At 37.0% G+C, this 72089-nt stretch overlaps 2 protein-coding genes across 3 annotated transcripts; one reads left to right on the top strand and one right to left on the bottom strand.

Annotated features, from left to right (window-relative positions):
• The first annotated feature begins 2594 nt into the window (after positions 1 to 2594).
• On the top strand, positions 2595 to 17937 carry Pou1f1 (POU class 1 homeobox 1). 2 transcript variants are annotated; one of them, XM_004663299.2, is made up of 6 exons: positions 2595 to 2736; positions 5619 to 5690; positions 13789 to 14013; positions 15732 to 15896; positions 16524 to 16584; positions 17727 to 17937. In XM_004663299.2, the coding sequence occupies exons 1-6, from the start codon at positions 2595 to 2597 to the stop codon at positions 17935 to 17937; spliced, it is 876 nt and encodes a 291-aa protein (XP_004663356.1). The 2 variants fall into 2 exon arrangements, with proteins under 2 accessions (XP_004663356.1, XP_004663355.1); XM_004663298.2 differs by having other exon boundaries at positions 5541 to 5690.
• A 4533-nt stretch (positions 17938 to 22470) lies between these two features.
• Chmp2b (charged multivesicular body protein 2B) lies at positions 22471 to 56451 on the bottom strand. Its single transcript, XM_004663297.3, has 6 exons — positions 56256 to 56451; positions 36638 to 36729; positions 30721 to 30915; positions 28398 to 28500; positions 24324 to 24430; positions 22471 to 24142 (listed from the first exon to the last, which is right to left on the bottom strand). Exons 1-6 carry the CDS (start codon positions 56287 to 56289, stop codon positions 24032 to 24034), a joined length of 642 nt encoding a protein of 213 aa, XP_004663354.1. The 5' UTR covers positions 56290 to 56451; the 3' UTR covers positions 22471 to 24031.
• Between the last annotated feature and the right edge of the window lie 15638 nt (positions 56452 to 72089).

Raw genomic sequence — 72089 nt, 5'->3', positions numbered from 1 at the left:
AGTTTTAAATCTACTTCAGTGATGAGCTCTTAGGAACCTGTGGATCCAAATGGAAACAAGAATGACATTTAAACAGGTATTTAATTTTTGTTGTTGTTTTGTTTTTGGTTTTTGAGGTAGGGTCTTACTCTTAGCTCAGGCTGACCTGGAATTCACTATGTAATCATATGGTGGCTTCTAACTCATGGCAATCCTCCTACTTCTGCCCTCTGAGTGCTGGGATTAAAGACGTGGGCCACCACACCCAGCTCAGGTATTTAATTTTTAAAAATTATTTTATTAGACAAATGATATCTATGATTTCAATGTTATTTGTACATATATTTTAAATTAGTAGGAAAGTTTGTATTAATTGCTTGGCCAATTTTATGATACTTCTTCATGATTTAGTTGGTATACCTCACAAATATATTTCCACAACTTTATATAAAAATTTTAATTATTAAGAGTTATTTTCAAATATTGTTCAATGTAAATATCATTCAACTTAATATTTTAGCTCCATAATTCCCAATAAAATTACTGTTTATTCATTTTCTTTAGCATAGTCTCTTTGTAAACACACTCAAGAGCCCTTCTTTTTCTATCTGTGAAGTCCTTCAGAATTCTACAAGAATTAAGCAAACGACATTGATTAGCAAAAGCTTGTTTTTATTAGAGAAGACAAATCAGGTTTCAAATTCAGAATAGAAGAATAATTTAACATTATATATTTTACATAACACATTTAATATTTAGATAACCGAATAAAGTTTCATATAAAATATCTACTATTTGCATAGCAGTGCTCAAGATATTTGAAAATGTAGACCTTTTAATAGAAATAATAAATTTAGTCCAAAGTCATCAATTTCAAGTTATCTCAAAATATTGCATAATAAAAACCTTCAGATTCTGATGAACCATGTCACTAACTTTAGCAATTGTCAAATATCTGTTAAATTAATTTTTGTTATATTTTATGTACATTACAAATAGTATTCACTATTACTACTTTTTAAATATGATATGGCACCATCAGCTCATATTTGAAGGCTTGGTCCACAGTTGGTAGTAGGTCATTACTAGTTATGTGTCTGAAGAATATCTTATCTGTGGCCATCTCCTGTCTGTCTCTTTTCTGCTTACAGCTTCCTCTCTGGCATGCTCAGCCTGCCATGATGTTCTGTCTTATCTTAAGCCCAAGCAAGGTAGCCAGCTGCTGTGGGATGCAACCTCTGAAACTGTGAGCCAAAATAATTCTTCCTTTAAATTGTCTCTCTCTGATATGTCATAGGGACTAAGCACTACCACACTCATTTATATAGACAGCTCATGATCATTAAGAATGGTGAGGTTGGGCTGGAGAAATGGCTTAGCGGTTAAGCACTTGCCTGTGAAGCCTAAGGACCCCAGCTTGGAGGCTCGGTTCCCCAGGTCCCACGTTAGCCAGATGCACAAGGGGGTACAGGTGTCTGGAGTTCGTTTGCAGTGGCTGGAAGCCCTGGAACGCCCATTCTCTCTCTCCCCCTCTATCTGTCTTTCTCTCTGTGTCTGTTGCTCTCAGATAAATAAATAAAAAATGAACAAAAAAAAATTAAAACAAAAGAATGGTGAGGTTGATATTTATCTTTGAATCAACTGTACTGCATGCCTTTATCTCTCATTCTCATATAATGTCAGTATGCCTGTATAAAAAGTTTTGCATCCAATGCAATCACAAACACCCTAGGCTTCCTAGTGAGATGGTAAATATACTAGTCTCTGGTATCTAGCTCAAGGACGACTTGCTACATAACTACAGAAAGTGCCACTGGATATAGTTGGTAGATGGTAAGAGCTTACTGAATGTTACTGATGAGTAAGTTGAAATCAAGGGAATATACCAAGGTTCATGTTTGCCTTTTCTGTACATTGTACATATTATTCAATATTGTTCCACTTATACTGTTATAATATTGTAAAAATTACATTAACTTTCACATTTTTTATAAACATGCACTGTTGGATTTAAACTAATATTTGGTAGAATGTTAATCATTATGTTTACTTTTATGTTTTCCTTAATTTTGACTTAGGTATTAAATTTTTAAATATTATGTATTACTTTCCCTGCTTCAGGCTCTTTATGCACATTTAATACATTCCCCAGAAAGGAAAAAAATTCATATTTATAAGTTTGTAATTATGGTCATAGCCAATAGACTTCTACTATTTTTTCAATTCATCATAGCATTGTTGTTTTTGAGAGACACTCTTTCAAAGTTCTTATTTCTTCCCGAAAAGGTCTGAATCTTTGAAGATGCCACATGAAGTTTCAGATTTTTCCCGCCCCCTCCATCAGTACCCCAGAACCACCTTACTTCTTGGATATGGACAATGTTTGGGTAAGAAAAACAATTCAGACTGACAAAGCAATACTCCTGGGAAAAAATTATTAACATGTATAAAGGGATTTCCTCGCAGTATAAATACTAGCCTGTGCTCTCTGGGTGCCTCAGAGCCTTCCTGATGTATATATGCAGGTAGGCAGAATTGAATCAGCCCTTGATACAGTAATATAATAAAACTGATTTGGGGAGAAGCTGTTTTTATTTTTCTACTCTTTTGTGGGAATGAGTTGCCAGTCTTTCACCTCAGCTGATAGCTTTCTACCTCTGAATTCTGACACTTCTGGGACTCTGCCTCTCATAATGCATCACAGTGCAGCCGAGTGTCTACAGGTCTCCAACCATACCACCAACGTGATGTCTACAGGTACTGACTCCTCAGAGGTCTCCCTATGGCCAGGCCTAAATATTTCAGAGTGAGGTCTGTGAATCTCGTTAGTGAATAATCTCTTTGTTTCATTTTCCCCCTCCAATCCAATTTCTTTTGACTAAATATTTAGGATGTTTAAAAGTAAGATTTTAAAATAAAATAACATTAGCAAAGGAAGTCATTTATATTTTATTGGTTTTATTATCATAAAGAAGACCTGTTTTCTACATAAGCAAATAATGAGCTTAGATTCTTTAGTCTGTAAACAAATTTTAATAGAAATGTTTATAGATAAAGAGAAAATGGAATACATATTCTAAAATGCTTACATGTTAAGTAGGTGCGACTTCTTTGTGATAAAATATATTTGGTTTGGGGATTACTTTTGCTGCTGTCTATACACATTATAGAAAACTCAAGTGAATAATTCCTAATACCAACAAAACAGGCATTAATGGATAAATACTTTAATAAGCTTATGTCATGGGTATATCAACATAATAATAAGCTTGGAAATCAAAGCTATAAGAAAACACTTAACGCCCATATTCAGAGTTAAGTTTTCTCAATTGAGTTCTCTAAATAACTTTTATATTTCTCACACCTAGCATTCTGAAATGAAAACAAAATATGAGCATTAAAGCATATCTTCACATAGCCAAATATATGTGTACTGCTAATACATTTGTTCTTTTCCTAAGGCATTAATAAGGAATTTCAAAGTTGATTAATAAATAGAGCTTTGAAATGACTAATTTTCTTCTGTAAACTAGCCATTTACTATTAGATTTCCACTTGTTCTCAGTGAAATCTGCTTTACATGTAGAAATGAAGTTGAAGTTGATCTATTCAGAAATCAAAATCTGAGTTGGTACATTTATACTGTGATGTGCAATAATTAAGCTTTATCTTTCATTAAAATTAGGCACTTTCCAAACATATATGAAAAATTGACATCAATCTTTGACTCAATCCTAAAGTATCTAAAGATTATATTTTTGGACTTTGGTAAAGTCATTTAATGTACATATTTTTCATCTATAAAGAGTTCCCATAATTTTATTTAAAAGGTGATTTTAGAAGCATAGAAATATATTTTTGAAAGATATAATGTTTTAGCAAAATAGTATAAATGAATCTAAGCATTTTCCACAAAAATTATGCATTTTGACTAACATCTTAACAGTTGAGGATGAAGAAAATATTTTTCTAATTTTCTATATTTTGAGAAAATTTGGGTCACATGAACATGAAAACCGGAATTTATAGAAATTTTGAAGTGATCTGATTTTAAGTTCAAAATCCTAATTTATTTGAACACATATTATAATGCATTTAGTAGATAATGCTTATCCTTTTTCTACTGTCTTAAACTCAGAAAAGCATTTTTTTTTTTAATTTTTGGTTTTCTGAGGTAGGGTCTCGCTCTAGCTCAGGCTGATCTGTAATTCACTATGTAATTCCAGGCTGGCCTCAAACTCACAGCTATCTTCCTACCTCTGCATCCCGAGTGCTGAGATTAAAAGCATGTGACACCATGCCTAGTTCAAAAACAGAATACTTTTAAACCTTGAAAATAAAACAGTCATAATCATCAAAATTGCTTTAAAATATTTTAGAGGTTTATAATTTATAAATTATAATTATACAACTAATTGTCCAAGGAGTAAGAAGTGCTACTGGATAGGGAAACACTGAGGTATGAAATGTATTTAGTGTTCATTTAACTTTTTAATGCATGCTAAGGACTACCTATTGCCACCATATGTCAGATGGACTTTAAGTCTTTTTACTTAGTTATAAATTGACAATTTAGGCAAATATTCAAAATTTAAGATTTTTTAATGTTTAGAAAAAATTTATTCTGTTCTACAAGTATTTCATAAATACTTCATGTCTTTCATTTCTATAACATATGTCAGTATTTTTCAAGTAATTTTAATTATATCTTTTATATCTCTTTTATTTTAAACTGTATATTTATTCTAGTTTTATGAACACATACCATAAATGAAGGATATTTAAGAAAATAAAATGCATAAGGAAACTTTGCCAGTAATTTTATTGTTAATAATCTCACTCAATTTGGTGATTTGTGTTTAAAATGATAAAGGTTTTATAGTTTATATTTTATTTAGGAATATATGTTGATTCTAGTAAATTTATATATATGAAAGAGATTATGTTTCTACATAGCTTTATGTATATATAACATCAACTGTCAATGATTGACTTTATTGTTACATTTTCTGTCAGTTGTGTACATTCAAAAACCTACAACCTTGTGTTTTCAATGTCAAGATTTTCTTACCACTAGGAATGGAGTGGGATCATTATGGATAGGGCTAAATGAGGGGATGGGTGTTCTACATTTCCTAATTAGTGAAATAAATCTTTTAAGAAAATAAATATATATTCAAGAGTCCATGTATATATTGAGTCTTACAGAGAAAAACCCTCTTTATAATGTGATGCTACATAATAATGTCCAGAGAACATTCTGTAGTCACTATGTTTTAATATGAACAAAAAAAATGGAACTTACAAGAATTTTGCAATTTCTAAAGAACCAAAATATTAACTTAGCTCTTCATGGGGCATTTATAGTCAATGCACAGACCACAGGACAACCCACTTAGATGACCTCAGACAAACTTTGATGCCCAATTTTATCTTCTCATTATACTATTACAAGTGAGAAAAATATATCAACACACAATGTATGAATCACATGAGCATATAATTTTGAAATGAATGGAATAATTGAATGTATCTTGAATTCTTGAACATTTTCTTACCAGTCCTATCTATTTTGTCTTTGATCCAAACTTCTAAACATTTGCACAAATATTTATTGGTGACAACTATGGGAAATTCAGCAGCAGGACTTCATTATTCTGTGCCTTCCTGTCACTATGGAAACCAGCCATCAACCTATGGAGTGATGGCAGGTAAGCAAATTATCTTTATATGTGATATTGAATTTGAGGAAACTCTGTAGGACTCCCTGGGCTAGAGGGAATAGTAACTAGAGTATGTGGCATTCTGATCTTTTAGCCTTGGAAATTAGTGGTGAAAATATCACTAACTGAGATGTCCCTTCACTTGCAAGGCTATCAGAACTACACATCTCTCCACTGCCATGCTTATGTGGGCTCTTGTGTTTGCTTTATCTAATCTTTGAATTTGAATTTACTCTTTTTAAACTGCTGGCTACCACTTGTTACTGTGTTTATAGGTTGCCTTTTTAGCATTAATATAAGTGACTCATATAGTTCTTTAAATTTAAGTAAATTAAATTAAAATTCATTTTCCAGCTGAGTTAAGCTACATTTCCAGTGCTCAATATGCTTGTGAGTCTAGTGACTACTATATCAGGCACCAGGGTTTCTAGGACATCCCCTTCGTCATATGATTGCCTGTGGATATTTGGTCCATAAAGGTAAATTTAAGATACTGACTAAAGGCTGAGGTGATGTGCATGGACTTTCATCATGGTTATTTCAGTCTTCAGCAGCCCTTGCTGAACTGCTTCTGCGTCTTAATTGAGACTGAAAGAAGTGAAGTTACATACTTTTCTGGGTAAGCAAAGCATTCCTCTTTCAGCTATAATGATGGATTTACTGCTGTACATCTACAGAGTGGCTGTAATGCATGAGAAAATATGAAATGTGAGATTCACATAGGAGTAAACCCATTGCTTCATTTAAGATATTATCTTAGCCAGGCATGGTGGCGCACACCTTTAATCTCAGCACTCGGGAGGCAGAGGTAGGAGGATTACCATGAGTTCAAGGCCACCCTGAGATGACAGAGTTAATTCCAGGTCAGCCTAGACCAGAGTGAGACCCTTCCTTGAAAAACCCAAAAAAAAAAAAAAAAGATATTAGCTAGATATTTTAATGGTTTAATAAATAATAAATAAATAAGTGTTCAGTTTGCTGAACACTTATTTTTGTTTCTAAGGAAATTCTTTGACAGTTGATATTTATTATTGCAGTAAAAAAGGTTCATCAATCTCAATAAATTATGAAAGAAATAGTGATAAAGAAGAATTGAGAACCAATTTGGATGAAACTATCAAACATTTGGGAAATCTTTTTAATTTGTATTTTGTTATCATCCAGATAAACAATAATACAAACAGAAACATGGAGTTAAGGCTATATGTTTAAAATAAAATGGAAGAAATAATTTAGCACAGTTTAATTTAATCTTTCATTTCTCAAAATTTGTTTAAGAAATAAAATCTTAAAACATTAAAATAAAATATTTCAGGAAAATATTAGCTCTTCTTATATTCTGTGAGCATATGAACCTAATATCCTAGTATACTCATATTATAGTGAAATGAAGACTGATGCTCTTAGTGTTTGCCTGTCAGCTTTGGCATTTTATCCTTTTAATAATTAAGAAATGTCTAAAGCCAAAGTTACTGGTCCCCTTTGACAATTTATCACATTTAACACATCTAGTTATCAGTATTCATAGATAATGAGGACAGCTCTTCTCACTGATGAAAGATTTTGACTGTGAAATAATAAAATAACACTCATTTTGCAACTGGAGGTGGGATGCTCTCTTTAGACTTGAGAGCATATTGAATACACAGACAAAAATGTCCAGTACATGGTCCCATCCTGCTGGGGCAAGGAAAGTTCTATCACAGTGATTTCTGGGAATTCGGGAACACCTTAGTTTCTTAGCACAGCAGAGAAGCAGTGTTTGCCTATTTACTGATGTTAGCATAAAGGCAGAACCAGTCACTGACCAGTGGCAGTAACCTCTTGCCATAATACTTACAGATGGTCTTTGGTACCAGCAACTCCTTTCCCACCCAAGCCCAGTGAATTTGCAGCTGGCCTCAGAATCCTAACATGTAGCTTGCCCCAGCACTGGAGATAATAGGTCACCTTCCCAGTGTTCCTACCAAGAGACAAGGGGAATCTCAGGTTTCAAATAGCAAACCCTCTTCCACTCCTTTCTTCCTCATTTCATTGCATTTCAGATGGAAAAACCTCTTTCAAAGCCTGGTTTAATGACATCATGAACAAGATCATTACACAAGATTTGGTTATCATATAGTCTTAAAATTAAGTATAGCTTATCATTGAAAGAAAATCTCTCACGATGGTAAGCATAGAGATCATATTTGAATATTCCTGAGAGGTGTCTGTCATTTAAAGATGTCAGAATATGTATAGTTTGACAGATATTCAAATCTAGCTTGTGTTTCATGAAGAGTAAATAGAATTGGAGTGTCTTCCCCTTCACCCCCAAAGAAGCTGCGCAAATTGAGTCATAAAATACAGAAATTCAAAAATGAAAAAGAAAAAATAAAATGCATAGTAGAAGCCTAGTAGTCATTTGAATTTCTGAAACAGCCACATCCTCACAATCCACAAAGCGTCTTATTAACAACGAAAACACGCTCAGTGTCACACACTCTACATGAAAGACAAGCTACAGAAAGAAGCACATTTGAAGGGTTTTGAATTTATTTTAATATGGTCATTGTAGTACTCACATGCTGATACTTTAGGGAGAGCATTTTGCCAAATTAACCTGTAGGAACAGAAGAACTATAGCTAACATTCTGTCAGATTCTTAGTAAGGAGGATTCTAATCACTAGACAAGTTTTCTGTGTCCCACAGTCCAGGTATAAGCATACTAGAGAATGGCTGTCTTTCAGCCATGAACCAGTCACACCATGAACTCATGACTGCCCTTGCTGACCTCACTTAGCCCTTTTACATTTCAGTCTCTTCCTGTGGAAATTGTAGTGATACAGCAGCACTACCTCATCTGAGTTGCAGCCGATTCCTATCAACTGAACTTTTCTCTTTTAATTTATTTAGACAAATAGATGTAAAACTCCCCTTGTCCCTCTACTCCTGAGTAATCTGATAACCCACCTAGACAGACTACAGGAGGGAATTATGAATGTTCTTCCCAGTATCTGCTGGATAACACACAAAAAAGCAAAATAACAGCAAAGTTCCTCAACACCCTAATTCCCTGGTATCTGTATTTGTTTATGCACTCAAATATCTAAACCAGCACAGAGTTTGGGAGGCAAGTTCTAAGGCTGATGATTTTCCTTGCCCTGTGTACCCTCAATACATCAGCTTCATGACAAGAAACCTGGAGCCAGCATGGATAGTTAATATTGTCTAAAAGGACAGGGAGAGTGCTTGTTAAAAAATATAATTTGAAGGACTGGAGGGATGGCTTAACAGTAAAGGCATTTCCCTGCAAAGCCATAGGATCAGCATTCAACTCTCCAGGACCCATTAAACCAGATGCGCAAGGGGGCATGAGCATCTGGAGTTCTTCGTTTACAGTGGCTGAAGGCCCTGGTGTGTACTCTCTTTCTCTCTCTCCCCCTACTTCTTTCTCCCTCTCAAATAAATAAAATTATTTTAAAAATATATAATATGAGGTATGGGATGGGGAAGGTTGTGTTTGGAAATTAACCAAGATTATAAACATCCTTTTTTGTTTCTTTTAGTGAAAAGTAGATAACAGAGCAAAGGTTATTTATTCTGAAGCTCATCTTTTTTTTTTTTTTTTGGTCTTTATTTTCCCTTGTCTTCTTCCTCTTTTTCCTTCCTTTCTTCCCTTCCTTCCTTCCCTGCCACTCTTTCTCTCTTGTATTTTCTTTTTCTTAATTTATTTTTTATTTTCTATGTTTATTTATTTATCAGAGAGAGAAGGAGGGATAGAGAGAGATAGGGACAGAAATAGTGAGAAAATGGGAGCACCAGGACCTGCAGCCACTGCAAATGAACCCCAATTGCATGTACCACCTTTGGCTTTATGTGGACACTGGGGAATTGAACCTGGGTCCTTTGGCTTTGCAGACAAGCGCCTTAACCGCTAAGCCATTACTCCAGCCCTCTCTTGTATTTTCTTTTGTCTCAAGATGTTCATGTTGTTGAGGAGAGACATTTATTTAACTTTGAGGGGAGGAGCAGTTCTGAAGATCATTGCCTGGGAACTGGGAAAAACTGTCCTTCCGCAGCAGTCACATGATGCATTTTTTGCCCTCTAGACTATGAGTTGGTAGTACTCTCTCTGTAAGACACTAGGTAGGAACACATTTCTCTGCAAGGAATATGTAGAAAACATCTTCAACAGTCCCATTTCTGTTATAGCTTCTCCACTACCTTTAAGGTAAAACTGGAGTTGGAGGCTGCATGGAAGCACATGGCATGACTGTGTGCCAGTCAAAACAGGGTGGACCCTCATTTGATATGGTAGGACTTCCAGTCATACACATTTGTGTGTGTATGACTGGAAGTCCTACCATATCAACTGAGTGAAAACAGCAAATTCAAAGTTCACAATTTGCCATGTGTGGAGTGTTAGATCTGAGTCAGGACTGAACCAACTAGGGCCACGTGGAAATTAAGAGAGAGAATATATGACCTCAACAGCAGGCTGTTCTTTTTTGTTTTGTTTTTGTTTTACGAGTCAATGTCTCACTCTAGCTCAGGCTGACCTGGAATTCACTGTGTATCCTCAGGATGGCCTCGAACTAAAGGCAATCCCGAGTGCTGGGATTAAAGGTGTGGGGCACAACATTCGGCAGGCTGTTTTTTGTTGGAGAGTAAGCGAACAGTGGAGAACCGCCAGCCCCGTCCCTGGGTTTGAGGCTGCCAGAAGCATCTGAGCTGGATATTTCAAGGACAAGCAGGGCAAATAACAGAGGAAGAGATTGAGGAAAGGGATGCAAGAGTCATTTCCTTTGTTGACTTGTTTTCCCAGATAGGATTTTGAAGTTTTTGACTAGCTCTTTGAGGATAGCTGGTTTGCATGGCTCTTGTGCCATGGTGACTTTATCAGGTAGTAGTTTGGGAAGTTATTTACAACCCAAAAGAATTTCCTCTGTGCTGAAGCCTGTTCCACAGCCAGCATGTCTCAGTAATTTCTGTGACTCTAATGATTACTGGGATTTCAGATTTACTAACCCTTTCACGGAGCAAAACAGGAAGGTAAGGGGATACATACACAATCCTGTGCAGGATTATAGCACAGGTATACATTACTGTGTCACTCCCTTTTTCTTCTTTATTTACGTGTCCTTAAAAGAGGAGGGCCCTGAACCCGACATCATGTCAGCCAGCCACAACTTATTGAAGAACAATTTGCACCACACCATGCTATATTGTCAGCCCCTTGCAGAGCTAACCCTACCTTCGTCATCCCTGTGGCATGTTGGAAAAGATTTTCCTTTGCCCTTCTACGCCCACCACACGGAAAACCAAACAGACTTCAGAGAGGCCAAGGTGGATTAATGTGCACTGTGAACGTATATATAGAACTGTGAGGGGGCTCAGATGCTTTCAGTTCATTTACATGCATGCTAGTCTCGGCTTAAAGACAATGCAGCTTTATTAAATCTTTGGGGGAAGATGTATGAGAGAGGTTTCTGCTGCACATGACTCACGGCCTCTTACCTTCTTCCTACTTGTATCTTCTTTAGTAAACCAGGTTTTAAAAGATTTGAAAAATATTTTGCAATATTTACCATCAGCATCATTCCTCACCATCCCCCAAACACTGAATCATATACAGTTTGTCTGCTTATGCTGTTAAATGCTATGAGAGATGACTCTGGAATGTTAGCTGTAAGAAAACTATGACCGTACAGATATTTATGGATCCTCTTATATAATAAAAAACATATATGTATCACATACTATGTTCTCATTTTTGCTCTAGATGCCAAATTTTGGAGCTTGATAGTTCTTGCTCATTTCTCATGGATGCTGTTCCAATGTATTGTCTAGATATCAGCTTTCTTTCTAATAAGGTTTATTATAGTCCACTTTTGAATTTTCCTGGAGACAAGAAGCACATGCTGCAATATTTTTTTAAAAATGTTATATTTTTATTTAAATTATTGTTTTATTTATTTATTTACTTTTTTGGTTTTTCAAGGTAGGGTCTCACTTTGGTCCAGGCTGACCTGGAATTAACAACTCTGTCATCTCAGGGTAGCCTTGAACTCATGGTGATCCTCCTACCTCTGCCTCCCGACTGCTGGGATTAAAGGCGTGCACTACCACGCCCGGCTTTAAAAGTATTCATTTAATATAGCCAAATGTGCTTAAATTCAGGACAAGCACTTAAAAATATATTTAAAAGTCATTTAGTTTTTCTGAATACAGACTAGAGAATGAAATAAGCAGTTATCTATTTTAAAATAATTATTCCAACAACTGGCATAATCCATTTGTCCACTTACCAATGCGTATGTTCACATAGTGTAGGATTGGGAGGATTTACTTTTATTCTAATTAAAATTCCTAAGTTATAAATCATGGAAGATACAGGGCCTTCCCCTACCTACCCTGTATCAGAGCAGAAGGAGCCGGATAAATGTTAAATAAAGATATATCACAAAGAGACATATTATACATAATTATGACAGATAAGAGAAATGGAAAGCAATGGTTGGCATGGGTAGCATTCAGACGGTACATGATGCTTCACTTTTAGAGTATATGCAACAGTTTAACTGGCTAAATTTAGTTTGTAGGCAAAAATAGATTCTCTCAGATCTTTTTCACACAAGTGAAATAGTCAAATTTCTTCCATGCTGTTATGTTTAGTCTCTCACTTGTATGGTTTTTATTAGAACAATAATATTATATCCTATTGGATAGGGCTAAATTTGATAATTGCCTATTCTCTTATAAATATAAACTCATAATTTGCTGACTTACACCATCTTGCTCATTACATATTAATATATTAATGGAAGATTTATATATTTCATTATGACTCATTTCTTTGATTTGTAAATATATTTATGGATTTATAGATAGCATGAACTCTAAATGTACTTGTCCTGTAAGGTTCTTAAAATAATTGTTGTTCATATCATAGAAAAATTGATTTAAGTATTTATTAATCCTCATAAAAGTAGATTAATTATTCAATATTTCCATAGAAGACTGTCTTAGTTACATATGGTATTTAATATAAATTGAATTGCATTATTTCCCAATAAAAGTAGCAACGTATAAAATGAAGAAAAAGTGAAACAGAATACATTGAAGTTTGGTTTATGGCCCCATTTCCACCTACACTGACAAATGAAGATGCATCTTTTTTTTTTCAAATAAAAAATAAAATCTGGTTGTATTTTTCTAAAACTTGAATAAATTCTTACTTTTGTGGTTTATAATTTAAGGACCTCAAGTGAAGGGTTCAACATTTATGCATATATCTTATATGTCTAGAATTGCCTTTCTTTCATTTTATTTTTTGCTTTTCCTTGAATAATTATCAAAAAGTAATTCTATTATATCTTACTATATATCAAGAAAGCTTGTTGGTAATATTTTACTAGAATGTTTTGAGTTATGTTTTGTTAGTCTGGCTCATCAAATCTATTGTACTATATTGATGTATTTTAATTTCTCATAATTTATCTGTATTTATTAAATTATAAAGATATGTTAATTTTTTTGATTGAAGACAAACATTTACTAATAAAACAAGGTTACATTGGAATGTTGTAAAACTGCCTTTCTAGTTAGTTTTTTTTAGCATAGTAGATAGCCCCAAACCTTTAGCACTTTGATTGTAAATCATTTCTTAAAATAACAGAGATCAACACTTGTACTCTGGTTAAAATTGAAATCCACATTCTCATAAATGTGTCCTTTTTGAGGAAAAAATTATGAAAATCTTACACTTCTGATATTTTGTTTTAGTTATTTGTAATCTCTTGCCATTAGTTTTGTTTTTCCTTCTCTAGAGAAGGTGGCAGAAAAACCATCCCACTCCACTTAGCTGACTCTAATTTGGAAGACTGGATATAAAGTAACTTTTCAAGTTAAATGTGAATGCAGGCCTGAAATGCTAGCATTTTGAGGCACATCACTGGAAAATCACAAGTTGAAAGCCCAGATTCAGAGCAAAGCCATGCCTGGATAAAAGGAAATGAAAGTAACAATCAAGAATGGGCTGTAATGGGCAAACTCTTGCTTGTATAGACATGTTTATGACTTTGCCCTTTTGTTTATTCACAGGCAGTTTAACCCCTTGTCTTTACAAGTTTCCTGACCATACCTTGAGTCATGGATTTCCTCCCCTGCACCAGCCCCTTCTGGCAGAAGACCCCACAGCTTCTGAATTCAAACAGGAACTCAGGCGGAAAAGTAAATTGGTTGAAGAGCCAATAGACATGGATTCTCCAGAAATCCGAGAACTTGAGAAATTTGCCAATGAATTTAAAGTGAGAAGAATTAAGTTAGGTATGCCTTTATTAAGAGCAATGGGGCACATAACTTAGTTTGCAAATGCTTACTCTATTTGCTGTGAACTCTCCTCTACTGTGCTTTACAGTCCAAGACAGTTATACCTTTACTGTGCACTTAAAGCAAGTCACATTATGAAAACTTTAAAAAAAACCTTAATTGTTCATAAAGTCTTAATAGGCAAAAGCCATGAATTTTTAAATTAAGGGTACTTTCTAAAACTTTACCTAACTCAAGATTAGTTTCAGAGTCCTCCTTCTTTCATATTTTACTTGTACTTTTGTATAAGTGGTTCATTCATATAATTCAACATTATGGGACGGTTGAACTGACATGAAACTCTCTGCTTGTCTTTCTTCTTCACCAATGTGAGTTTCTTATGCACCTTTTTGGTAATATCATATACATGTATAAGTAAATACACATTCATTGATAGAGACATTTTGGAGATCTTTTGTTTTTCTAGAGCTCCTTTTTTTTTTTTTTTTTTTTTTGGTACAGATATATCAACTTCCACTACATCAGTATACCACAGTTTACTTGAGCAGTTATTATAGGTAGTTGATAAACCTTTAGTGATTAAAAAAAAAAAAAAAAAAAAAAAGTAAAGCCACAGTTACTAGTCTTTTAAATGCTACTTTGAAAATCAAGGTAAATATATGTGGAAGAAAGTTAGAAGCAAGACAGCTGATCAGACTAATATAATTATAAATTCTATAGATGCTGTCACATGGGTCTGTAGAAACTTATCCCCACTAGAAGTGTATATTTTGTCATTTTATAATACGACAAGTGATATTTTTGGGTTTTGCTAAGCAGTCTAACTGTAGCAGTTAGAATGTGACTGGAACATTAAATAAGTGGTAGTTGAAGGAACAATGGCCTATTTATTACTCTTTTGCCTCTTTCAAGTCAGATCTATCAGAGTGACACCTCATTGTAGTTTCATTTTAAAGTATCACATTAAATTTCACTTTCGATTATTGTCTTTTTCTATTTCTGACAGTCATTTGTATTTCCTTGTCTGGGAACTGTCCATTCACAGACATTGCTCATTTTCTGTTGAAAACTTTTTAAAAATAAAAATCATAATGTTTAACTGTGGTTTAAATTCATGAAGTATTGTTTTTTATTTCGAAGTAATGTATTTTTTAATGGGCTGTAATGTATAGTACAAACATTTGAAGTAGAATGAACTTCAGGTAATTTTATAATGATTTTTATTAATGGACTGCATATGCAATCATGCCATCTATCTAGGTATATTGCCTTAGGCCCTGAAATAATATGTATATCCTGCATGTAATAAACACAGAAGGCATCTTAACCATTTGCATTTTTAGTTTTCTGTTTATAATGCTGAGAAACTTAAGAATCATATGTTGATGGCTTATTTCAGCTTGTACTCTAGAAATGTTTGGTGTCATCAATAGGGATCTTTTGTCTGAATATAGACACCTCACCAAATAATATGATAAAGGTATTTGACGTATGCAAAATGGTAAGACTAGAACCTTCTAGAAAGAAAGATGTTTTGGGGAAGTAAGCTGCATTTTTTTCATAATATAGTGTTTTTCAACCATTCTGATGAAATTGTGTCCAATTTTAGCCCTTCTGAAAAGTAATCAGTGACCAAGATCCAGTAGTAGGTGTGATAATGACCAGAATTGATGGTGTTGGGAAGCTGGGGCTGACCATTTTCCTTGCTTTCATAGGATACACCCAGACAAACGTGGGTGAAGCTCTGGCTGCTGTGCACGGCTCTGAGTTCAGCCAAACAACCATCTGCCGATTTGAAAACCTGCAGCTCAGCTTTAAAAATGCATGCAAACTAAAAGCAATCTTATCTAAGTGGCTGGAGGAAGCCGAGCAAGTTGGAGGTACTACACCAGATTTCAGGAGGCTGGGCTATGGTTTACTCTCAACACAATCATTTCCATTAGCAGAGCGACTGTAAACTCCTTTTTCTCTTTGAAATGAAAAATAAATATCTTGCTAGACTACAAATTAGAAAAGGCTGAAAAATATAATGCAAGAGGAGAACACTTTCTAGATAATGTGGCCTCAGCATGAGGAGGTGAAGTATTTTTTAGCACATTCATAGATTTTGCCTCTGTGCTATGCTGAAGTTACCGCACACAAATCACTATTACAACCTAATTGTAGTGTATAGAGAGTATTTGTTCACACCAGGCTTTTAAATAAATAATAACCAGTTTAATGAGATATTTAACACAAATATTATCTGCTTATGCTAATGTGAAGACTTGATTAACAAGATTTGAATGCTTTTACACCAAATGTTATAAAGTATATGATGTATAGAAAATTATATATGCAAAATTTATATTCATTTGTTTAATATAAAATGGCTTAGACTGAAGCACATATTTAACACAGAAATGCATAGTAATTTTAGCTTGCATTCTTCTGTAAACAAAGACTGAGACACAATTATGGCAGTTTTTGTTTTCCTTTTGTGATTATCTGTCTTTTCCACATTACAGCTTTGTACAATGAAAAAGTTGGAGCAAATGAGAGGAAAAGGAAACGGAGAACAACTATAAGGTATTCCTTTCAGAAATTAAGTTTCCTAGAAGAAGAAAAAATAATATTTTTCACATGGAATCAGTAATTGAGAATAACTAAGTAAAACAGAACATATAAGAATAAAATGAATACTGTCAACCAAAGAAACAAACAAAAAGATTTAAAAACATTAGTTCAAAAATGTAAACATGAGAAATGAAGAACTAGTATGTGTTGTTTGACACAACACTTTGGCTTCAAATTTTTTAGTTAAATATAAAGCAAATAATCACTTCTAAGAGAGTTACTGCCTCAATATTCTTCTAGACCTAAGTTCTTGCTCTGGCAGTACAGTATCTATCATACTGAAAATGAAACTAGTTCTCTGTACTTCAGTCTTAATATTAAAAGTCCAACATCACTTCATACATTCCAACCTCAAAATAATGTGTTGATGTCTTGTAGTTTGTTAGGTATGAACAGGAAATGCAAAAAGACAGTCTTTCTCTTAGTTTATTATCAACTATTAGTTTTCTCCATTGTAAATAATCCACATGGCTGTCAGGTTGCTTGAGAACAGGAGCTGTTTAGAAAAGCCTAGCGAAGAGGATTCCTTTATCATGAACCTGGTGCCCCCTTGTGGCATAAACTCAGATACACATGGAGAGCCTGGGGTCCTTAACAACTTTCTTTTTCTTTTGTTTTCTTTCTTCTCTCTCTAGTTCTTTCTTCCTTTCTCCTCTCTCTCTTTTCTTCTTTCTTCTGTCTCTCTCTTCTTTGTTTCCCTTCTCCTCCTCCTTCTCTCTCCCCTCTCTCTTCCTCTCCCCTCCCCCCCTCTGTTTAGTCCAGGTAGGGCCTTACTTTCTAGCTCAGGCTAGCCTGGAATTCACTATAGTCTCAGGGTGGCATCGAAGTCACAGTAATCCACTACTTCTGCTTCCCAAGTGCTGGGATTAAAGACACATGCCACCACACCTGGCTTCAATTTTTTCTTTTCTAAGTTTGGTAATGTTACTTTGAAATAAACCAAGTATGTAGCAAATTGTAAACTCATCCTTTGCAAGAGTGTTTAGAATATATACATTACTGTGATAACATTAAAGAAATTCAACTTCATCTTGATTAGTCACAAACTACTCACAGCATGATTTTACCCCAACTCTCACCTTTCTTCCCCCCAGTATTGCAGCTAAAGATGCTCTGGAGAGACACTTTGGAGAGCAGAACAAACCTTCCTCCCAAGAGATCATGCGGATGGCAGAGGAGCTGAATCTTGAGAAGGAAGTAGTAAGGGTTTGGTTTTGCAACCGAAGACAGAGGGAAAAGCGGGTGAAAACGAGTCTAAACCAAAGTCTCTTTTCCATTTCTAAGGAACATTTGGAGTGCAGATAGATCTCCCTCACATGCTGGCATTTTCCGACCACTTTTCAATCCCATCACTTGTCAAAATTGAAGTTAGTTGTTGGGTTAGCTTCCAAACTATATATCTATAGCTCCTGCAGTTTCCTTCTATTTTTTTAAACAGTTAAATTGAGTCAGTTATTTAATTTTTCTCAGAAGTCACCCTGCCCTTTTAAGCTAAAGATACTAACAATGAAATGATAAACCTCCCTCAACATAACTCTTTTCACACACCCAGGTGCACGCACGTGCCCAAACTCATACCCACACAAGCGCATGGGGGAGGAGGGAGAGGCAAAAGGAGGGAGGGTGGAGGTAGAAACAGACCCATGAGTTTCAGGGTCTTTATGTTCCTTTTCTAAGGCAGTATATTAGCTTTATACTCTTTTAAACCAGCAATGCCATGTATGTTCAAGGACTACAAACAGGGAAGAAACAAATACAAAATTTTTTAACCAACGTTCAACACACCACTAGTCCTAATGCTTGTTTGGATTAAAAGTTTTAAATTTTAGAACTAGAGGTGACTTAGAATTTTATTATTACTTTCGGAAATAATCCTAAGCCTCAAGTAATATCTTCAAAGCTAATATGTAGGGAATAGCAGTAAAGGCAATGTCCTAAGAGATTTGCAGATACATTTATGTATGATACTTTAACTCTTACCAACATTAGCCTTTTAATTCTTATCTTACAGAAAACAGACTACAAAAGTATCTCAGTGATAATGTGCCCAGTATGCACAAGGCCCTGAGTGTGACCCCAGTACAACTGACAGAACATATGTGCACTAGGCCAAGTGTGACCCCAATAAAACTGACAGAACAGGTGTGCACGAGGCCATGATTGTGACCCCAATACAAATAAGAGAACATGTGTGCACTAGGTCCTGAGAGTGATCCCTGTAAAGCCAACAGAAAAACCATTGGGATTTGAGCAAACCCTTGAGCCCCACTCAGCGGCAACAAGTAAAGGAATAAATCTATCTTGTTTGCTGTTAATTCTCCAGTTATTGGGAAAGTGCTTGTTCAAAGGAGGCATGTGATATTTGCTAATGAATGGCCCAGTTTGTTAACAATCACTGCAAACACAAAGGGTGCTGCCTGATTTTAAAATGTGATTTACATTTGAAATGTCACAATTCAGAAAATTACCTGATGTCCTACAATAAAGACTGTCCAAAAAAAAAAAAATGACTGTCATTTTGCGCTTTGGAAACAACTGGTGACAATCTGATTTACTAATACAAAAACTTGATATATTGAGTTTTTCAATTTTGGGTTTATAACTGAAGGCAGATATTTATTTAACTTGTAAGAATAAAATTTGAAACTTATAAGCAGAGCAAACTGCAATGTGATATAAATCAATAATACAGTTTTTTGAATTTTGAATGTAAGTCTTTTGGCAATGTTAATGTAATTAATTTTATATAATAATAGTGCAATTTTGACTAAAACTTATTGTTGCTTTAGAATGCTAACAAAGTAAATTATATTGTACAGTCTGATTTTCCTATATTATTAAAGACAGCAATTAAAGCCAGCCTTGTGGCACATATCTGTACTACTTGCTATTCACTAAATCTTCACAGGACAAGTTCAAGGCTTTCCTTGGCCATTGAGTTCAACTGAGTAAGACCCTGTCTCAAGATTAAAAGCAATGGGAGCTAAGGCCACAGCCCAGTGGAGAGCACCTGTCCCTCATGTGCAAGGGCCTGGGTTTCATTCTGAGAACAAGAAACAAAAACAAAATAACTACAAAATGGCACTAGATGGGTCATATCTCTATAATCAGAGATATGCACAATAGCATCATCATTAAAATGACACTAGTAAAAATAGAGATGTTGCTAACAAAAGATAGTTTTCAGTGGCCCAAAGAACCAAGCTGAAGCACACACTTAGCATCTAATTCCTGGTAGAGGCAATGCTTTTATTCAAGAATAAATTGCAAAGTCAGTTATTCAGGTAACTATCTGGACAGTACTTTCTTTTAACCTGTTTAAAATTTACATTAGTTCACAAAGGGAATCTTTAGTTTGCAGAAGGTATGCTCAGGATATACATACACATATGCATGCATATGTATGTAAATGGCATATGTGCACTTTGAGACCAGTAAATAAAAGCAAAATGTAGTAGTATCCTAGACCATTATTTTGTATTTTTAATACGAATTTGCTGATAATATTTAACGACTTGCTGCCATATGTGTGTGTGTGTATGTGTGTGTGTTTAGGTCACTGTCTATCAAACATCTACCTACCTATCTGTCTAATCTATCCATGTGCTTATACTGTAATTATACATTTATCTATAAAATCATTCCTTTTAAGATTAAACACGACACATAAATGCACTAGTATTCACTATTGTTTCGTTTGTATTAGTAATCACATTCTAGTTATATTTATTATTTAAAAAATATTTTATTTATTTACAAGACAAGAAGACACACACACATACTCACACAGTGAGAGAGAAAAAGAGAGACAGAGCCAGCAAGACACAGAGAGAAAAGAGAGAATGGGTATACCAGGGCCTCCAGCCACTGCAAACAAACTCCAGATGCATGCACCACTGTGCACCTGGCTTTATGTGAGTATTGGAGAATCAAACCTGGGTACTTAGGCTTTGTAGGCAAGCACCTATACCACTGAGCCATCTATCCAGTCCTATTTTATTAGTTATTGACCTTTTAATACAACAAGCAGGGTAATGTTATCTGGAATCTTAAGCTGCAATTAAGAAAAAGACAATATACTGTAGAATCTGTTATGTTCATTCATACTCGTTTAACGAATGCAAAAAGGCCAACTTCAGGCCTAGAATGTTTCCTTGTACATTCTTTAGGATATCAATAGGGCAATCATTAAATGAAAGATCTGTCATTTATAGCAACCAGTACATTCAACATTACCTAGCAGAAGTGCTTTTCCTGGTGGAAAGGATGTATCTGGTAAAGGAAGTACAACAGTGTTTGAGGGATGGGAGAGGGAGTGACAGGTTTTTGAGGGATGGCAGAGAGCATTATGTTGGGTGCCTCAAATCAGACTTCACAATGCTCATACAAAAAGGTGTCTCTAGAACAGGTGAAGCAACTGGGTTTGTGGGGGACATACTCTTGCCCAAAGAAACACTAAATCTTCTAGCAGCATCCAAATGTAAATAAATGAAATACAAATTACAGTGTTAGTTCTCATACAGCATAAAACCCAAAGATGCCAGCTTCTTCCATCTGGCAGACAGCATTGCCCGTGGTCCTGAGCCACTTCCCTGAACCCCTGTCGTCATTAGGTGCCACCTTAGAGCACCAAACAGTTTGTGGAACACGACCATCTGACAGATGGCCATTTTATGTTGCCTAATACTGGGTGTTATCATCACTTCTGCTGCCATTTCCATCTCACACTGGGCTTTCCTCGTAGTCGGAAAACTCTTGTACCCATGACTGTTACATCTGGGCTACATCCCTTTCAGTATCTGAGACGTGCTGCATTATCCTTTCTTTCTTTCTACTCTCACTATTTGAACCTCTCTCTATTTGAAAATAAATGGTAAAAGCTCGATTACCAAAAAGAAAATCAGGGAGAACAGGTTGTGTAAAAAAGCTTTCCATTGTGCTTAATCTCTGAAAATGGTTTCCTAGTCTTTAAGCATCCAAAAGGAATTCTACATTTCAGTAAGACAGAGCACAGTTATAAGCAAATTTACAGTGATTGTAAACTGGCCCCCAATGCAGTTTATAAATGTAGTCAAATAAGACTAATTCTACTTTTCCTATTTCAGTCCAAAAGGCTTCTGAAATAAAAAAATGCTTCACTTTTATGTGTTTACATTTTGCAGGCTCCAGGCAAAGAATTATCAAATCAAGTTACCTGGAAAATACTGCTTGTTAAGCTTATTTACAAACACTGGCTTTATACCTAATTCCTAAGACAATTTTTGTTGTTAAATGTACATAAAAGAGCTATTGAAATTTCCTTTCATGGGGTGGAGAGATGGCTTAGTGGTTAAGGTGCATGCATGCAAAACCAAAGGACCCAGGTTTGATTCCCCAGGACCCACACAAAGCCAGATGCACAAGGGAGCTCATGTATTTGGAATTTGTTTGCAGTGGCTGAAGGCCTGGGAGCACTCATTCTCTCTATCTGCCCCTCTCTCAACAAAGAAAAAAGTTTTAAATTTCTTTCCAGAAAAACAATAAAACTAATGCATTCAAAAATTATCATATATACATAAAATTTATTATCTTAGTTAAGTTATAAAAGCAGCAAAAGTCTGGGCCTGGAGAGATGGCTTAGTGGTTAAGCTGCTTGCCTGCAAAGCCTAAGGACTCAGATTTGATACCTCAGGACCTGCATAAGCCAGATGTACATGGTGGCGCATGCAGTTGGAGTTTGTTTGCAGGGGCTAGCGGCCCTAGTGCGCCAGTTCTCTCTCTCTTTATCTGCCTCTTTATTCTTTCTCTTTCTCTAAATAAAATATTTTAGAAAATAGTAAAAGACATAAGAAAAGTGGATAATAAGCAATAACTCTTTATTGTTTTTTAACAAAATAATTTTAAAAACAAAGTCCCCCAGATGTAAACAAGAAAGTGAAAGTAAGTAAGGTTAGATTGCATTATTATGTACATCTAACACATGTTCTGAGCCAACACCCCATAATACAGTACAATGTTTTGACACAACTCTGTCCTGGGAAATGTGAATTGTGTACTTAAGACTTTCAATAATGAAGCTTACAAAATGGCCACACTTCTGAACTAGATGGCTTGGTGTTGTGCCCTTGCACCAAACCATGCCATGTGCTAGGCCCAGGATGTGCGTGACTACTTAGCAGCAGTCAGAATGCCCATTATTTTCAACTAACCCAGCTGCACAGATCTCAATTCCTTCAGCATTTTTGTGTGTGGGAGGGGTGTCAGAATCCATATGTTACAACATCAGTTTTCAAAATTAACCTAATTCTAAATTCTATTCTAATTCTTGTGGTACCCTTCATTTTCTCTTGCTTTATACATAAAATTGTATAGCAAGTTTTCCTTAAAAACAAAAATAAACCAAAACCCTGCTACCACAGTGATACACATTTAGAAAGTAATTTCTAGCAAAGTTCAGTTTATTTACCAAAAAAAAAGGTTATTTGAAAAATCTTGGCCAAATACTGTTATAGTAGTAATAACTCAGTTTAGAAGAAAGAATGGCTTTAATTTGGAGGGCTTAACACACACTAACACCATTCATAATTCAGGACAGATTAAGGTATTTACATATAGAAAATCTGTTCTTGGAAAGACCAAACCATGTTGTTTCATTACTATAAAATGTTATTAATTCTGTGTCCTTTTTTCTTTTTGCTAATTATATTCAATTCACTTTCATAAGTCTTAAAAGAGAGTTTGAATAACTGTTCTAAGAAGCCTCAATTTTATCTTAAAATGTAATTATTTTCTGCCAGTTAAAATAATTTAAAGATGTGCACAATATGTTTGTGCTATATAAGGCAGGTGCCGAGCACACTTTGAAAGGTAATAAACTTACCAACCAGAATATTCTCCCAAAGGGGGGGAAAGAAAAAGTCAGGATAGTTTTAAGACAGATGTTTAAATAGCTCTTTTTCTGATCATTTAAAAATAATTTGGCAGCTGAACCGCCTATGATCAGAGTACATAACTAATTTCAAAGGACAAGCAACAGATACAGAGTTAACAATATACTTTTAATATTTTACAAGTCATGTTAAGTTGATGCCTACTGGCATTTAACATGAATTTGTATTCTGTGTAAAAAGATTTAGCACATAAACTGATACTAAGTAATGATACCATTTTTCTATGCCATGCAGAAAAGAAGTCAACTTTTACACATCACCACTCCTGAATTGTTCTCATTAAAACCCAAACTGTTCTCATTTTTGCGTTCTTGTCATTCTTTGGCAAAATATTCAAAATAGCCATGGGTTACGAAACAACTGTTCACTCATGGGCTTCATATTTGCAAAATAAATGTGTTTTGTAAAAGTAATCTGCACTGGCTTGCTTTATACTACATATTGTAAGTGCAAATAGACTGGCTTCTCTGCTAATCTACCCCTAATGCTTTCAGTTGCCTTTCAATCTCTTCATCGGAGATTGTAGCCTTTGAAGTGGAGGCAGATGGTAAGCTTCGGGCAGCGGACGGTGCTTTGGCCATCTACAGTGGAGAAGAGAGGAAAACGATGCATTAGCAAACATTCAGGCTAGGACAAGAGATATCTCCAAAGTAATTTACTTTAGACACAAATATGAAAACACTCAGGTAATGCTAGAGGAGAACTTGAAACAACTGAGAATGTAGAAACTACTTTAATCTGAGAAAAAGAGACTATCTGCACCTTTCCAGAGATTTCAATCCCAATTTCATCAAGAACTTGGTTCACAATGTCCTGGCTTTCTTCTTCATCATCAGAGCCATCAAAGATGTCATCAAGGGTGTCATTGACTAGGATGGGGAGAAAGGTGGGACAAGGAATCATTTTCAAGTAGATTACCAGTTAGATTTATGATTTTCTGAATATAGTCAAACTATGTATACATATTTTTCATGTTACAGAAAACAAATTTGGGTGAACCAACAAGTTATAAAACAATTTCAAATGCCAATGAGGTATACTGATATATACACTTTTTGAGCCACTAAAATTGGAAATGTCATTTCAACACAAACACACTTATGATAAAAGAAATGTCCTGACTTTAAAAATAATATGTATTTAGGGCTGAGATTATGATAGCTCAACAGTAGTGTGCTGCCTAGTATGTATAAGCTCCTGGTATCAGTTCACAGAACCATAAAAAATGAATTAAAAAGTTATAACTTCAATTATAAAAGTCTATATGATAGACGTATATGCTAAAGATTTAAAATATGGTCTACAGATTATATTTACTGAGCTCATTGCTGTTTAACTAGGAAAAATGTAAGACACCAATTCACTATTAATATTTAGGAGAAAAATTATTCTTTTCATATCCATTATTACATTTCCTTATTTTTTATGTTTTATACTCAAGATATAGGAAGACTATTTCAATAAATTTATGCAACATTATTTTATTAAATTTTTCAGGATGCTATCCAATTTAACTTTATAACACTGTGTTATAATCCTTCCTTCTTTCATTTCCTATCCAAAATATTCCTATAAAACCTCTTTAATAGAGGCCATTATGTTGTGTTATGGGGAAGGAATTTTTTTGTTTTCACTTACTCCTGAAGCTGGGCACCTATATGGAATGATAAGCACAATGGGAGGGAAGATGAAAGATGAAGACATACGTAGTTTACTCTTGAGTATAAAACAAAAGATAAAGCCTTAAGTTTACAATTTCAGAGGGAAAAGGTTGCATTTAACTGTGAACATGGAAGGAGATTTGACTAGAGAGAGATGGAGAAGCAATAGAGACATGGACAGGAGAGGACATTCTTTTATTTGGTTGTTCTTCAAGTAGATGAATGGAAAATAGCTAGGAAGAAGAAAAATTAAATAAAAGCAACTGACCTACAGTAGCATCTCCCTTGAATATTCACGGAAAATCAACAGGGGAAGAAAGACAAATAACCTCGTCTAATCTCCTTGTAACCATGACAATAAAGAGGCTCCTGGTAATAGACTGAGTAATAGCTGTGCACACCGCAAGTGCTCTTAGCAAGTTCTATTTAGTACTGCAATAGTTAGCAGTCTATGAGCTTATTAGCCATGACTCCCTGGAAGACGCCACATGAGGTAGGGGACAATCTGACCAAACCTTTTGTAAGGTTAATGTTCTCTTCACCATGAGATGATAAGCCATCTCATAAGGCACATTTTCCATTATTCTGGGTCACAGATCTCATGCATGAAGCAGACAGGAACGATTGAGAGTCTCCTCTGTGATACCCCAGACCTGCCTCTCCCTGATTTACCACTGCACCTGGTGTTGCTGACACTACAAAGAAAGCTCAGTGTTCATTATGTTACTTTAACAGTATAGAGTAAATTCATCAAAAAGCTGAATAGCGTACTGCAACAAATGAAATATTATAGAATACCATGTCTGAGCACATTAAGAGATGAATTTGAATCTCAGTTATTACATTTAGTGCTTAAACAACTTTGGGAGAAAGTCATTTTATCTCTCTGGGGCTCAGTACTCTTACTGGCAAAATAAAGATTTTTTGCTGGAAAACTACTTTTTCTGCTTATTGCTTGTTTTTACTTTGTTCTTTTTAATTTAATTGTGATTTTGGTTCTTGCCTTGTGGTCAGCAAGAAATCACTGAAAGATCTGTTTAGCATACTCTAGTGGTACGCTTCTAAAAAATTATGGGAGCTGTGTGTTATCTGAATGGCAAGAGTAACAAGGGAGGTGCAAAGTCTGGGTCAGACACAGAAAAGATGAAAGATGGTGACAAAAGAGAAGAACTACAGAAGTATTTATCAGCAGTTAACAGAAAATGATATGAATAGCAAAACTCTTAACAAAGATAATGTAAATATTCTAATAACTTTGTTTACAAAGTTTGAATGTGAACAAATTTTGAAGCAATATGGTAAAATACAGATTTTAGCTGGAAAAACTATGCTAATTTACACTTTTATTTTTTAATGAAGATTTTGTTAAGGCATACTATATCACAATTTTGAAAAAAAATAAGTTACCACAATAGCTGCTATTATTTTCAAATGATACACAAAGTACTAAAGCACAGGATGGGTTAACTATGATAGCTATATAATGTAGTAAGTGATTATCAATTCTTTTTACTCCAGCTTAACAAAAATGTTAATTCCTCTAAGACCAGACCAAACCTCTGCCAACACTGGAATTCACATAAACATGGTAGATACTATCATTAATGTATGTGATAATTCTTCCAGTCACTGAAAAAAAATCACCGACAATGTTGCAATAACCCTGAGGAAATTGTGTTTTTCACATTAAAAGTGTGACAAATAAATAGTATTGACCAGGATGTGGTACAAGTCACTTACTCATAACTGGCAAAATACACATGGATGCATTCTTTCTGGGAAGAATTTGGCAGGATGAGCCAAAAACCAAAAGCCTTATAAATAAATCTGGTTTAATGTGATCAGTAAAAGTAATATACTAACATATTCTTTCAAAGATCATCAAATATACTGACATTCTAAACTAATTTTATTCAAGAATGTAAAAATAGCTTAATAAAAAAGGGGAAATTAGGGTAATGCTTGATATACTAAAACTATTTCTAACTTCCTTTTTGTTATTCATTTTTGCAATATTGGGGATCAAACCCAGGGCATTGTGCAAGCTAGGTAAATGCTGTCCCACTGAGCCACATCCCCCACCCAGTAATATACCTACTGTTGAGACAAAGACTTCCAGGTTGGAGGGATGGCTCCAATGGTTAAGGTGTTTGCCTGCAAAGCCAAAGGACCCAGGTTTGATTCCCTAGGACCCATGTTAGCCAGATGCACAAGGTAGAGCATGCATCTGGAGTTTGTTTGCAGTGGCTGGAGGTCCTAGTATGCCCATTCTCTCTCTCTCTCTTCCTCCTTCCCTCCCTCTTTCCCTGTCAAATATATAAACAAAAAAATAAAATATTTTAAAAAGAAAAAGACTTCAGGGAACATTTATGGTCTTGGATATATGTTTTGTTTTATTTATTTATTCATTCATTCATTTTGTTTTTTGAGGTAGGGTCTCACCCTAGCCCAGGCTGACCTGGAATTCACTATGTCATCTCAGGCTAGTCTCAAACTCACAGCAATCCTCCTACCTCTGCCTCCCAAGTGCTGGAATTAAAGGCATGTGCCACCATGCCCAGCTTGGATATATGTTTATATTATACTATTGTGCTTTTGAAGAGTAGGACGAGATTCATGATTTTCAATACAACGTGTTTATCCTTTTACAAATATAGGAAACTATAGGAAAGTAATAGACAGTAGTCATATCCAGGTAGTAAGTAAAATGATGTTACTTATGCTGTTTTCCTTCTCTTCAACATTTTCTTATATCTAATTAGTTTCTACATAAAAAGAAAACAGAATATTATAGAATATTTCTGTGACAAGAAAAGCATATTTTCAAAAAAATCATACCTGACTCTGAAATTGTAGGTTGTTCTTGAATACCAATCAATCAGTTAAGGATTACTGAGGCCAACAGCAAATGGAAATATGGTTTAACAAATTTTATAATTTCCCCTCAACTAAAACACTGTAGAATGTTGAAACTTAAGCTACGTTAATATAAAAACATTGAAGTCATGGTAATCGTGAACATGCCATCCATGGTTTATCACTTCTTGTTTCATTGTCCCTTCATGTGTAAGATCATGACATTCCTAGTAGCTGGCTTTGGCTAACTCAAAGATAAGAAACTGTACCTGGCATTACATGATGAATCAATCACTGTATTAGAATGTCACAAACTTACTCATTTCTTCAGTCATCTCCATTTTCATGTTCTCCTTCTGGAAATTCTGCATCGTCTGTAATGTTTTCTGTGGATCCATCTTCTTGTTCACCGCCTGCATGGTCTTTAAGAATAAGAAAAGACCCACGTTAATTACATGATCATGAAAATTAGTATGGAGTAAGTCTGGAGGGAACACACCAGTTGCAGGCAGGATTTTGAACATGTTCCCAATCATGACAAACCATAAGGCATTAAGTATTTTAGGAAAAACAAACTTAATTTCCACTTAGCATCTGTGTAATAAAAACCATGTGAAAATCTAATCTGAATAGCAGACAAAAAAATGATGTAGTAAAATAGGCTATCAACATCCACTGCTATCTAAATGAAAAATACTGAATTTTCTCATTAGTGGGGAGTACGCAATATGCAGATTTTTAATTTTTTTAAATTTTCATTAAATTTTATGGTCTAAATGAAAAGGAACAGAGAGTATTCCAACAAACATATTTTATTATCATTACATTTGCAACTTGTTTAAAGAAACAACAAATGTTTTCAAACATTAACAAAAATATATATACTACATACATAAAATATACTTCACCAGAAGATACTATTGTCTACTTTGGACAAAAAATTACTTTAAAAATATTTTATTTGTTTACTTGAAAGACACTTTAAGAGACAGAGAGAGAAAGAGTGAATGGGTGTGCCAGGACCTCTGGGCACTAAAAACAAATTCCAGGTACATGCACCACCTGTGCATCTGGTTTTACATGGGTCCTGGGGAATCAAACCTGCATTCTGTACTTTGCTGGCAACCACTAAGCCATCTCTCTAGACTCAAAACTTAAAATTTTTGAGGCAATACACATGCATGTGTAGATGGATGTATTACCTTCACATATTAAATGATTCTATACAACAGTAAACAAATTGGTTTCAAATATATAAAGGAAACAACATCTTCTTTTCTCAATTTGTGTATATACTGTGGAACAAAATAGTCTTTTCAAGTATTGATACTATATTCTCCCAAAGTTCTACACTTAACTCTTGTGCCTTTTTATTGCTGTAGTGTCAAAAGCCAAATGTGAAAATCTGTCAGTAAGACAGAACATCAACCGACATCTCAGAAAGAAAGTCTCTCTTGCCACCAGCACCCTGTAGGTCATCAGTCTTTCATTGACTCAAGTGTCATGCTCTCACCTGTCACAGGACAATCACGCGAACTTGCTCACATCCACTTGTTTTCACTATCAGCACTTCAGATCTCAGTTTGTATAGTACTCTTTTCTGGAAGTAGCCTGGCACTCCAGATCAGAACATACACCCACATAAAATTCCACTTACTACAGATGAAAGTTTATTCTCTACAGTGAGAGTGGGCTTTTCATGGGTCACCCATGAGCTCAATGCCAATGAAACAATTATGCATTAATTTTAGTGTCTCAAAACAAAGCTGAGAAAACACAGGTATATAGACAGATGACTAAAACTATTATGAAAAAACCCTCACAGGCAGCTAACCTAATGTCCCTCAGGAGCAAGGTTCCATATTTGCTACCTCAGTGTTTCTGACTACGTATTTGTAATGACTATGTTTCTAAAATCTACTGTATACATCATTTTTTCAAATACTTTCTGTGCCTCATTTGTTCCTTTCACTCTTCGTATCAGTGATAATGTTAAGTTTTCTACAAATGGTTTTGGATCATCCTATTTAAAGACCCATGCAAGTACCATAAAGCCTATCACAGACTTCTGTAGAACTGTGAGTTACCTGCTCAGACTTTCTTAACCTGTCCTAAATAAAGTGAAAAATCTGTAGCCTTTGGCCTTTATCTAAAACTGTTTTTGATTTACTCATAGTACATGATATCTAGCAATAAGAGCATTATTTATTAAATGACTGAAAGTCTCATAGTCCTACAAATTAAACAGTAAACACTGATTTACACAATTAAGCATAAATTCTGGAAAAATGCCCAGTACTAAATCCTTCTGACAATATTCATATTGTTGAATTCATACTGTCACAAAAGGCAGTCAAGAGGAACTAAAGTCAGTAGACATGAAATAATAAATCTTTAAATTTTCTAATGATTTAGGGGGAAAAAAGCAAGTGCTATCATAAATTAATTGTATATACTCTTTTATGCTGCATGTGATCTTAGGAAAATGGAAATGGCCTTACTTTATATTAAAACACACCAACAGCTAATCTATAAGTAAATATCTGGGTTATCTAGTATTATTCCTCAACTGTTATTTATACATAAATATTTAAATATCTTTGGTAAAATTATAAGCCTAAGTGTACAAAGGACATGCTAACCTTCGCTGTGGTGGACATGGCTCCAGCCATCTTCATCTGGGAATTCATCACTTTTGTCTGTGTGGACATAGAAGTGACTTTGGAACTAACAGCAAAAGTTCGTGTCTTCTGTTTCCGTAGATGTACAAGCTGTTTAGCTAAAACTCTGCAAGCTTCTTTATTACCGATCTTGGCCATCTTCTTTATTTCTAATTCCTAAAGAGGGGAAATAAGAGGGGAATAAAATCAAGAGGTAGCCCTCAATGATCATTTCAGAAAAACATAGATCAAACAACACAATGCACCCTTTCTCCCTAGTAGGAAAGAGTTATGTTGCAGTTACCTCCTTATTGCTGGGATAAAGCACCCGACCAAAACCAGCTGATGAGAGTAAAGCTTTTAATTTGGCTTACAGACTCAAGCGGAAGCTCCAGTGTGGCAGAGGATAGAATGGCATGAGCAGATAGATGCTGGACATGACCTCTGAAACAGCAGGAGGAAAACCAGTGACCCCACTAACACTGGCAAGCTAGGGGCTAATAAACCTCAAAGTCCACCCCTAACAACACATCTCCTCAAGCAAGACTCCACCTCCCAAGTTGCTATCAGTTTGGGACCAAACAACTGTAACTCATAAGTTTATGAGGAACATCTGATACAAACCAAAACAGGCTGTCATAAGCTCTTAGGAAGAGTAGACTAAGAGAGCTACTATTCCACATATTCATAATGGCAGGAGCAAACTAGTATTATGAGCACAAAATGAGTATGTAAAACAGTGCATGCATAGCACCCATTAAAATAAGAAAAATCTACTTTGTAGCAGAGGCCACTAACCTAGAAGGGGGCTAGAAGTGAGGGGATAGGGGGAAGATTAAGGAGATGGTGTTTCATATATGTAAGTAGAAGAACAGATTACTGGGGATGGAAAGGCTTAAGTGAAATCAGGGGAAGAGACTGAGTAAAGGAAGGTTGGGGAAGGGTTAATTAAAATCTAAGAGGGTATGAAGAAGTCAAATGCAAACCTATTTTGGACAATGGGACACCCAGAAGCCATAGATTGTTACCTGAAAATTTTCAGTGCCAGAGATGGGATCCTTCCAGTGAGTTGTTGGTCAGGGAGGTTCCAGATGCCCCCAAAACATTATAGGCCATTGCCGAAGCCCTTGGTTTCCCATCAGGAATAGATGGTTAAGACCCTACTGCTGAAGACTACACATACTTGGACTGCAAGGTTATTGAGAAGTCTTGCTGGAGCTGAGCTGAAAACCTCCTTCATGTAAAACAGCTGACAGAAAGCTGGAAAAAGCTATGCTGCATGCAGCTCCATGGGAGATTGAGAAATTATCAGTGGAAATAACAGTGGACACTGCAAGCCTTAAGTTTGGCCACTCAGGCCAAATGAGCCAACAGATGCAATAGTGGTATGTGTGTTATAGGGAAAATCATCCACTCTAATTGGACTGGAGGCCCGCTCCACAGGAGGGAACACATGCCTGATACTGAAAACCTATAACGGGAGAAGTCATGAGACCTAGGGGTGCAACATCTGCTGGTGTCTGAATAGATGAATATATTATGCTCACCAAACTGGCTGGTAAGCACCTCTCTTAAATGTTCATACCCATGTATTAATGCTACTGTTACTTCTGATTAAAGAACCTTCTCTTTTCAGGTGGCAGTGACCTTGGGATGACTCAGAAGGAACCATGGTGCTGAAAAGAAGTGACAAAGGAGTGCTCATCACTAAAACAACTCTATCACACCTTCCAAGACTCAGAGTCCATTGCGAAAGAGGTGACGGAAAGAATGTAAGAGCCAAAGGAGAGGCAAGATTCTTTACAATGCAGTCTTCCAGACATAAAATGGCATGGATATCCATGACCTTACAGTGTCTTGGCACTACTTACACAAGACCCTCAAAATAGAAGGAAAAGATGATGAGATCAAAATAAAAGAGAGACTGAGAGGGGGAGGGGATATGATGGAGAATGGAACTGTGAAGTGGAAAGTGTGGGAGAAGAGGGAATTACCAAGGTTTACAGCCTATAATTACAGAAGTTGTCAATAATCAAAATAAATAAATAAATAAGAGAAAATCTAATTATTGATTAGAAAAAGTCAGTTGAACAAAAAAAAACCCATTGAGGTGATAAATTTATAGTTAGTAATTCAGACACAATTACATTAAATAAAATGGTACATCTTATACCTCAATTAAAAAGGACACTGTCACAGTACATTAAAAAAAGTATATATAAGTATAAACTAACTCAAAATACCAACCAATATAAAAGCAAAGGTAGATTAAAATGGAAAGAATATATGGCATATGAATATCTACCAAAATTTTCAAGTCTAGTATGATTTTACTAGAATTTCATTAAATAAACATGAGAGGGCATATTACCAGAAATCAAAAAGATCATTTCATAATGATACAGGAACTAATAACTAACGATATCAGGGTAATACTAAATGTATATATAAAAATCGATGTGCTTTAGAATATGACAAGCTCAAAAGGAGAAATAGTAAAATATATAATTCACCCGAGCATTACCAACAAAGCCCACCTCATAGACACTATACTGGTAACAAGCACAGTGGTTTCCCCTTAGCAACAGGGAAGATGCTCTGTGACCCTCAGTTATGCCTGAAATGCCAAAAGCATAAAACCCTTTATGAAACAAGGGTTTTCTTACACAACTATGATGCAATTTTACTTTTTCACATAAAGAAGGCACTTACAGCTTTTCTATGGCATATCTAAATTCCCAAAACCACTACTCCCACAGCTGGGGATCATTATTAAAGTAAAATATGGGCTACTTGATCACAGCCTTTCAAGAACTGATCTAATAATCCAGACAGATACTGAGTTATAAATGGGCAGCCGTGTACACAGGACAGAACACTGGAGAAAGAGAATAGTCACTTCCTGGGTGTGATGGAGTTAGATGGAATGAGATTTTTATCAAACTACTCATAACAGTATGCAAGCCAAGCATCACCATGCATGTCTTTATTCCCAGCTCTAAAGGCTCATATACAAGGATCTCTAGTTTAAGGCCAGCCTGGACTACAGAATTTCAGGTCAGCAGGTGCTAGAGTGAGACCCTGTTTCTATACATACATACACACACACACACACACACACACACACACACACACACACATATATTTAATCCAAGCAGCATATAACAGAAAATGTAAATATGTGAATTATTTATTTCTGGACTTTCCATTTGATAGTTTCAGACCACAGTTGACTATGAATAACGGGAATCATGGAAAATGAGTAGACAAAACATCTGTAATGATACAGAAAACTTACACAATACTATTTTCAAATTTAGTGACATTTACATAAAACGTTATCACCAAAAATGGAATGCACCTTTTTTAGCAGTCACTAGTCACCAAAATATTATACATTCTACATCAGAAAACAATGCTCAATAAATGTAAGAAAACTGAAATTCTAGAAAGTGCATCCTGTAGCCACAGTGAAAATATACCAGAAATCAGTAATGGAAGTATGGGAGCAAAATCATATAAGCAGAAATTTTAGAATGCAATTCGAAAACACCCACCACCTTTAAAGAAAGTCATAGGAAATGAAATACTCTAAGCCTAATAAAGTAAAAATAAATGTCAAAATTTTTGAACTGAAATTACAGCTGTTCTTAAGAAATTTGTATCATTCAAGTTTAAAGAATGGCTTTTCTAGCTTTAAGACTTACTATCTGTCAGGCAACAGTAATCAAAATATATGGAGTGTGGCTTGAGAATAGTGATATTGAAACATTAGTATAGAATTCATAATGATACCCATACTTATTTGGACAAGTGATTTTCCATAAAGATGGCAAAGAAATGGTGCTTGCAACAAATTATGTTGAAAAAGTTGAATTTTCATATGCCAAAAGTGAACTACTACTTTTATGATATCAAAGTAAAACTACAGTTCAATTTGAGACATTAAAAACAGAAACATAGTTTTATAAGAAAACATGAGTGAAAATACTAGTGCCTTTATGATATACAAATATTAAGATTCAAAGTACTTCCCAAAGAAAAGAAGAAAAACAAACTATCCTTTATCAAGTTAAAATTTAAAAAACAATTTGCTTCTCCAAAGATGTTTAGGAAAGTGGAAGTCATGGTCAACAACTTAAAGAAAATATTTCCAAAATATTATCAAGGCACTCATATACCCAACACAAGACTACTGTAATTAAGTAATGTTTTTGCATGTGTATTATATATGGAACGTGTATGTGTGGGGGTGCTTTGTGGATGTACATGTATGTGTATGAGTGTGGTAGCCAGAGGCTGAACTCAAATTTCTTATTTATTGAGACAGGGTCTCCTGCTTGAACCCGGAAAGTCTAACTAGACTACTTATCTCAGGGATCCTCTGTATCTGCCTCTTGAGTGCTGGGATTACAAGCAGGCTGCCACACATTCCTGGCACTGGCATAGGTTCTAGGATCGAACTGACATCCTTATCCTTGCAGAGTAAGCACTTTACTGACTGAGCCATCTAGTGGATAAAATTAGACACTCTGGCAATGATGATATGTTAATGCAAACTAGGTTCATCAAAAGATCCTATGCATCAATAATGATTAGGAAAATACAATTTATTGTGTGTGTGCACCAAGGCATTCTGCCACTGCAAATGAATTCCCAATGTCTGTGTTATTTTTTTTTGCGTCTGGCTTAATTTGCATTTTGGAGAATCAAACTCATGCCAGTAGACTTTGCAAGTGAGAGCCTTTAACCACTGAACCATCTCTGCAGCCCCAAAGATATACACTTTAAAATCACAATTTACTATACCTATCAGAAAGGATATGGGGCAGCTGTAACTCTCAAAACTAGTGTGGAGAGAAAACATGGCCACTTTGCACATTGCTTAGATTTTCTTATATAAAATTAAATATATATAAATTCACACTATGACTCAGTAGTCACACTTTTAAGAATTAACCAAAAGAAACAGAAACATACAGAAAGTTCTTTTGAATGTATTTATTTCAAAATAATAATAACAACAAAAAAACAAAAACAAAAAAACCCTACTGGCCAGCAAACGGATAAACTGGGATATATGTGCACAACGGACTGTTATTCACCAATGCAAAGTAATTAATATGGTTATATGTAATAGTATTCACTGACTAACCTCAAAATAATCATGTTTCAAGAAGACTATGTAAAGAGAGCACTCGATCCCATCATTCAACAATTCTAGAAACATCAATAAATCTACAGTGACAGATTAGTATTTCCCTCCCAGTGGTAAGGTAAAACACTATAGACTTCAAAAGGCATAAGAAACTTTGGGAGACGGGAAGTATGTTCATTATTTTAACAAAGAAATCATCACCCCAGGTGCATATACTTAAGTCAACCATATCAAATGGTGCCTTATATTAAGCATATAGTATGTTACTTACATCATAATAATGCTGCATTTTAAAAGATTTTTGGCAATTAAAAAATTTTAGGCAGCATCCATTTAAAAACACACCATAAAGAACAGGTGAAAACAAGCCAGATCAATCTATTAAAAAGTACAGATAGAATCTTCTTTAAAACACCATATGAGACTAGAAGCAGTTAATATAATTTTTAATAACCCTCTTTGATTTTCTGACTTTTTTATATGTGTGTTAACAGGATATCTATGTTTTAAGAAAGATTTCTTTCTAGAAATTCATGATTTTCAAAAACTAGGAATATTCTGATTCTTTACCAGAAGACAATTCTAGTGCAAGTCGGCAGAATGTAAAAGGATAAAATGCTGCTTCTTGCTGAAGAAGAACCCTTACCACCTGCCAAGTGCCTCGTTCAGAGCTAGCTAATTATTCCAACACTAATTGCCATTTTTTTCAAAAGTTATGTTGAAATTTCATGTTCTACTCACCAGCTGTTTTTCTTGCTTCTCCAGTGCTGCTCGATCTCTGATTATAGCCCTCTGTGTTCCTCGTAACTCTCGGTTCTGCTCCTTTATTACATCTAGGGGAACAAAAGAAACCCAAATTTAAAGTTGTAAAATTTTCTTTAGTAACACATAAAAGGAAGAGACTGCAATAAGAAGAATCCTCATTTATGAGCTCTTGTATATTTTCTTTAAACTTACTACACTGAAAAATTGATCAAATACAAAAACATGGATTAAGCATTCATTATATAAAGAACTGAGGGATGGAGTGATAGCTTTGGTGGTAAGGCATTTTCCTGCAAAGCCAAAGGACCCAGGTTTGATTCCTCAAGACCCACATAAGCCAGGTGAACAAGGTGGTGCATGCGTCTGGTGTTCGTTTGTAGTGACTGGAGGCCCTGGCAAGCCCATGCTCACTCGCTTGCTCTCTCTCAGCCTCTCTCTCTCTCTCTCAAATAAATATATAAAATATTTTTTTTAAAAAAACTGACAGAATGTGAATGCAAATATGTTATGGAAGACAGAAGTATAAGTTATATCACAAAACTATTTCCTTTAGAGAATTAACTAGTAAAAATGTTTATATGGTCTGTCTGTCTCTCCATCTCTGGCTCTCCTTCACAGATTCACACACACAAACACACATGCCCTTTTCATCTCTCCTTACTTCAGCACTGTATGACACTAAGAAAGGAAGACAGATAACATACTTTATTAAAACTTTTATTCTACATTAAATCATGAGTGAAACAACAGACCATTCCAATAAAGAAAATGTGGGTTTAATCTAATCTCTTCTATCTGAGTTACATTCTGTCTTAGAAAAGTAAGTTAGTGCTCTAAACCTAAGGGTTTCGTTTTCATTAGAGACAGCTTTAAGGTGTAAATGATACAAAAAATGTTCTGATACACAATAAATGTCCATTAACTCATAATTCCTTTCTATTTATCTCAATGCACTTAGGTTCATTTTGTTCCACTTTTTGAAATACTAATTATTCTTGATGGACTGTAATTAAGGATAGCTGTTAATAAGTAGCAACAAAAAGATCACAAATATGCTCATTTTTGCCAACACTGAATCTTAAATGCCTATTACATTTTACATAATTGAATGCTTATAACAATGTTATGAAACTGAACTTCCTGTTATTTTACATATAGTAAAATGGAGCACTAGGAGGGTTAAATGACTTGCCAGGACTGCACAGGCAGCAGCAGTAAAAACAAATTTGGAACCAAGCACTCTGTCTCTTTAACGAGTAGTTAATAAAGTTGCAGACGAAGAACAGTAGCAGAAATGTACCATATGAACTGGTACAATTGGCTATTCACATAATTATACACAAAAATTCAACGAAGAGAAAGGTCAGGGGTCCATATAGAACTAATGTCATAAATTTCACACAGGAGTACACAGAAATAAATCATCACACCCTGAAATTTGGAAATGCACAACATTAAAAACACAAGTAACAACAGAAAAAATATACATACAAATTGAGTTTCATGACAACTAAAATGTGTTGGGTACCACAGGACCTTGTCAAGTGGAAAACATCTTATAAAATCAGAGAAAATATATGCCAAACATATCCTAGCAGTCTTGCACCTAGAATATACAAATAAGCAACCCAGTTGTAAAAGGAATAAAAGCACAGACACAGATAGTCCAATGAGCATATAAAAAAGATAGTAGACATCAGTATTTCCTAGCTTAATAAGATACCCCTTCAGTGGAATGACTACTTTAGAAATAATCAAAAACAACTGTTGATAAGGTGTCCAGGACTGGGGCCCTGATGTTGTTGGTGGCAATGTAAAAGATTCAACCAGATAACAATGTGGTGATTCATGAGAAAGTTTAATATAAAACTACCAAATGACTCAGCAATTCCATGCCTAGATATACCCAGAAGTTTAAAACAGGAACCCTCAAAAGTGCTGGAAACAAAAGCAAAACTAGACAGATGGGATTGTATTCAATTAAAAAGCTTCTAAACAGCAGAGGTGCAAAAAATGAAAAGCAGAGCAAAAACACAACCTGCAGAATGGGAGAAAATATTTGCAAACTATATATATATATATGACAAGAGGCTGAATAAACAGTGTACACAGGAATTCTAAAACCTCAACAAGAGCAAGAAATTAAAAGCTAAACAATAGACCCAAATAGACTTGTCTTGAAAACACAAGGGGACAATAATTTGAGGAAGGGTGGAAGAAATAAGTAAAGTTTAATCAATGCAATGTGTATTGTGATGGCTTGAATGTGAAACTTTCCCCAGAGGTTCATGTATTTGAATACTTGGTCCCCAGCTGGCAGCACAGTTTGGGGGTTACAGAACCTTTAAGAGGCAGGATATTGGGCCAGAGAGATGGCTTAGCGGTTAAGCACTTGCCTATGGAGCCTAAGGACCCTGGTTCAAGGCTTGATTCCCCAGGACCCACGTTAGCCAGATGCAAAAGGGGGCGCACGCATCTGGAGTTTGTTTACAGTGGCTGAAGGCCCTGGTGCGTCCATTCTCTCTCTCCATCTACCTCTTTCTCTCTCTGTCTGTCATTGTCAAATAAATAAACAAAATTAAACAAAAATTTTTTTTAAAAAGGCAGGACATTGCTGGAAGAAGCAGAATGCTTGGGGGTCAGAATTTTCAGTTTTAACTTGCCCCAGTTCTGACTTGAGCTAACCAGTAGATCAGTCTCACTGTCTTAGCTACAAGCCGGAGGCTCCCTCTGCCATGCCTTCCTTTCCACGATGGTCAACCCAGCAAGCATCCTCCCAAACTTTTGTTCCCTTAAGTTTACAGCTATTTTATCACAGCAATGAACAAAGTAACTAAAATTAATACAGGCACTAAGACAGCAGTAAGAAGTACCTTGGGGCACTGGTGCACAGCAGGAACTGTGGATAATGGTACTAGACTTCACTTCACAAAGCTAAAAAGAAGGAGTTTGAACATTTTCACCAGAAATGACAAGTTCCAATGTTTAACCAGGTTTAAACACTACAATATATGCATATATGAAAATGTCACATGGTACTTACTCAGCTAGTGATATAAAACTATTATAGCTTTATGTGTCAGTCAAAACTCAATGGATCTGTGGTTAAAGACTCTTGCTTGCAAAGCCTCATGTCCTGGGTTTGATTCCCCAGTACCATGTAAAGGCAGATGCACAAAATGTCACATATTTTCTCTCTTGTTCCATTCCTCCCTCCCTCCTACCCCTCTTTCCTCCTTCTCTCCGAAACAGAAAATAAAAAATTATGAAAAATCAAATTCTACTGATGTTTAGGGATGGGGCCAGAGACCAAGACCAAATGCTTGACATGCAGCCCTATCCTAATCTCAAAACACAGGGATGGAGGAATTTTAGATATTGAGTTATAAATGTTCATTAAGAAAGAAGTTCATTAGGAAAGGAATCCCAGTTGGTTGATACATTGATGTTCCAGGAAGATGACATCTCCAGAGATAGCATGGAAGCTGTTTCCTAGTCCACTCAAGAATCTCTCCCATCTTTCTGCTCCTGTGTGATAGTCTTCATAAAAACAAGTAATAATAAATTAGGCACATTCCTGAATTCTGAGAATTGTACTAGGAAACTGTCAACTCTGAAGTAAAAGCTACAGAACACCATTGTCAGGAAAGAGTGATACCTGGGACATGTGTGTGTGAACTGGAGCAATCTCCTGGGATCTGACTCTTACAGATGAGTCAAGAGGATCAAGAGTTCCACTGAGGGTATGAAGCCAGCCTGCGCTATGTAAGACTCTGTCTCAAAAATAAAAAAAAACAAAAAAAACTAAATGTATAATTAGACTCTCAGCTACTGTCTAAGAATTAGAGTCCAGAAAAGATAAAGCCATCTTTTTTAGGGGGAAAAGGGATTATGACAAAACCAAGCATACGTGGATTTAATTTAAAGTTTAATTTTGCTTTTCTTAATTTCATATGAGTGCATTACTTGTTACTGTATATCATGAAAGGAAAAATAAAGAAAATTAACTACTGCATGTTCCACAGCCTTACAATTGTTAATAGACTAATTAATATTTAAACAGTTCTACGCTATAAACTCAGAGCTTATAATGTTATATACTAAAACATAATCATAACACTTTAGAACATATTATGGTAAGTAGAAAAGGCAGGAAAATGTCTTTCATGAGAGACAATAGGAATGGCCTATAAAATAAACACATTGCTCTTCACTTTTCCATAAGCAATCTATAGGTTAAGGCCACATTCAGAGATTTATGTTCTAGATAATTCAGAAAGAATAAAATGAAAATGCCTTGGATACTTTCAATGTGTTATAGGTCAATTTTATTTTCTACTTGACTTACCTCTTACTAGGTCTGATTTCATGCTAAAACAATAAGCTCATAAGGAAAAAATAATATATGTTTCAGGACAAAATTCTAAAGTCTTAAAAATGTAATTTCAAGGGTAGGCTAGAGGAATGCACAGACAGGACAGGTTAAGCAACAACAAATAACAAAATAACATGAGAGTGCTTCACAATGCTGAAGGCAAATTAAAAATTGCAAATCCCATCACTATTTGCTTAAGTGCTGCAGTGATGGTTAATCTAGCTTGTCGACATGACTGGCTCTAACCTCCCTGGGAGACAAATCTCTGGGCATGCTTGTGAGTTTCTAGACTTGGATGACAGAGGTGAGAAGATCCTCCTTAACTGTGGATAGGCTGGGGTCCAGGACTAATGAGGGAAAGAAAACAGAGCCCCGACATTTCCCTAGCTCTGCTTCTTGATTCTGGATGCAAGGTGGTCCAGCTGTCTTTTGTTCCTGCTACCCTGTCTTTCCTGTCATGATGGATTGTATACAATAGAACTGTAACCCAAAACAAACCTTTCCTTCCTGAAGTTGTTTTTATCTGGTATTTTGTCCCAGCAAAGGGAGAAGAAATATACCTGCTTACAGCTCCAACAACTTCAACTGCTACCTAAAGATTATCCTGTCTCTGAAATGTGCCCAACTCATACTATCTAATGCAGAATCAGTGTACACAACCAAGATTCCCTTCCCCTGATTTCCAGCTTAAAAATATTCTGAAGTCTGGGCTCAGAGCACATTTTCTCAACTGCTAACTAGCCTTGCTATAGGGACATTACTGTAACTTGTCTTAGGAATTAGTTGTTTTCTGGCTTAGTATTAGTAGGAGCTCTATGAGCTCAATAAACTCTTATTTCGGCTTCCTCAATCATAAGGGCTTAATGTAGCAACATATATTTATCTATAGGTTATTCGTTTATGCAACCATTCTCACACTAAATACTATCTCAGTACATTATTCTTAGTAGTGATCTAAGAGAGTACATGTATCTTCATATGTAAAGGGATCTGACTAACAAGTATATCTAATTTATTCCCTTAAAACCCATAATAAAAATTTTAAATGACTGGTATCAATAAAATCTGGACTATGATAGATATCTTTCTACAAATGGAAATATGGTCATAAATATAGCTAATTTCCTTATTATTTTCTGCTTGTATCAGTGGAAGCTCTGCTATGAGCCATCCTTTGCAAGTTTATATTCCCTCCTTCACCCTTGCTGGGTTACTTCTTGTCCCTTTGCCTTTTCCAAAGATTACATCCCCTGCCTTTTCTCACAGCATTCTACATTCTAAAAAGGGATTAAGCTATTGAATAATCTTTCTTCAAATGTACAAAAGCCAGAATGGCTATAGTCCTTTAGATAACATCAAGATGTATAACCACCCTCTGTTTATTCTTGAATCCTGCACATAAACAGTATGTCTGTTTAAACAAAATGTAGTAAGTAGCTCCAACAGGTCACCTGCAGTATTCCCTGTACAGAAAGAAAGATAAGGAAACACATGCTCTGGATGAAACAGACCCCTCTCAGAATATAGCCTGCTGGCTGACTGGTCTCATTTCCCTTTTCCCTTCAATAAACATTCCATGTATTTAAGCTCACAAAGATGGAGCCTTAAGGCCAATTAGCACTGCTATCACCTCAAGGTCAGCAAAATAAACCTGGTTCTTTCCTGATTCAGTCAGTATGGTCTTTGGAATGGCATGCGGCCCAGACTTGTGTCCAGTGGCATGCCTTTCTGTTTTCAATTCGAGGTAAGAGAATGACAGAAACATGTACTATTGTCATCTATGAGAGATACAGCTAATTCCTGTCTACCTGCTGCTTCTTCCTCAAGACAAGAGTGTGCTTTGAACTTCCCACCCACCGCACTTCAGTGCCCACAGGGCTGCCGAGTAGTGCTTCAGCATAGGTGGCATTCAGAAACTTTCAAAATGCAGCTGTCCCAGACGCATGACTTTGACCCAGAATGCTCTGTGTCACTATTCAGTGAAGTGAAAGGGGTCTGGAGACTTCTTCCTCCCATCCTCTCCTGGCCCATGCCAAGCATAACATGTGGAGAAGGCCACCCAAGGCCAGCTCTGTGTTGAACATTAAATGCCTATGTGCAACTGCCAGGCTTTTCTTGGAAATGAAATACAATGCCTGAACCAGGGCAACATTATCAGACTTGTGCTTTGGATGTCAAAAGACAGATGGTTCAGTGGATAAGATTGCTTGCTTGCTGTTCAAGCATGGAAACCCGAGTTCAATCCTCACCACTGACATAAAATGCTGGGCACAGGCCTGTGTGCCTGTAACCCCAGTGGTGGTTGGGGTGGAGACAGGAAGATCAGTGGAGCTCACTGGCCACAGAGGTTAACTGAAAAATAGCTCCAGGCTCTGTGAGGGACCCTATTTTAAGGAAATAAGGGAGAAGAGCAATAGAGGGGAACACACAACATCCTCCTCTGGCCTCTGCATGTGGCAATGAGGAGTACACATCAGCACACACACATGCACTCCCTCCCCCCCCCACCGACACATACACCAAAGAAAAGAGAGGGAGGAGAAGGGAAGGAGGGAGGGAGAGGACAAGAGAGAATAAGAATGAGAAAAAAGGTTCTTTCAGTATTTTTTGGATCTATGTCCATTATATATGCTTATAGAAACATGGCAAAAAAATAAACAATAGCCTAGTTCACTAGATTCACTGAATTTCTCCACCAAGATTTGAGAGCAAACCCCAACTTGAATTACGACTTACTACATTTCAGATATTTTATCCGCAAGCTGAGAGAGACAAAGAGAGAGAGAGAGAGAGAGAAAATGAGTATGTGGGTGTGCCAGGGCCTTCAGCTGCTACAAATAAACTCCAGATACATGTGCCACTATGTGTATCTGGCTTTAAGTGGACCCTGAGGAACAGAACCTAGGTGGTTAGAGTCTTGAGGCAAGCGTCTTAGCCACTAGCCATCTCTCCAACCCTGGCTTACTTCTTTCTCTTCTGTTCATCTGTGTATAACCTGCACATTTCAGAGTAAGAGCAAAAGTAACTATCAACTATAATCAGGAGCTCTTGGTACTTACTAACTAATATAGTTTGAAGTAATTATCTCTTGGGAGCTTGCCAGAGAGTTTAGGGTTACTGTCAAGAGAATGAGGAACATCAGGCCTATCATACCTCTTCTAGGGCTTCAACCTGTGCCCCAGATGTTTCCATTCTGTAAAACATGGTTGTTTTTGTTTGTTTTTGCTTTTTTTTCTTATTTACTTATTAATTTCTTTTTCTTTTTGATTTGCAAGCAGAGAGATAAAGAGATAGAGAAGAGAGACAGAGAGAGAATGGGCATGCCGGGGCCTGTAACCACTGCAAATGAACTCTGGATGCCTTTGCCCCTTGTGCATCCGGCTTATGTGGGTCCTGGGGAATTGAACCTGGGTCTTCGGGTTCATAGGCAAACACCTTAACCACTAAGCCATCTCTCCAGCCCCACACTGAGTTTTGACGTGCTCTAAGGTATAACTAATGTGAAATTAAAAATACATAAATGTATTTTCTACTTTTAAATGTATTTCTTCAGGGAAAAAATTGTTTTACTTCTGCAATTTCATTGTCAATCGGATATTCTTCTATCATATGAATTAAGACAAACATAAAATTCCCACACCTTGCTCTATTAGGAAAGTACATGTTAACCTTTCTATAGCAACACTGTGGGCAGAGTGGCACTGTTGTTATTAACACTAACCAAACCTTAGTCATAACTATGAATAGAAGAAAAAAACTGAATGTGAGTTCAGCTAAACTATGTACCACAGAGCTCACCAGTGAACAACAAAGTGGAAATAAGTCCAGGGTCTGTAAGGATTGACCACCCTCTTTTGTTGAGCAGTGTTACAGTTACTATCTCGTTGCTGGAGCAAGTGACCAACCAGAAACAGCTGTGGGAGGACAGGGTTTACTCCAGGCTCCATAGACTCCAGAGTAAGTTCCATCATGGTGGGAAAAGCTGGCTTCCTTTAGCATCCACAGCAGAGAGAAACAGCTACCAGCAGCAGCAAGCACCAAAGGTCAGAAAACATGAACACCAGAGTTCAAACTTGACCCTCTAGTACACCTGGGGGCTGGACTACAAGATCTACCACCAGGGACACCTCCTCCAGTTGGGTGCTGGAGACTTAAGACACAAGCTTAATAGATATTCACATTCAAACCATAACAAGGAGGAAGAAGAAAGAACCCACTCCCAGCAGGGGTAGGAATCATTAAAGGGCAGTGCCTAGAAAATGCTGATCTGACCCAAGATTAGTTCAAAGGTAGACAAAGACTACAGAGTGCAAAAGAATCAGAATTTAATATACAAATAGATTTGTTTCTAACTCTTTATAAATGGTATAACAAAAATTCCTAGCAAAGTATTCACTTGATTGACAAGTTTAAATATAAACAGAAAGCAAAAACAGGGGTGGAGGAAATGGCTCAGAGGGTGAGACAGCACAAGCATAATGGTCTGAGACCACTGGTGTCCCATCCCAGTAACCATGTAAAAAGTTGGGTAGTGGGCTGGAGTGGTGGCTTAGTGGTTAAGGCACATGCCTGCAAAGCCTAAGGACCCAGGTTTGATTCTCCAGGTACCACAGAAGCCAGATGCACAAGGTATCACATGCATCTGTAGTTCATTTGCAGTGGCTGAAAGCTCTGGCATGCCCATTCTCCCTCTCTGTGTCTCCGACTGTAATAAATTAAAAAAATAAAATAAAATCTTGTATAAAAAAGTTGGGTATGGTCATGCAGTAACTCCAGTACTAGGGCTCACTAGTTAGAAAGTTTGACCAACATGGATTCAGGAAGAGATGTCTTCGAAAGGAAATAAAGTAGAATAGTTACAGAACAGAATATATGACATTCTCCTCTGGTTTCCATTTGTACACAGAGGGCACACACATCCATACACTGTACATACATATACCACATACACGTAAACACCAAAAAAAAAAAAAAAGAGGAAAAATGAAAACGTAAACAAGTATACAGCTTTACTCTGGTCAAATGAGATAAGTTAAGTTTGGGGGTGATAAATAAAGGTAATGGACATGTGAATATTATGAAAGTATATAACATGCAAAATTTCTGTGGTACATAAAACCAATAGCTATCAAGTTTAAGCCAAAATCATTGGTTGTCAAATAATGTTTTTTCTCTCAAAAAAAAAATTTTTTTATCTAGGGTTACATTAATATTTAGTTAACTATTTTGGCTCAGAAAAGACCAGATTCTACTCTATTGTATGTAAAGTAACTGTCTCAATTTTTGTATCTTAAGTCCAGTGCTTATAACAAAATTAACTCTTAAGACATATTCCCTACTTAGGGTACTGCCTCATACTCAAACAATGGTCCTCATCTATACATATATATATATATATATATATATATATATATATATATATGTATGTATGTATGTATGTATGTATGTATGTATGTATGTATGTATAAATTCAAGCTCCATGGTTCTGTTTCCATTGTTCTCTGGGTAATTTGTACACACACAGGTATCTGAACTAATCAAAGATGTTTTCACACAGGTGCTAAGACCATATATTGTCTTACTTGTTCTTTTCTGATAATTTCTAGGTTAAATTAGTTAAGTTTATAAATCAATTGGTACTGTTTTCAAGACTAGTAACAGTTTCTGCCTATATTTATAAATGTTAGATATTTAAAATGTGATATGTGCCTACTTCCTATGCCTCAGATATATGGCTTATGCTGCCACAGTACAACAAAAATTTTACAGATAGGACAAAATGATTTTAGAAGCCCTGCGCCATTCTTTAACTAAGTCAATTTCAGTAATCAAATGTGCTCTGTATGTACATACATCCAGGCTAGTGTAACTTCCTTTCTGATTGTGTTAATCACCTATATAAAAGCCAAAGCCAATTGGAATCATTGGAGTAAAAAGTAAAATATTTTGGCCTGTGCTCCCATGTCATGAGGCCAGTGGAGATGATGGGACACTTCTACACTGGACCCCTGGTAAGTCACCTGTCTTCCTGAGCAGGGAGGTTATGGAGACCCCAACAAAATTGGTGTACAGTCTAAAATAGGAGAGTCACAATTGATGAACAATCAACCCTCCTGACTTCCCAAAGAAGGGAAAATTACTTGGCCAGCATGGCCCTGACTCATCCTAACAGGCAAGACACCAGTAAACTATGGGGCTACTCCTGTGTCCCTAAAATCTCTTTGGAGTGCCATTAATGACCTCTAAAATTAATCCTTAATTAAGTTTTGGCCATGTGCATGGTCTTAAACACTCAGAGAGAAATGTGTAACCAAAGATTAAAAAAAAAAAAAAAAACCTTAAACGTATAAATGGCCCTTAACTTCTGAAATTAGCTACAGCCATGATGTTAGTGCAAGAACAACTTGCTGCAGGCCATATTGAACCTACCACCTCTCCTTGGAATACTCCTATCTTTGTTATAAAGAAAAAGTCTGGAAAATGGAGATTGCTCCAGGACCTTAGAGAAATTAATACGCCATGGCACCTATGGGGGCCCTACAACCAGGCCTCCCCACTCCAGTACAATTCCTGAAGGATATTGTAAAATCATTATTGACCTAAAGGATTGCGTTTTTACAATTCCCTTACACCCTGAGAATTGTCAACATTTTGCATTTAGTTTACCTGTGGTAAATTTTAGAGGCCTTGAAGATAGTGGAGGCTGCAATTCTGAGCCAAAGGGTCACTTTATTAAAAAAAAAATAATAAAACTCTTATAAAACTCTTATAAAAAGCATCTTCTCCTGGTCATTTGTGCCACTGACTTTACACCCACCGGGGAGGCAGGAGGGGCCCCTCTTCTAGGTCCATTTACCCGCTTCACCACCCAGAGTCCTTACCCCTTATACCTCAAGAGTGGCAGAGTTAATAAAAATTGGACATGATTAAAGCAAAAAAATATATTTGGTAAGGACCCTGATAAAATCATTCTACCCTACTCCACTTCCCAAATACAATGGTTAATAGAAAATGATGACAAATGGGCAATATCTTAAACCTCTTTTCAGGGATCCCTTGATAACCACTATCCTGCTAACAAGCTTTTCCACTTTCTAAAAATTCACCCATCTGTTTTTCCTACATTAACCTCCCCCCGACCCCTTCCCCATGACCCCCTAGTTTCACTGATGGCTCCTCTAATGGAGTGGCAGCCTTCACTGTAGACAATCAAACCACTTTCTTACAATCCCCATTCCATTCTGCTCAACTGGTGGAGCTTTTTGCTGTTTTACAGGTTTTTCAACAACTTCCAAATAACTCCTTTAATCTGTATACTGATAGTGCTTATATTGCTCAGTCCATCCCCTTTTTAGCCACAGGCAATGCAACCAGCTTGCCTTCCTTGTTGAGCTCGATTCTGTGGCCCAGGCCAAAGCAGCTCACTTTGTACATCACCTTAACGCCCAAACCTTGCGTCTTCTTTTTAAAATCACTAGGGTGCCGGGCGTGGTGGCGCACGCCTTTAATCCCAGCACTTGGGAGGCAGAGGTAGGAGGATCGCCGAGTGTTCGAGGCCACCCTGAGACTACATAGTGAATTCCAGGTCAGCCTGAGCCAGAGTGAGACCCTACCTCGAAAAACAAAAAAACAAAAAAACAAATAAAATAAAAAATAAAATAAAATCACTAGGGAACAAGCTCGCCAGATAGTCAAACAATGCACAAACTGTGTCACCCTCCTACCCATTCCCCACTTAGGCATGAATCCTAGAGGTTTAATTCCCAATGAGATCTGGCAAATGGATGTAACACATGTTCCCTCATTTGGTAATCTTAAGTACCTCCATGTTACTGTGGATACCTTTAGTGGATTCATTTTTGTCAGGCTCCAGGCTGGAGAAGCTTCAAAAAATGTCATTGCTCATGTACTCAATTGCCTTGGTGTCATGGGAAAGCCCCAAATTATTAAAACTGACAATGGTCCTGGATATACTGGAAAAAAAATTCCAAAATTTCTGTCATCAACTACAAATTAAACATATTACAGGCATACCATACAATCCCTGGGGTTAAGGAATTGTTGAGTGAGCCTATCAAACTATTAAACATACCCTCCAAAAGTTAAAAACGGGGAATTTATATCCCATAAAAGGCTCTCCAAGAAATATCCTTCATTATGCCTTGTTTGTCCTAATATTTTTAACCCTTGATATTCAGGAAAATTCAGCTGCTGATCGCTTTTGGCACACAAATACAAAAAAATACCTTCATCAAAGCCATGTGGAAAGATCCTTTAACCTTAAAATGGAATGGCCCAGACCCAGCACTCATTTGGGGCCGCGGATCAGTATGCTCATCTGACACCAAAGAAAATGCTGTGAGATGGCTGCCAGAGAGACTTATAAAACAGGCTGATGATCCTCCAATGACATCTCACATACCCAGGGAAGAAACACTTCCCTGAGAAAATCCCCTTTTTTTCCTAACAGGACAAAGCTGGAAGGACCTCTACTTATCTGAGTCCTCTTACTCACAATCGGACCCATTATTATAAATAAAATCATGTCTTTTGTACGTCAACAGATTGAAGCTATTAAGATGCAGCCTTTACAGGTACATTATCACAGACTGGAGCTGGCAGATCAAGGCATTGCCACTGAAGACCTGCCACCTGCAGCTGTCACTCTCCCTTTATCTTACATTCTGTACTCATTTACTATACTGCTGTCCTCTACATCTCTGCTATCGCTGCAGTCTACCCGTCATGGCCAAATAGCTAACCCTCCTACGGGAGCTGCATGAGGATCCAGACCTATGCATGTCGGCTCACAATCAAGTGAGTGTGATATGGGCACCAACGTGGGTGTGAGGCAAGGAACTGCAGGGGAAGGTCCTTATCTGACCGCTTCTGGATTCCTTGAGAGTTATACCTGGCTTGCATGGAAGTTGGTACCATAACTGTTATCACTACAGCCATGCCTTGCTCTCGGGCCACATAGGCCCTGCCTCCCCTCCCCAAAAGGTACCAAGGGCCAAAGATTGTGGGAAACAGACATCCCACGGGAGGAATCAGGTCCCTACTCCCCCAGTTGGTTAATGCCCACCGCTGCAAAGTGGGCCTCCCCCTCTTTTTGGATAAAAGAAGGGAGATGTTGGGAGCTATGAATCAAATCTCGGCAATGTTAACAGAAACCACCATATAGCTAGTTAAGTTTCTACTTCCTCACCTAATATTCAACTACCAAGGGATCGTACACTTGGCTGAATACTCCCCCATGCTGCTGGTAGCTGATGAAGAAACAAAGGCATTTCAGCCCACCGCTAAATAGCGGGCCTCCCCCTTTTTTTATATAAAAGAAGGGAGGAGATTACATTACATTATATTACTGTAAAAATGTCTTCAGGAGATAAATCAAGTTTTTATGACAGGCACATGGTCAACAAACCATTGGAAGGCAGCTATGTTCACCACTATACCACAATGCAGAGAACAAACCTTTGGGCTCATTTGGACTTGGGTGTCATGATGGGGAAGAGGTGAAGTATCTTTTTAAAAATGTGGAGAATGCTTGCTAAGAAGGAATGCCAATAAACACTACTGGTCGGTCCTTAGGAAATGCTGGTCTAAATACCAGCAAGGAAAAATGCTCTGAAAAGCATACCATGCCCTGAATCCTACATCCTATTATTTTTCTTTATTATACAAAGAATACAGGCTAAATTAAGAACAAAATGTGCGTTCTAAAATATTCAGAACAATAACCACTCAGGGTACACACAGCATTCTAGACAAGGTCTGATGTCACAGATATGACCATGAGAATATTGTCTTTACTTTGGGAGAATGAAAAAATGTTTCTAAAAGAATTCACATTATATAGATGACAGATTCTATTTCTTCTTCACAGATCAGAAATAAGCTGCCACAGTGGACATACTATTATTATTATTATTAAGGTCATGGCCTCAGCAAAAGACTCCTTCTCTGTTCACAAATAAATATTTTTTAAATCCAAAATTAAGTATAAACTACTGTAGAGATATTTTGTTAGGTGCTGAAAACAATATGGAAGGCAAGCAAGACTCAGGATAATCTCACTTTAAAAGTGTAGAATGATTTACATTAGTTCCAATAAATGGAAGTTAGAAAGCAGATGTTAAACAATGGAAGAAAGGAGTATAGAACTTCACACAGCCTGAGGTCCTGAGGTAGAATAAGAGACAACTATCTGGAGAAGGACCAATAAATAAATAAATAAATAAATAAGCAAACAACTCCTGAGATGATTTGCCTCAGCTAAAGAAATTAAAAACAAAAAGAATTGTAGGCATAAGTAAAAATATGAAATCTGGTAGGGTAACAGTAAGACATGAAGTATCCTGATGAAGAAGAGAACAGTCAACAGATAGCTAGAAAGAAAGGCTATATGGGCTGGAGAGATGGCATAGGGGTTAAAGCTCTTGCCTACAAAGCCAAAGGACCCAGGTTCAATTCTCCAGGACCCATATAAGCTAGATGCATCTCGAGTTCCTTTGCAGGGGCTGAAGGCCCCTGACATGGCCATTCTCTCTCTCTATCTACATTTCTAAATAAATAGTTAAAAGAAAGAAAGACAGGCTACAGGCAGAACCAGGAGAGACAATCACACATTACTGAGAGTACACACTGGATCCTGCAGGGTACTTGATTCAACATGGAGTTTACTCTGTGGAGAAGCAGAGTCATATTTGGGTTTCCAGTGTACCGATCATACAACCACTTTGCAGAAGGCAGATAGAAGAGTCAGGAAGCTACTCAGAAGAAACCCAAAAAGGTGACCTAGGGAAGAGGAAAACAAGTAGAAAAAAATGTGTTAAATATTAAGGGGAAAATGGTAAGATGTGTATTAATTCAAGGAAGATGGTGAACCCTAAGCAGTACTAATCTGTGAAGAAGAAAGTTGTGGGAGAGACTGATACTTTAAAAGACGATTTATGGACTACAGAGATGGCTTAGCAGTTAAGGCCCTTGCCTGAAAGCCTAATGACCTGGGTTTGATTCTCCAGCACTCACCGTAAAGCAGATACACAAAGTGACACATGCCTGGTACGCCCATACTCTCAGTCTGCCTTTCTTCTCTCCACCTCTTTCTCTGGTTGCAAATAAATACAAAATAGTTTTAAAATAGTTTTTTTTTTTTTTTTAAAGTCATTCTGTTGGGAATCTCTAAATGCTTTAGATATCAGAATGCATATAGTAAGCAAAGTATTGGATATATGAGTCTTGAGCAAAAATATAACAATAGAAATTTTGGATGCACTAGCACTTAAGAGTATAACTAAAGTAAGGTGAACAGTAAATTAGGCCAAGAATTTAAAAAATAAATAAATAAACTGTCAGATGCAAGGAGTAAGTTTAAAGAAAAGAAAATCCCAAGAGAAGAATGCAAAGAACGGAGTCACTGTTTTGAGGAAAATTAAGAGTGTTAGTCATAGAAGCCAAAAGAGAGAATTTCAATGAAGACATTGTCAGGATCAAACATAAAACAAACATGCACAACAGGAATGATCATTAGTCCAAGACTATTTATTATCCGTGATGATCTAGAAGGCACTGATAGATAACCTAAGCAAGACACCATGACATGCCAAGAAGATGCTGAAGAATGGAGAGAAGGTGTGTCTGAGAAGTAAACTGAAGATATGTCACACCACTTCTTCATAGGGTGTGATGAGGAGCAGAGATTGATCCACACTTCCTAGGAAATGCTGAGGTCCAGGAAAGGTCAAGAAAGTGTTTATTTCCAGTTCTCCACTAAGGAAATTGAACTTTGGCTACAAACTTTAGGAAGAGCCTAGTTTATATTCAAAAGGTAAATAATGAATTGAGAATTTCCTGAAATGAACAAGATTACCAAAAGAAACTGTATGTTCCATACAAGTAATCTCTAATAGAAAATAGCAATGTTAACAGCTCTGCCACTGTAGTAGCTTTATGATCTTGAGGGAATTAGCTCCTTTCCGCTGAGTTTCCCCATCAATAAAATGGGGCAAGTAAGAGTGCTTATCTCATAGACTTTATGAAAATTAAAAAGTCATAGCATCTATAATTCATAGCATGCTACATGTCTTTACAGATGATAAGCAGATAAAAATTACAAAGCCTAAAAAACTTAGCTTTTGGGCTGGAGAGATGGCTTAGCGGTTAAGCGCTTGCCTGTGAAGCCTAAGGACCCCGGTTCGAGGCTCGGTTCCCCAGGTCCCACGTTAGCCAGATGCACAAGGGGGCGCACGCGTCCGGAGTTCGTTTGCAGAGGCTGGAAGCCCTGGCGCGCCCATTCTCTCTCTCTCCCTCGATCTGTCTTTCTCTCTGTGTCTGTCGCTCTCAAATAAATCAATAAAAATTAAAAAAAAAAAAAAAAAAAAGAACTTAGCTTTTACCTGGGCATAGTGGTATATGCCCAGAATCCCAGTACTGGGGAAGCTGAGGCAGGATCACAAATCTAGACTGGGCTACACATTGAGACTCTGTCTCAGACAAAACAAAATGGAACCTGACTGTTTATTTTTCAGTGCTTTTGGGCTGGGGTCAAACCCAAGGCCTGGCTCCCCCATACACTCCACTCCTGAGTGACCTGTAGGCACAGTACTTTACTTAACAAGGGCAGAAATAGTTACCCAGTTATGACAAGTGCTAATGGCATGCTGGTTTACAGGTTTATCATTGCCTTCAAAAAATAGGCCACTATTTGTCCACTTAGAAGAAAAACACTGCAGATGAACAGATTTTACTACACATATATATATGCTTACATATGTACATATGTAAATATTAAGTTTGTCAGAAAAGGAAAAATAAAGAGCTATTTGTAATCTCCAATTGGAAAGAAGGTTCTTCCATGGCATTGAGGTACAACTTTCATTAATTTCTATGACAAAGTACACACTGCAGACTTGTTCATCTCTGTGTCAAAAATGAATTAAACAGAACTCTGAATAGTCATGTGTGGTAATGTTGTCTCCCTTCTTAATTTACATGTGCAGTAGTTTTTAATGATATAGTATATAATTCTTCCAGCCAATCCAGAGACAAAAAGATTCAATTATTCCCCAGATCCAAAAGCAGTTATACATTTCCTTATATATCAGAATTTCATTACGGGAAGAAGAGATTAAAAAGTCAGCACACAGTAAAAGAGCCTATGATCAATAACATGCCTAACAATCTGAGAGAAATTCATAAAAACATATTACATCTCCCAGTACAAAATCTCATGACTGCTAAGAGCTGTGCTGTCACCATTTATACAAAACAAAAAAACAAGTCTTCCTTTAAATGGAACATGGAGTATATATCCAGTATAGTTCTGCATTAAAACAATAGAAGAGGCAGATCTACAATTTGTGTATAAGCAAATGATTTGAATTAATATGGTAATTTAAGAAAACATCAAGCATACACTTGGTAGTTGTGTTTAAAGTATATGGTGGCCAAATTCACATTCAGAAATGTTACACATGGACCTTCACTAAGCATTACTTATCATCATTCATTCAACTGCAGATGACTGTGTATTCAAGCACCTTCACTGCACATCGCCACTGTCCTTAACCCTTCAAGGATAAGTCATCGCTAGATTGCCAAAAACACCAGAATGCACAAAACTCAGATATATCTTTGAAAATATTCCATAAATATTGTGCAATCAAAACTGGAATGTTGAATTTTACTGTTAAATTAATTGAACTTGCAGTTTCAAGAAGAGATTACATCATTTTCCTCTGCTTGGCCAATTTTTACTATGTAAAACTAATCAAGACAGAAAAACTCCTCACTATATAAAACTTGAACACAAGAAGATATATATATATATTTAATTTTCCCTCTCTCTGGAGTACTATACAATAACAATAGCAATATCTTAGTACTGAAACACTGGAGAAAAAAAAAACAAGTGTCATGCTAAAAACTTAAAACAGCATTGTGTGGAAAATCACACATCAAACCTACTTCACAAAACTATGTTATTTCATACAACAAGTAAGTAGCTATTGTGAATGATATTTCTCAACTCATAAAATGTCACTACACTGGAAAATGTGTCATATAATGCAAAGTTGTGTTATGGAACTTGACAGCTAGTGTTAAAAAGAGTATGTGATGAAGAATAGAGCAGCAAGGTGGAGACGATCTTTGTTATCCTTCCCAAAATAACTCTGCTGGCATTGGAACAGTCAGGACAAAGGAATGAAGGAGTTACACCAAGTCAGAGCTGAGCCCTGTGTGTAACAATCACTGTGTCACTGTTGAGCTACCATGGCTCCTTTCAGGAAGAGGTTAGATCCTTACAAAGAAGTGATTATGTAGTTGAACCAGTAATAACCTAGACACCACATATAATGAAAACTATTTCTAACTAACTTGGGCAGATAGAAACACACATATATGTCACCCACACACACATATGCATATACACACATACTTTACAGGCAGTACCTATGAACACCACCAAACCAGTATTGTACATTCCAGTATTTTCAGTCCCCCTGTCCTCCCCGCCAGATGCTGACAGAGTTAAGTGTCTGGAACAATGTGTCTTTAAAAGGAACTTCTATGCTAATTCCATTTCCCTAACTTTAGCAGGCAAAGATGATCATAAGGGAGAAAAATCCATTATGAAAACTACAGAAGCCACTTCCCCTTGGGTTGGTTTTGCCACTGTATTCACCTGCTTCACATCTACTCTGAAGGGGTGTGTTGCTGAAGGTCCGAGTAGCCCAGAGCCGTGTTTATTTTGTCACTGGACTCTGCTGCCCACCCCTGCCCTTCCCCCAGCACCCAGGCTTCCCGCACGGATGCCCGGAAGCGAAGCGCCTTCTCCAAAGCGAAGGAGCAACAGCACACCTAGCAGGTGCAACCCAGCAGACACTCGTCAGCCAATGCGCCACGTCCCACGACAGCCGCGGGCCAGCGGCGTCCGGCCCCGCGCCAACGCCGGGAAGCCGGGCGAGGGCGAGCGAGGGCGTGGGCGTGCGTGGCCAGGAGTCCAGGTGTGCGTGCGTGGTCTGCAGTGAGTCCAGGTGAGGCTGAGGCCGCGCACCCCACGGTCCCAGAGTCGGCTCGGGCGCGGCCGGCGCAGTCACCTGTGGCCTCCATCTCGGCCCCGCCCCGTCCGCCCCTCCCCCGGGGAGCCGCGGCCCGAAGCCCCCCGGCGGGCGGCAGCGGGGGTCCCCGAGCACAGCCCGGCCTGGAACTCACCGTCCACGGTTTTCTTCTTGAAGAGGGACGCCATGGTCAGGGACCGGCGGTCGTTCGCACCCGAAACGGAGGCGCGGGGCCGGAGGGCGAGGACAGGCCGGAGCGGCCGGCGGGAGGGAGGCCGGGGCTCCGGGCAGGACCGCGGACCGACCGGGGTGTCGGCGCGCCAGGCTTCCGCGGCCGCGTCACCCGCAGCTCAGGTGACCGGGAACTAACACACACTTTTTTTTTTTTTTTTTTTTTTTTTTGGAAGAAGTCACTTCTCGGCAGGCGCCTGCGCACAGTGCAGGCGCCTGCGCACTGCGCGTCTGACGCCGCGGAGCTGCCCTCACTTCGTCAGCTGCCCGATCTTGCCGCCCGCGGGGTCGCGGAGGGGCGGGACGGGGTGGGTGGGTCCCAGAGCCCGCCGAGCTCTGCCGCCTGCGAACCCAGAGGCGTCCTGCCTGGCGCTCTCCCAGCGGAACCCGAGCTTGGCGTGTCCGGGACCCAGCGGCCGGCGGCTGCTGTCAGTGTGAATCCGCACGCACGCACGCGCGCCTGCGCCTGGCCCGAGCCACGGCGGAGCCCCGCGTGCGCTCCCCCTGCACCGACCCCCGCGGGACCCCGCGCCCGGATGGACCTGGGTATCCGGGATGGGGATGGGGGATGCGCCGCCTGGGAAGGCCGTGCTGGCCAGCTGCCTAAAGCAGCAGTGTTTAAATGCCAGGTGTATAGAAGTCCGCGCATATTTGCATACCTGGTTAAATACCTCGGACTGTTTCTTGAGGTTTTTGGAGTTGTTCACGGGGGAAGAAATCATGGTTATGTAGTGGAACTATTAGAATGCTACACGATATTGGTATTTGATATAGAAAAAAGTCCACGTGGAGGAAAAACACTGGTTTAAGAAATTCTTACAGGCAGAAAATGGAAATGCAGTTTTGTGTGAACATATTTATGTATCCTTACCTCTTATTCGTGAATTAATGTGCTTTTTAGAGACATTTTCCCCTTCCAGTCTACGTCATAGCAACATGGGATAAAAATAAGAGTTGTGTCTGGAGGTGTACTCAATGATCAATGGCAGACTCCTTGTGTATCAGGCCTTAGTTCAATGCCCAGTTCGAACAATAGCAATGATAACATTTTTTTCACCATGTTTAAATATCTGCGGTGTCACACTTGTCCTCTGTTTCCCTGTCCCCTCCTGCCATACTCCTTCCAGCTTCTTAAGACATCAAAACTGACATAGTCACTAACAGAGCTGCTGCTAGGGAAATTTAGCCAAAAGTTTGTTGGAGAAAACTTTTTCACAATGACAGTAACACACAAAATGTAATTGTCTCGATTTTTGTAGTCGTTTTGGGAAGGTGAAATAAAATGGGAAAATGTTAGCTTGCAACCAAGGCTTGGTCTTCCCTGGAGTAAATGCTATAGCAAAAGACATGTCGCCCTGGCTGAGGGTGCAGAGCCATGCCTGAATGCACTGCACAGCGGGCAGTGAGCTCCTGAGTGGGTAGGAATCCTGCTGCAGTCACCCTTGTTTTATTATTCCTACATGATCCCCCCCACTGACCCAATTGTAACAGTTGGGAAAATGCCAGAATACTTAGCAGCAACCATATGGAAGACCCTCCAAAAGTGCACAGCAGGAGCTCAGAGCAGGGCTTGCTCATTACAATAAAGATAAAATAGAAATATGCACCACTTAAACTCTAATAGCTCACAACTCCCATAGTTTGAAGCAGGCTGATACTCAGTTGATAGATCCCAGTCTGGCTGGTATCCATTCTAATCAGTTGGTTGCCAAACTTTATACACATATACACATGTACACACATACATAGTGACTATAACATTGTTTACACGAAGGGCAAGATGATATTTAGCTATAGCTGAAATCTGGAACACCAAGATGTAAACTAAAATTATTCTTCATTTATGCCATGCCAATCCTGAATCAATAAGACATATGTAAGCATAACAGAAAGACAGCTTTTTTTTTTGTTTTTGTTTTTTGTGTTTTTTTTTTTGAGGTAGGGTCTCACTTTAGCCTAGGTTGACTTGGAATTCATGATGTAGTCTCAGGGTAGTCTCAAACTTATGGTGATCCTCCTACCTCAGCCTCCTGAGTGCTGGGATTAAAGGCATGCATCACCATGCCCAGCTTGAAAGATGGTTTTTAATGCTGTTCTTTTTAAATCGCTTTACGAAACAGTAAACTAATATCTTATGGTGATGCCTTTATGACCCAATTTTTTTCCTATAAATTTCTAAGTAACAAAACAAAAAGGCCAGGCTTGGTAGCACACGCCTTTAATCCTAGAACTTGGGAGGCAGAGGTAGGATCGCCATGAGTTCGAGGCCACCCTGAGACTATGTAGGGAATTCCAGTCAGCCTGAGCTGGGGAAACCCTGCCTCTAAAAACCAAAGCAAACAAAAAAATAAATAAAAATCAAAACAAAAATAGCCGGGCATAGTGGTGATATTAAAGAATGCCAGCACTCAGGAGGCAGGGGTAGGAGGATCGCCATAAGTTTGAGACTACCCTGAGACTACATCATGAATTCCAGGTCAGCCTGGGCTAGAGCAAGACCCTGCCTTGAAAAACAAAAACCAAACGAATGAACAAAAAAGAAACATGAGCTGGAGAGATGGCTTAGAGGTTAAGGTGTTTACTTATAAAAGGATCCCAGTTTGACTTTCCAGGACCTATGTAAACCAGATGCACTAGGGGACGCATGCATTTGGGGTTCATTTGCAGTGGCTGGAGGCCCCGGTGTGCCCATTCTCTCTCTCTTTCTCTCCCTCTCTCTCTCTCTCTCAAATAAATAAATAAAAATATATTTTTTAAAGTCACATGCCATGTTTTGTGTTGGAGGTATACTAGTGATGAAACAAAAGCAGTCTGTTTTCCCTTTGACTTACTTTCCTACCAGTTTTTCATGTGCACTTAGTAGCTTTGACTCAACATAAGAAAGTAACCCTTCAATCCAGAGCTATACTGAAATGAATGAGTACAGTGTGAGGTAGCAAGTTCTCTGTCATTGGTATATTCAAGAGATAGAAATGTAGACTGGTTTCCTACAAAGAACCAAAGCCTTGATTAGAATATTTCTAAAGTGCCTTTAAAATATGAAATTGTATTGTCAGTAAAGTATACCTAAACTATATCTGGTTCTGTCCCAGGAGCCAGAAGGTAAATGATGCACTAAGGTATAGTCAAGTTATGTCAGTTATAGCAACCATGATTTTTTAAATGAGTTTAGCATAGTTCATTCTTCATATGGTCAACATTTTTTTTTTCAAGCGTTAAGACAGTATGCTATGGCTGGAGAGATGGCTTAGTGGTTAAGGTGCATGCCTGCGAAGCCTAAGAAACCAAGTTTGATTTTCCAGGTCCCATGTAAGCCAGATGCACGTGGTGGCACATGTGTCAAGTTCATTTGCAGTGTCTGGAGGTCCTGGCATGCCCATTTTCTTTCTGTCTCTGTCTCTGTCTCTCTCTCAAATAAATAAATAAAATGGATCTTTAAAAAAAACAGTATAATAATACTGAATGTAATTTTTCTGCTGTATTTAATAACACAGTTCTTCCGCTTTAAAAACCGGAACATTTGCTTCATTTTAGTTTAATGGTATATTGGCTTATAAGATGCCTTCTTCTGGCTGTTGAAGGCAGGCTATCTGATGACAATTGTCACAGGTCATTGGAATTTAAACCAGCTCTACACCTTTGCTCTGACTTAACTTGGGATACCATTGAAACTCTCACCATGTTTGTTTCATCTTACCTGTGACAGAGATAACACTCATGCTATCTTCAATAGACAGTGCTAGGATGAAACAAATTAAAAGGTAATGTGTTGGTTTCTACTGTTGTAATGAAGTACTACAGTGTGTAATTTATAATTTATAAATGAGAAATTTATGTCTCATGGTTGTTGAGATTGGGAAGTCCGAGATCAAGGCACTGGGAAGTTTGGAATCTGGGGAAGACTCCCCACTACCTTCAGTGGGGTCCCTTGTTGCTGTTGGGTCCTCACACAAGGGAAGGGGCAGGTAGACAAGAAAAAAGGAAGTTAATACTTTGGAGAATCTCTTTTACAAGTGCATTGATGCCATTCATGAAGACTTACTCCTTAATGACTTCCTAAAGACTCCACTTCTTAATATCATCACATCAAACATTACATTCCAACTTGTCACTTCTGAGGGATGCATCCAAACCATAGCATACAGAAAGCAATGAACACGTGTTTGCTGTCTGTTTTACTTTCCCAGCTATCTAATTTTAAGATGTTTTTCTCATGTAATCTCTTTACTGTGAAATTCACTGACAGGTAATAAGTTGAAGGCTTATGCTTCCTGACTTGGATCCTGGCTACCTTCTCTCCAAAATCTACTACCTCTCCAGATTAACCCATGTCTTTTTCTTAACTAAAAAAATGTGCTTTGAATTGTCCTCAATGTTTTATTTTAGATATTTATTTGAGGGAGGGAAGGAGAGAAAGAGGCACAGGGAGAGAGAAAGAATATGACAGAGAAGGACTCACCAGGGCCTGTTGCCTCTGTAAATAAATTTCAGACATATGTGACACTTTTGTGCATGTTTTTTTTTTTTCTTTCCCTCCCCCTCCCCGCCCAGGTAGGGTCTCACTGTAGCCCAGGCTGACCTGGAATTCACTCTGTATTCTCAGGGTGACCTCCTCAGTGCTGGGATTTAAAGCATGCGCCACCATGCCTGGCTATTTTGTAGGTTTATGTAAGCACTAGCAAATCAAAGCCAGGACACAGGCTTTGAAAGCAAGTACCTTTAAGCTCTGAGGCATTTCTTGAGTCCCTGAGTCTTCTTTTTTTTAATAGAAACTGATTGTTTCCAGATATGTGTCTAATGTTTGCTTACCTTATATATTTGGTTCCATTGTATGTTACGTATGTTGCATAAGTCTTTTGTTCTCAGATTCAAAGCTTAGATTCCATGGGTACAGGGAAAAATATCATATCAGAATCATAAATAATTGCCTTTTTGGAATATAAATATAAGTAGTAGAATTTCATAATCCAATAGCATTTGCATCACATTTGTGTTTCAAAAGTTTAATGCAAAAATAAGATGAGCATTTTTCCAGACTTGACATATTTAACTCAATTTTCCATATATGTAAAATACAAATTACATTATCTACCTCCATAAACGGTCTGTGTATAGGGTACTTGGTTCAGTCTATAAATAATTTTGTTTTCATCTAGTTGAGGAATTAGTGTGAACATCACCCTTTGTTCTAGCTTCACCTAGGCTCAAATTTAACATACTAAAATCTGTATTTCTAGTTTATTTACTGCCTTTAAACCATATTCTATTCATTCATGTTGTCTTATATTTAATAATTATACAGTGCACAATAATTTTGATCACAAACAAAACTAATAATTGTACATCAACTTACATCGAATTTGAAATCCGTTTTAGAAATATAGAAGCATAGGATAGAAAGAGTCATTATTTTCAAGGCTAAATTTTTTTCTCTCATGTTACCTCCAACAATCAATCACAGATCTTGGGTTCTGGCAAATGATAGATAAAAGAAAATACTGTGTTGTATTCCTCTCCAAATGGTTGATAAAAGGAAATTCTGTGTCTTCCTCTCCTGTGTCTCCATCCTTTCTCCATCACTCAACACCCACACTTGGATACCCTTCTTTCTCTTCTTATGCAAATTCAGAGCTAGTAGCAGCACTTCCTCCCCCTCACTAAATGCAGACAGTAAGACTCTTCAACACTTGATAGCTTTTTGTGCATTTCAAGTAGAATAATGCATCTGCATATTTGTATGTTTTAGTGTCCTAAATTTGAGTTTTCCTCCATATTTCAACATCCATATTTGAACAGATTCAAAAGTGTATCTTGTTCCTCTCTTTATCACCTCCTTGCTTTTAAAAATCTTTCCATAAAGAATGAGTCAGACTACTGAGACACTTAGTCAATGAAAAGCTAAATGAGCACTCTAAGTGTGTGTGGCTGCACATCATTGGTTTTATAGTCTAAAAGACTTCGTGTGTTACTTGGGCTGTGTAACAACATGATCCTTCCTGAAAAATAAACTAAACTTTGCCCTGAATTCCACTCAGTGTTAATAGGAGTTGCACATGAGTAAATCAAAACGGAATTTGTGCCCCCTGGCACAAGAGCATATGTGTGCATTTGTTCTTCAGCTCAATAAGGACTTGAGAGTGCAGAATTACTGCCACACAAGATAGAAATGAACTTTTACATGGGGGTAATGGGTTTGCTTCTTCAATACAATGAAAGCACAATAGCTATCTATCTCACTTTATATTTTAAATGTATACAAATTTCGAGAGGCTCTCGATGTTAGATCTGAGTAAATTAGTAAGTATGAATAATTTACTAAAACAAAGACATTGCATTTTCTATACTGATAAGGTGAACTTTTTATAATGGTAATCATTTTACACTACATTTAAGTGGCTTTCTGTTCCTTGTTTTATTCAGTCATTTAACAAATCCTTACGGAAAGCCTACTGTATGAAATGTGTAATGCAAGTAAGGTACTCTTCAGGACCTGAAAATAAACTAGTCACAGATTCTGTTCCAAATGAGTTAAAAGGCTAATAAAGTTAGTTCTTAGAACTTAATTATGTGGCTGGAGAGATGGCTTAGCTGTTAAGGCACTTTGCCTGCAAAGCATAATGTCCTGGGCTCGATTCCCAAGTACCCATGTAAAGCAAAGTACACGTGCATCTGGAGTTCATTTGAAGTAGCTAGAGGCCCTGGAATACCCATTTTCTTTCTTGCTCTCTCTCTGTCTCTCAGGGTGAATATCAATCATTGAGAGGCAATTAGATCAGGAAGGCTCTCATCTAATGAATGGATTAATCTACTGGTGGATTTATAACTTGATGGTATTATTGAGAGGTGGTGAGAATATTTATAGGTAGGGGCTACCTGGGGAAAGTAGGTCACTGGAGCAGATCCCTGGGGTTTACCTCCTGTCCCACCCAGTTCCTTCCTTGCCTCTGTTGTCTGCTTGCTGGCCCCATGAGAGGAGAGCTGTCCTTCTCCATAGCTATCTGCCTCAGCAAGGCCCAGAACAATGGAGCCTGGCAGCAATGGTATACAACCTGTGACACCCTGAACCCATAGGAATCCTCCTTTCAAAATGTTTCTCTCAATTGTCACAGTGATCAGAAGAAATCAATATTAGTTTCTTATTTCTGCTTTACTCAAATTCCACAAACCTAGTGCTTGAAGGATTTAAAATGTTACAGGTACAGAGGTCAGAAGTATGAAATGTGTCCCGCTGGCTTGAAATCAAGATGTGATTAGGGCTTGCCCGTGAAGTTCTGGGGTGAATCTTTTACTTGACTTTTCTGACACTGAGAAGATATCTGCATTCTTTGATTTCTTGCCCCTTCCTGTATCTTCCAAGCCAGTGTAGTAGTTTGAATTTATATCCCCCCAATAGACTAAGCAGTTTATTCAAGCCTGAAATTTGGATTTCCAGCGACCTGACTAGAGGAGGTGTCCCCATGGGTGGGTCCTGGAATCTAGTCCTAAGGTGTTACTGCGGCGAATCTGAGTTCCAGCCTAAGACATGCAGAGTGCCTGAGATCTGCTTGGGGTTCCCAGAGTGGGCTTTCTTGTGCTGCTGGGGTTTTTTCTCTCTGCATGGATTTGATAAAGGAGGCCATCTTCTTACAGCATTATCAAACTTCCCCTGGATGTGTAAGTCTGAAATAAATGCCATTCCTACCATAAAGTGTGTCTGCATTGGAATTCCATCCCAGCAGCATAGAGCTAATACTACAGCCAGGAATAAAGCATCTTCAAATATCTCACTCTGACACCTCTGTGCTTCCTCCACATTTAAGGACCATTATGATTACATTAGGCTTGCTCAGATATTATAGACAATTTCTTTGTCTTACTGTCAACTTGTTTTCAAACTTAGTTTTATCTCCAACTTTAATTTCACTCTTTGTATAACATCTACTTACAGGATTCAAAGGTTACTGTATGGACGGACATCTTTGAAGTCTACATTTTGCCTGCCAAAGATAAGATTATGTTTTTATTTATCTATTTATTGTGTGTGTGTGTGCATGTGTGAGTGCGTGCCTGTGTGTGCATGCATGTGCACGCACGCCATGGTCTCTTCCTGCTGCAGTGGAATTCGTATGTAGTTTTATGTGGATGACTGAAGAATTGAACTAGGGCTGACAGGTTTTGCATGCAAGCGCCTTTAGCCACTGAGTCATCTCCCCAGGCCATGATTAAACTTTCTAAAGAAGCACACACATCTTTGGCTTTGCTTAACCTTCTTTGTGCTATCTCAATTGTTGATGGCTTTCACCAGAGTTTGTAACAAGTTCCTGCAGGATAAAAGTGCACTGTTAACCTTATTAACATGGCTATACTGTTCCTTACTACTCTGCACCATGGTTAGACATGTTCTGAATAGCAACCTGCCTGGCGCACTTTTGGCACAGTTAGTCCTTATACTTTTTCAGATAAACCATAGAAGATTTCTAGAAAAGGGGGGAGAAGACATTGGTATGAATTCTGAAGTGGATTTTTTTTTTCCCTTTGGAACATACTTGGTTTAATGTTTTTCCAAATTCTTCCTTATGGATAAAGTCTACTGTATGTAGTATAACTGTAATTGGCATTTAATTTTGGACTCAAGCTGCTTTGATATTTTCCTTTGTGGTATTTCAGATGTTTGAATGACTTTGTCTTATATCCTCTGTTTTTCTCCTAAATATCTACCACATAGTTGTTACCTTAAATGAAGAAAAAAAAAAATTCAACCAACATTTCCCATATATTTAAAATACATTCTAAAGATGCATGTTTTTATATGACTAGTTTTTTTGTTATTATTATTATCAGAAACAAACATAAGCAGAACTGGACCAAAATTTTCAAGAATTACATATAGTCATCCATTGATTCATTTTTTTCATTCTGGAATTATAGTAGTAATTCAGAAGTTACAGAGGTCATGTATTACATATATTTTATTTTAAAAATTGAGCCATCAGGACAACAAATAGTTGCCATGCCTCAGAGTTTGTCAGCAGACTGTATACTGCGGGAAACTTGATGTCCTTACTCTCAAGCTACTGCTTGTTCTAGTTTCTACACAGGTTTTAAGAAAGAAGCAGAGAATAAAGAAGAGGTGAGATTTGGAAAGCAGTCTGCCACACATCTGAAGCTGGTGACATTTTGACATTTGTGGGAATGACAGGATGGTCCCACCATTTCTACTGCCTCTGGTTGAATTCATGTAGCACAGAAACCTGCCTTAGGGCACAGTTCTCATTCCATTAAGTACATGGGAGCTCAGAGTATTTCTTTCTAGTACATATTTTCTGCCTTTTAATATGAACATTTAATTATTTAATTATTAATTATTTATTGGTTCATTTGTCTTGTACTTTTTTGGCATTTGTAGCATGTGGTGTATGTATTTATGTATGTGTATATGCCTGTGTATGTGTGTGGTGTAGGCACATGTGTGTGCAGATGCATGAGACCTACATGCTCAAATGCACATGTAGAAAGGCCAGAAGACAACATTGGCTGCCCTCATTATTTTGCTTAGTGTCTGACTATACCTGGATGAAATTTACTATTTTTCAGTTATATTGGCTGTCAGCAAGCCCCAGCAATCATCTTGTCTTCACTCCCCACCCCCACCAGCAGTGGTGTTATAGGCATACATGGTCATGCCCTATGTGGGTACTGAGGATCAAACTCACTCCCAAACTCATGCTTGTGCAGTAAAGACTCACCCACTTAGCCATCTCTCCAGATGGTTGTCCCATTTTTATGAAACAGTCTCATTGTGTAGCCCAGGCTTGACTCCAACTCACGATTCTCCTACCCCTTCCTCTCAAGTGTTGGGATTACAGGTGTATATTTTTCTTGAATGTTTTACAAGGATATTCTGATTTTAAAAATCCAGAAAATTGATCCAGGCCTGGTGATGTATGCCTTTAATTCTAGCACTCAGGTGGCAGCGGTAGGAGGATCACCATGAGTTTGAGGCCACCCTGAGACTACATAGTGAATTCCAGGTCAGCCTTGGCTAGAGTGAGACCTTACCTCAGAAAAACCAAAAAAAAAAAAAAAAAAAAAAAAAATCCAGAAAATTATTGGCATCATGAAGCACCTTGGGCATTGAATGATCAGACTTTGAAAAATAAATAAATAAATAAAGCAGAAATGGGACTGAGATTGTGAAGACTGGAGTTTTATAATTCTTGTCTATAGTCTGCTAAAGAAATTATAATGTGATAAAGGTGATAGCTATGAACAAATTATGATGTACAAACTTTTAAGCCATCTCTAAAAATGAGGTTATCATGTTTGGGGCTATGGGGCAAGGATTGGGAGAAAGTCTTACTATTTCTTGAGGACATTACCTTTATGAAGAAGACAAAAGTCCAGTAAAATAAAAAAAATATGCTTATTCACTAAAATTATGAAGATAATCTACATGGATAGTAATATGGTTGCAAAATGAAATAAATTACAAGTCTTATTTCAAAAGAATGCTTAATTACTGGGAAAAATTTTTCAATGAAGGAGCTGAACTTTGGGCAGAGTAAGTTACACAAATATAGTACATGATGTGGTTCATCTTTATCATAGTACCTTACATCACAAGGAAGTTTCTGTTCTTTTTCTGTATTTTTCACATAACACATTATACAGAAAACCAGACCTAATCCCAAGGTTGTTACCAAGGGATTTGGAGGACTCTCTCCTTGGGGGATCATAAATATATTTTTCCATCTGCCTGAAACTGCTTAGGTGAAACATGCCTGAAGTGTACGACTGGATCAGATGATCTCTGGGGGTCTCAGCCAGTCTTTGGAGTCTTTGAGAGAAATTTTTAATCAACATGTTAATGAGTACTTTAAATTTGTATTCTGGTTTCCTTGTAGATAATTACAAGATACACTAAGTGGAGAACAGCATTTCTACATGACTGTTTAATACAAGAAGAAAAAGAAGAAAGAAAGAAGAGGGGAGAGTCTGCATGTAACAGCAACAAAAGAGATAATAAAATGTGACCCACTTGCCAGGAGAAAAGGCAATTATCTGGGGAAGTGGTATGGCCCAGCAGTCATGGCAATATCTGACAAAGTCCAAGGTTCTGTTACATGCTTTTGGGATATCTTGCTGTGTGACAAGGGCAAGTCACTTGACCTTAGTTTCCTCATCTGAAAACTCAACAGTCCTGGAGTTGTGCTTGATTACCTGACTAATATCAAGCTACAGAAATTGAATGAAGAGTAGAATTTCATTTTGGGCTTCATCACTGTTGCAGCAATGACAGATGGGAATCATATGAATTCAGTTAGCCCCTGCGCTTCATTAACTGACAGGAAAAAAGTATGAGAGAAATACATGGTAAAATAAAGTTTGTAAATGTTGTAGGGAATCTTAAGTTCATCTGCTCTCTAGATAACAAATACTGCAACAATTTATAATGATTTCTGCATTATGGAAAATCAATTGTGACTTTTTTTGTTCAATTTATCTAGTTATTCCAAAATTAAACCTGGAAGAATAGGGATAAGGAAAATATTTCATTGATGAAGTCATTGTTTCCTTCTGTCCTGTGTTTTGAGAAGGCAAACACTTCCTTTTTGATAGTGATATGTAGGTTTTTTATAAAGAGAAAGAAGATTATACCTAGCCAAATTATCTTATTTCTTCTATCCTCTCTCTACTTCTTATAAAGTAAGATTAATTTGCATTTTCAGGTGTTTCGTGGCACAACCTCTGAGTTACTTTGCTTGACTAAGCTGGCTAGTTTCCAAACTTCGCATATAGGTTTAGATACCTACCTCTACCTATTTTCAAAAGCACATTTTTCTTTACAAATACTGCTCTTTGTTTTAATAAACATGCTCTAAGCAAGAAAGGAATTAAACATATGCATAATACAAAAGAAAATGCATTCTAAAATTAGCTAAAATGTTTCTGGAATGCTGTTCATAAAGGGCAATAACCTTTTAATTAAACTTTTATGATATAAAAATAAGTTGACATTATGTCTATGGCCTGCTTTTCCAACCCAAAACATCTTTACAGGTAGAATCTTTGAGTATTACTTATAATATTATTTTTATCTTTTAAAAAACTATATATTTCCTTTAGCAAAGAGCACTTGAACCTGTTCTGAAAGAGTAGTTGGCATTTGGCATTGAGATTGAAATTGTGTGTAGCCTTTGTTCATGAGCATTAAGGAGAGGTCTGGGATACCAGAAAATACTGCTCTACATGAGGTTGGGGGAACCATAAATTCTGGTTCCAACTCTGCTATTTAGCTTTTAGATGGCATTCTACCTTAGTCCCACCATCTGTACAGTATGAATAATCATATTTCTCTAACTCACAGGTGTGTTGTAAAGAATAGGCAATATGAAGTTACTCTGAACATATAAATATTCTCAGAGCCAAGACAATAGGGAAAACAAATAGTTAAGAGACACAAAACAAATGGATAGCTAGCTTTCCAATGAAGTTATGAGGCACACATTTAGCCTGAGAACAGAAATATTTTCTAACAATATTTAGCTACAAAATTTTTAAGATGAAAATGTATCCATAGTCCAAAACCTTTGTGGAACAACAAAGGATTGGAGTGCATCCCAACTCTGTGCTGTGTCATGTGTATGTGTGCCCAAGATAGGTCAGATATCTACCACCTCCTCCCACAAGGAATTCAATGTATTTGGGAAAAAATGTTCAAAGTATATTGGGCCATTAATAAATGCTACTTACTGATAGGCTATTTCCAGATATGGACAAAAAAAGACCTGCCAATCATGAAAACACCCCAGTTGGTGACTTCCAGAAGTATATTGTTAAATATTAGTAATCCTTTAGAAAAAAAATATACTCACTTTCTTGTTGTACTTCAGAGAATATGTCCTGTTACCTATTGTATAACACCATTTTGTTTTTATGCATTATTCTTCATGAAGAAAAGTAGAATTTGAAAACTGTAGAGTTGAAAGGTATAGGTTTCCAATTTTTTCCCTTTGATTTTCTGAAAGGATTTTTGCTTTCAGTATTATCATGGAAAAAAAACAAACAAACAAAGCAACAACCTCCTTCAGCTTCTTTTTATAAAATTTAAGCTTATGAATCAGTTTATACATCAGAGTTTAATGTTAGGAAAGTGAGAAGGAAAGAGAATTTCAAGGATGGGTAGTCAAAACTGTTAAAATCATGCACAGTGGGTGAAAAGTATGAAGCAGAAAAAACCATTCTATTCTGTAACTATCATTTGTGACATTCAGAAATGCAGCTTCATTCATGTCAGGGCATAAGGTCAAAATCCACTGTGCTAAAGAGCAAGTGATATTGAGAAGAGATGTGAATTCAGTAAGGGTAGGGTATATTGTAAATACTAAGAATGAAATGAATGGAAGTAGATTGTCTTCCAGACACTTGAAATAAAAATCTTTCTATTGTGTCTGACAACTTGCATGGTGAATGGAGCTTCAAGTATACTATTTCAAATAATGTGTCCAAACATGTGATATTCATGGAGAAAACTGAGAAAATTTGGTAAGTTGAATGCAGGTTTCCTTGTAGTCCTTGCCCTATTAGCCTATAAATGGGTGCCCAGAAGCACCTCTATCTTTTTTCATTTATTTCTTCTTCTTTTTTCTCCTGCTTTAAATTTCATCATTCTTTTTCTCCTCCCCTCCCAAATGACCAAAGCCAGTAGTGTCCCTTACAAAGAAGGTAGCACTGTTGATTTAAGATTTCTTCGTACCCTATACAGCTTCTAACTTCTGCTGTGTCCTGTCTAAAAAGAAAACAGATGCATACTAATTTTGACTACTATAAAGGAATTGAACACAAGGAACTGTGTTTTTCACAGTCGATATATTTGTAGCAATGTGATACCCTTCATCTACATGTAGCAGTGAAAGTTGGTATCAATAGCATTTATTAAACAGGATGGATGCTTATCTATGTCACAGTCCTCTTGAGTGCTAACCTAGGTCCTCAAATTTGTCAGGAAAAAAAGTACAAGTGAAGTATAATCTTGCATCTTAGTTGTAAGCAAAGGAAAATAATTCTTCTATAAATGGTTGTCTTTGTGAATATCTAGATGGATGAGCATGGCATTTTGCTGTACAAACATAATTCTGCAAGTATTCTATGAATGTTACCTACTGAGAAAAATGTAAATTAGTGAAGGCTTCTTTCAAGAAGAAAAAAGGAGACATTTTAGAATGGTCATGATGCTGAATTTCTAAGAAATCAACACTATATTGCTGTTTATGAGGCACATTTTTCCTAACATTGTAAAAACTTATGGCAACTTACAATCAAGGCTGTTTGGTATAATTTCTATTTATAGTACATATAGAAATATTATCATGTGCATTTTATTGTCATTTGAGATATGTGCATTGCTAAGAATGTCCACAAGAAGATTATGATTCATCATAGAAACAGTAAGTTATCTTGCTCTCAGAAGGCCATGAAAACTGAGCTACGGAGCATGGATTTAACATTAATGAAGCAAAAATTTATCAGGGGTGAAAGAAAACAAAATTCTATAATTCCTTGAAAATAACAAGCAAAACTTCAAAGATAATCACACATATAAGTTATTCATGTATTGACTACTGAGCTGTCTGTTGAAAGATTGCTTACCACATAGCAAGAGATGCATATTAGGCAAAAGACATTACTGTCGAGGTTAGACAGATTAATAAATGTTCAGAGCAATAATAAGCTGGTGTATCTAGTTCAACTATAACACAGGATTATTGTTAAGGTGTTTGATAGCAATTTGTTATTAAAATAAACCTTCACACTGACTAATTAGTAGTATTTTTACTTACGTCAGCATGTAATTCAATGGAGGAAAACAATATAATTTGAACAAAAAGGATGAAGCTGTATATATTGGATCTGTTTGAAGTACTACAAAATTTTTCTGTCAAAACTAAGCACACTGAACAATGAAGATCATGAACCTGGACTAAGAAAGGCATTGGTGCAGTTAGGTTAAAGTACAAAGGCCAAAATCAACTTCATACCCAGGATACTTCTTGAAAATGTTAGTCTATATTTGTGTGTGTGTATGAGTGCACACATACATATGCACACAGAGAACACACACCTAAACACAAATAGATGGCTGACCTTATAGTCTATCTTATATCTTATCTGAAATAAACTTAAAGGATTTATTCTATATTAACAATGGTCTCTTCAATTTTAGTTAGTGGACATGCATCAGAATTAGCTTTTGAAAAATCATAGTTTTCTTGCTATAAGTGTAATTTTCAAAATTTCAACCAACCAATAACCTTTTAGCCCCTATTCAAAAAAAAAAGGTTATCCATGAGTCCTTGTTAAAAGAAACCTATTTCTTAAAAATAAATATATAGGAGTTTGTCCAGTTTTGGTAGGCCCCTTCTTTTCTAGGAGCCTGCTTTCTTTGTCCTTTCCCTCTTACTTTGCAATAAACTTCATTCTTACAAAACAAAGAAATATAAGAATACAAAGAATGCTATCTCCTGACTTTCAGGTAAGATAAATGAAGTGGCCATGTGTCAAAACCTACAGAGTGGGATTTAGTCTAGAGCTAAAGTTGGATGAATGGTAGAAAGGAAATAATGACTGTTTTTGAAGCTTTTATATTTGTTTAAAATTATTCCAAAGCCAAAGCATATTTTAAAAAAAGGAAAAGCCAAAAGAAAATAATAAACTCAAGAAATAACTGTGTGTCAACAACATAGTACACCCTAGTCAAGAGGAAAGTGTCAGGTAGGAG

Source organism: Jaculus jaculus, chromosome 4 (assembly GCF_020740685.1).
Source record: "Jaculus jaculus isolate mJacJac1 chromosome 4, mJacJac1.mat.Y.cur, whole genome shotgun sequence".
Lineage (NCBI taxonomy): Eukaryota > Metazoa > Chordata > Mammalia > Rodentia > Dipodidae > Jaculus > Jaculus jaculus.
Note: the sequence above shows the minus strand (reverse complement) of the source record. Positions and strands in the feature narration are given on the sequence as shown.

What these genes read in the sequence shown, in the direction of transcription:
- Pou1f1 (XM_004663298.2), top strand. Translation starts at nt 2,595, where the DNA reads ATGAGTTGCCAGTCTTTCACCTCAGCTGATAGCTTTCTACCTCTGAAT. An exon ending in AGTGAGAAGAATTAAGTTAG is followed by an intron (nt 14,014 to 15,731) that starts GTATGCCTTTAT and finishes TTGCTTTCATAG; the next exon opens with GATACACCCAGACAAACGTG. An exon ending in AAACGGAGAACAACTATAAG is followed by an intron (nt 16,585 to 17,726) that starts GTATTCCTTTCA and finishes TCTTCCCCCCAG; the next exon opens with TATTGCAGCTAAAGATGCTC.
- Chmp2b (XM_004663297.3), bottom strand. Translation starts at nt 56,289, where the DNA reads ATGGCGTCCCTCTTCAAGAAGAAAACCGTGGACG. An exon ending in AGAAGCAAGAAAAACAGCTG is followed by an intron (nt 30,916 to 36,637) that starts GTGAGTAGAACA and finishes TCCCCTCTTTAG; the next exon opens with GAATTAGAAATAAAGAAGAT. An exon ending in GGATTGAAATCTCTGGAAAG is followed by an intron (nt 24,143 to 24,323) that starts GTGCAGATAGTC and finishes TCTCCACTGTAG; the next exon opens with ATGGCCAAAGCACCGTCCGC.